Source organism: Balaenoptera musculus, chromosome 6, assembly GCF_009873245.2.
Source record: "Balaenoptera musculus isolate JJ_BM4_2016_0621 chromosome 6, mBalMus1.pri.v3, whole genome shotgun sequence".
NCBI lineage: Eukaryota > Metazoa > Chordata > Mammalia > Artiodactyla > Balaenopteridae > Balaenoptera > Balaenoptera musculus.
This window is the reverse complement of record NC_045790.1, coordinates 41598106-41670194: the sequence shown is the minus strand read 5'-3', so window position 1 is coordinate 41670194 and position 72089 is coordinate 41598106. Positions and strand designations below refer to the sequence as shown.

Genomic DNA, 72089 nt, shown 5'->3' with positions numbered 1-72089 from the left:
TCTAAAATGGAATGATAATACCTGCTTGGCATGGAATAAAAAAGATAACAAAAGCAAAGTGGTGAATACAATACCTGACATGGGGGAAGTACTCAGTTTCTATTGATTCCACCCATGAATGGATTCACTAGAAAGTGCTAAGATACAAACGTGGTCCCCTCCTCCTGCTTCTGCAATGCCAGGGTCCGACCTAGTCACAGATTTTGACATGGCACATTTACCTGCACCCGGTGCTGGGATAATAATTGGATGAGTTTAATTTGATACTCTGCAGAATATTGGGCAAATGAGCTTCAGCTAATTAAAACATACAGCTATCCTGTCTGTCACCCACCTCTCAGGTGACCCATGTTTCTCTATGTATCATTTACGTGATCCAGCTCCAGGCTTACCCTTAACTTTTTAAGGGCCCAGGGCAAGAGTCCAAATGGAAACCCATATACCTAAATATTTAATACTTATAAAACAGTTAACAAAATTTAAATAAAATAGTTCCTATCCTCTTACCTAAACAAAAGTACCTTAATAATGACCTAGAAGGCTAGATTCAAATTCATAACTCTTGGACCCCGTGGGGTTCGGTGCCAGGACACGGAGCTTGGGAAGAGCCAGCTCTTCCCCCTTTACTCCCCACCCTGGCTCTGTCCTCCACTGGGTGGCAACTTGCATGCATGTGGGCACTCCAATCCTCACATCCAAACTCCGTCTCTATCCCCACCCGCACAAACAGCCCCCCCAAGACCACATTTCAAGCCCACTCGTGAGCCCACCAACAGCTTGGTTGGGCCTCCCCCAAGAGAAAACTCCTCAGAAAGAGACCCATGTGGGCCTTGGAAGCAGGCTCAGGACTACTTAGGCTGGAAATTCCAGTGTCCTGAATATCCAAAGATTTGTCCAGAAGTGGGGGAGGCAAGCTCCAGGTGGGCGTGAAGACATCTGGTGGTTCTGAGGACACACGGCACTGTAGAGAAAGAGAGGCGGGGCCAGAGGAGAGCTGAAGAAGAGGCAGCTGAGGCACAGAGCCCTGGGCAAGGGTCCCTTTCCCGTAGCTCAGTAAAACCTGCTTGTTCGGTAGAGTGAATTTATCTCCTCCTCATCCCAGTTGCCATCCTGAAGGGCAGGTGTTAATATCTTCCCTGCAGGGGAGCTGGATACTACCCTTAAAGTAGCTCCAGAGCAGACGGTCCTTCTGCAAAGGACAGTGTGGCCATTACTATTAACCCTTGTAATTTCACTTTCTACCTTAAATCAGTCTTGCTAATTAGCAGGTTCCACCTTCTTAACAATTAGCTAGACTGGTAAATAATCAAGAGACAGGACAAGCTAATTAACCTTCAATTTCCTTCACAGGAATCTATGGAGAACATTTTTCATACATAATGTACTTTAGGGCTTGTGTTTTCACAGAAAGAATTGTTCGAAGGTGTTTTCATGCCCACCCTTATGATACAGAAACGCGGTCTGCCTCACATGTCTAATCATCCTTGGTACCCTTAGTATCACTGAAAGGTTTTCTGGGCCGTGGAGAGAATTTCTGCAAGCTGTATGAAGGCCATAACGCTCACTTTTAGAGGGTTGTAAATAGAGCGTACAAGCTACTAACTGCAGCCTGTTATAGACTCATGTTGCTGCCCTAACAGAAAAGAAAGGGAGCTCACCACACCTGCCCCAACCAGACTAAGGCTCTGCAGAAAGACTGGACGTTCAGGGATATGTAGCAGCACCTTTGGTTATGACCACATTACTCCATGAATTGGTCCTTGCCTGGTTTCCCCATTCCCACTCACCCATCACTTCTTACCTGCCTCTCAAGGGCTTTCCACCACCAAGGTTCTCAAATCACATTGTAATCACCTGGAGAGCTTTAAAAATCAGCTCCAGAGATTCTATTTAATTGGTGCAGCCTGGGCAAGGGGAGTTTCAAGAGCTCTCCAGGCGACTCTAATGTGTTTGAGTGTCAGCACTCCAACACGGCAGCCCCAATCTGCTGGCCCTTTCCCGAACATATCCAGGACTCTCACCCTCCTGTGCCCTTTCCTTTTGCTTCAGTGTCCCTCTCCTACCTGGAAAACTTCTCATCCTATGAGACTCAGTCAGAGGAAGCTCTGTCCCGAACACTCAGGTCTCCCCATTTGGAGATCCCAGATCACCTCCCATATCCCTTTAATAGAGCTAACAGGGGCCATGTAATTTATGATCCCAAACAACACACTGTTGAATGTAAAAGAAAACACTACTAATAATTATGCTGGGTGACAGGTGTCAACTGGAACTATCCCAGGCCAACTGGAACATCAGATCCCCCTACTTACAGCCCCTATGATATCAATCAGTAATTGCATATCTGCCTGCCTGTCTCCTACTCTTGCTGTGAAAGCCATTAAAGCAGGGATAGTACTTCCTCATCTCTCTAACCTCAGTACCCAGCACAGATTAGACGTTGAATCGATGCTTCCTTAAGAAGCCCTCTATTTTATAACGATTAAATGCATGGGCTCTGTTACCAAAGAATATGCGTTCAAATTCCAGCTCTGCCACTTATTAGCTGTGTGACTGGACTATTGTGCTTTAATGACTCTGAAATGGAGTTAATAATGGAATGAATGTACTTAACAGGATTGTTTAAAGGTTTAAATGAGTTGATATATGTAAAGCACTCAGAGAATAGTATTTAAACATAGGAAGCACTGTATAAGTGTTTTTTATTATTTGTAAAAAGAACGGATAAACCAACTGAATAAGCTCCAAGTGCTTCATTTCTATGGAACGCCTCCAAATGATCACGCCCATAGTGAACGTTCATAATAACAGCTATCCTTCACTGATGAATCACCACGTTCCAGGTGCCATTACGTGCTTTGCATACATTATCCCATTTACCCTTCATCACAATCCCTATCAGGAAACTATATTATTACACCAAGTTTACAGATAAGGAAAGTGAGGCCCCAAAATGAAGAGGATATCCACAGTCACTGGATTTTATCTTTCTATAAGAAAAAAGCAACTAAAATCCATTCGCACTGTGAGTTTCCTGTGATTCCTTTGAGAAATAAAAGGACTTTTCTGAAGTCCCTGTAATCACACAACGTACCCAGTTTTTGAAGAAATGGAGAGTGAAAAGGCAATTGCCCTGTAATATGTACTTTGGAAGGAGCTCTTGTTTGCTGCTTTTTGAAGTGTTTTAACAATTCACGAACTAACATTATCAAGAAGATAATATGTACAAAGCAGTATTGGGGGTACTCTGAGGACACCCAAAATTAAAAATCTTCCTCTTACCTCCAAGGAGTTCAAAATCTAGTTGAGAACATAGAGAAAACATTCAATAACACTACAGGATTTAAATAGCAGTAATACAAGGGAGATTCCCAGAGCAACATGATTAATTTCCCAGGAAGTGGTAGTTTGCACCTGCCATAGGAGGTCAGGAAAGTAAGGACCTCTGAAGAAAAGAGACTGAGAGCTGTATCTTTAAACATCGCTTCAACAAACTTTCACTGACACCCATCACCTGTCACTCTGCAGCACACTGGAACTGTGGAGATTAGAAAAACAAGAGTGGTGTGCTCAAGGAGCTAAAAGCCCAGAAAGGGAATCAGACATGTGGACAGATAACTCAAGTGGCATGAGAATAGTTATGGCAGAGAAGCTATTCTCTGTCTGATTTACTGGGGAGCCCAGAGAAGGGCATTCACCCAACCTAGTCTGGGCCAAGTTGGCAGGAGCAAGATGGTGGAAGGCGTTCCAGAAAAGAGATTGCCCAAACTGGTTCTTAAAGAATAAATAAGAGTTACCAAGGGGAAAAAAACAAAAAGGAAGGAAAGGCTCCAAGAGCAGGGCAAATGCATGGGAAAGGGGTGGGGGAGTACGTGTTAAATAAAAAGATATAAAGACTGAGAAACTGAAACAAAAAACAATCAAAATTTTAGGAGATGAGAGTTGGGAAAGCTGGGATCATAATAGGGAGACAAAAGGACATATTTAGATAGAAGGCTGGAAAGGGAAATGATCATTTTTTGGCGTTTATATTGTTCAACAGAATTCCAGATAATAAAGGTATTGTATATTTATCAATGAGCTTCTTGAAGAAAGGCATACAGCATGCTGTACACTACTTGAATGTGCCTGGAAATGAAAAAACTACTCAGAATGTTTGCGCTGTGAAAAATATATGTGCCCTGGCACACACGGGCGTGCACACACGAACCAAAAAACATTTGCCAAAGCACAACCTAATCCTAGTTCATATTCATAAGTGGTCTCAAAATGAACAGTTGTTTTTGTTTGTTAATTTGTTAAAAAGTTGTTAATGCAGTCTTCCTCCTAGTCTCTGCCTGTGATAGGAGCAAGTTGACGCAGCCCCTGGGGAAATACGAAGGGCCTAAAGGGAAAATAAAACAATACCACTTTTTGACCCGGAACTGAGCTTATAAAGCACACTTGCCAGAAGGGAGATTTGGACAACATTTATTTGTCTAGTTTCATTAAAAAGTACACATAAAAAAAAAAAAAAGTACACATAGCCTATTACTAGAGAGGAAAATATACCCCTAAAGAAGTCATAAACTTTGACAGGAAATATCATGAAAATACTGATTATATTGCATATGCATGTATATATACTGTATACATATGGAAAGATATATAATATATACTTTAACCTTCCCATTATCTATGAACGGGTCAATGAAATAATTGATTATGAGGCAGTGAAGCAGAGTGATTAGTCAGACTGCCTGGCCTTCAGTCTTTGCTCCTCAGCGTACCAGCTGTATGAGCATTTTTCCTATGATCGTAAGCAACTTAACCTCTCCAAGCCTCAGTGACTTCTTCGTCTATAAAATCAAAATAATAATAGAACCCAACACGTGTGATTAAATGATGACCCTCTTATGAGGATTAAATGATGTAATTCATACAAAAGTGCTTAGCACAGTGGCTGGCATATCATAAGTACTCAAGAGTGGTCTCAGAACTGTTAAACTTATACCAGAAATTATTCCAAAACATAGAAAGTAGGAGACATTTTGAAAGCATTAAAGTGATTAGATGGGGCTGACTAGTCTTTTTGAGGCCAGCTATAAATTCACTCACATAAGAAACTTCTTTTGTAAAGGATCATCCAGTGCTTAAAACGGAGGATCATTTTTCATATTGCCCTCCATATATTCCTGTCACTTTGACTTGCCTCATTTATATAATTGAGCTTTAAAAAAATTACCCTGAATCTAATCACTCCTGGAGTCTGAAAAACCATCACAAAGGAAATGGTTACCTCTATAAATTGTTTATAAAATGTAGGATCCCAGCTGACAGACTTGCTGAGAAGTAAGACAATGATACAGTCACAGGTTTGAGTAAAATGCCTATGGTCAAGAATAAGTTGAACAATATGGGATTAATCTAAAAAATGCAACTAAGTTGCAATTTATTTTTTAATACTTCAAGCTTTTCCCTTGGACTTATCCATCACCCTGCTCACCTTCTCTCCCATCCTCCTCTCTCCCCTCATTTATACCTTACTCCCGGGGAATCCTTTTAAGAGGGAAACTTCACCAAGATTCTGTATTGCTTGTAATGCCTAATGCATACACAAGTAGAAAAGGACATATCTAAAACCTGAGTATAAAAGCAGTCATTCCAGAGCTTGTAATATTTGGAGCTAGACTGTAAATGGTGGAAATTTCAAAGAGGAAAAAACCCCCTGGTGGTCAGACTCAAGAAATAATTTAAACCACCAAAAACTTTGATGTGAAACCTTTGTGTTTTGCACATTACGAATGTAAAATATGGATCTTTCGAGCAGGAGAAGCACAGGAATTGGGTAATATAGTCAAAGGAACTCACATTTCCATATCTAACTTTTTTCCTGTCCTGGAAAGAGAGAATTAACTCTTCTGTTGTGCAAATCCACCTACTCAGAGGCATATGATTAAGATGGTAAGGAGCTCAGGTCATCAAGCACAGAGAAGTGCCAAAAAAACAAAAACAAAAAAATCTAAAACCTAAGGTGAATTATCACTCTTTTCAGCTGTGATTAAGTTTAAAAATAAAACCATCAATGGCTTTTGTTCTACAGTTGAAACCAGAAGTCTACTTTCCCCCCCACTGTCTTCACTTTTGCCTTCAAATAAGATCTTGCAGATCTAAAAGTCTCTTTTGTGGCTTAGGTTTATTAAACCTTGATATGATTCCTCCAGGGTTGAAGATCCTCCTACTAAACTGCTTACCAAGGGTTTACAGATTGAAATGGTTCTCAGAGGAATTTTTTTCTGCCCAGTTAGTTCTGTTACTGCTGTCTCTGAAGTCAGAGATTATTGAGATAAAACTGATTAGAAAAACCAAGCCTCTCTAACTTCCAATACCAAATAGGTCAGAAAAGCAGGAATCAGAGAGCCTGGAGTGCTCCCACTTTTATATGATTAAAAGACTTCCTCTGGTAAGTGAAAGCTGTGTTTACTCAATACCAGTTTTCAGAAAGCAATGTCTCAAAGCATATTTTCTTTCCTTCCACACGCAACACTCAGAGCACAAATTCTTGATCAAATTCTGGGTTAAACTGGTCTGTGCCACATCATTTATTGACTCAACTGCAAAATGACTTCTTATGGACTTCACATGGCATATCATGGCAACTATACAATTTAGCAAGAGAGTTAACAAAAAATAAAGACACTGTCTAACACGATTAAGGAAATAAAGAAATAAAATCCCCACGCTCTTTTCTGAGCCTCAAGTTTTATAATGCCTGAAAACTTTGAATACCAATTCAGCCTTAGATTTCTTTCCTAGGTCAGTGATGTAGTCCAAATATTTCTTCCCATTTTTTCCTAGTCATAGAAAACATAAAATTTTATGTATGAAACTCCCAATTTCAAGTGGGCCATTGGTCTTAAAGTTCTACATTAACTGATTAAAGCTCAGAAGATATTTCCCGTGGAAACTGTAGCTGTGGAATTCTGAGACGAGTCCACATATGATTATATCCATATTTTAAGAACCCTGTATCTAACCTCTGTAACAGATGGCTGAATCCCTAGCGTTTAAACACCTTTACTGACAGCACTCACGGCTCCTAAGGCAGTCCATTTCTTTTGCGGGACATCTCCCTTGGTACATTAACTAAAATCTACTCACATTCAGCTACAATCTTCCTCTACCTACCACCTGGCAGATCCTCCCATCGTGACTCAGGGAGCCATCCTGCTACTTTTGTCTCCACTTCTCCCCTGTAAACATGCCCAATTCCTTGAATTATTTCTCCTAATGTGGATTCCAGCCCCCATGCCCCCAGATATGCTCCATTTCATTTTTAACGTCATTAAATGAATGAATTTAATGTGATGTGCACAGCTGGAGAGAATGACTGTGTGTGGCCAGCACAGTAGGACACTGATTACCATGGCCTGCACAGTGCAGTTTTATTTTGTTTTACTGAATACTAAGTCATTGAAGGACACAAACAACTGTTGATGCAACTTTTGGGGGTTAAAGCAGAGCCTCACTGTTTACGATATGTGGCAGAATGCCTAGTGAGGCAAACTGTTTTTTTAAAACCAGAGAGGTGAGAACTGAAAATGCCAGCCACTTCTATATCTAGAAATAGAGCCAGCAAATGACCTCCAAATAAATCCTTATTTTCTGGAAGAATCATTTGGATGGCATTCGTTGCATAATTGTAAGGCAAATTGTGCCCATCACTATGGAGAAAAGTATAAAAGAATCTTTGTCTCCATAGCTTGGCCAAGTCTGTTTCTCCCAACATCCCCTGGAGTTCCAAGCTCTGGTGCAGAGCAGGGAAAGAGCAAGTTGCATAAAGAACTGGGGGAAGAGCACTTTCTGAGAGGGAAAGGACCCAGTGGTAGAAAAAAGCAACCAAGCTCCTGAAATAACAGAACCATGGAGCTACAGAGCAATATGCTTCCTCCTTGCAGTCAGAGGAGGAAAAGAGAACTAGAAGTTTCCATTAGTTGGGACCCAGTGCCCCCCACCCCAGGACACACATGGGCTCTAAAGAGGAGACTGTGGATAAACCCAACTGTCAGTTTAGAAGCCCCAGTCAAGTTACCATGGAAATCCCTTGGCTGAGAGCCAAGAGACCCAATACCAGCAGAATAGGTTCATCACCTCTTTAAGAACGACTAACATCATTAGCTGGATCATAAGATTTAGCCATTGCAACGTCACTATGCAACGACATAACCGTCAGAAAAAATTCTTCCTCAAAGGGACTTAAGCCTTTACTAGCATAGAGTTAAGAGCTCAGGGTGAAGGCAGGCAAATCTAGCTTTGTAACCTGGCTCTGCCATTTCCCAGCTCTGTGACCATAAACTTTTTTTAGCTGTCTTGTTCTTCCATCTGTATGGTGAAAAAGTAACATCATCTATCTCCTAAGGTTGCTATGAAAGTTTGGAGAAAATAATAGGTTCATAGATTTAACATATTCTACAGGATCTGATAAAAATATATGTTTTAGCTCTTGTATATCTTTTATACACTTTTATTGTACAATATAGTACATATAGAGAAAGTACACATAAATGCACAGCTAAATAAATTATTTTAAGCTCTTCTAGGACAGAATCATGTCTGATTCATCTATGGATTATCCCCAATCCCTGCATCTTATTCACAGGATCTAAGTGAATGAATAAACCTAAATATATCTTGCTTGCACAAACTGGATACTTCTGAAATAGAACCTCTCAATTATCCTAAACTATGTAATGGTCATCTTGGCAGAAATAAGAAGTAGGCTATAATCCCAAATATCAATTGTGATTTGCATTAACAAGTTCCTCTAGAACTTGTATGATAAGCAATTGCATACCTACAGAAATAAACATGAGTATTAGGATATAACAAATGAAAGCTTGGATACCCCAGGTTGCAGTTTCAATATTGATCTGCATATTTCATTCAGTATTAGCACATGTGACTCAAATTGTGTAGCCATCTCTCTCATTAAAATTCATACACTCCCTCTGGAATTCATGGCAGCCATCTGGCCAAATATTTGCTTCTTACATTTGAAACTCAATTGCACTGAAGTCATTGAATCTCTCAATCAATTACAAAGGATCTGAGCTCTTAGGGTTTACATTGATTGGCCACCATTTTCCTAATGGAGTCATAGCCTCTGTAATTACCTATTTGACAGGAGAGGTGCCTGCTTTCTGAAGGCTATATATCCTAGCTCTTCATTTACCTAAAATGTTAGTTGGCAGCCCTCATAAGAGCCTCAGCTACAAAATGTGATTACAGCTAATGTAAGTGTAACAGAATGATGTTCTCATCTCATCTCCACTTATTGCCTATGGTGGCCACATATTATCCTTTCGCATGGATTGCACTTTTGAAGTAACTTCAATGTACATTTTTATGTTATAATTCATTAACAGCCAAAATTTATGCATTTGCAAACACCTTCCTATGTATAGTCATACTAAAAAAATGTTGTTTAGTTCAAAAAGCTAACATCTCTTTTTCCAAATGCAGAAAAACTTCTGACTCTCAGAACATGAAGCATATTTGACCACGGCTCTTTAATGGGCACAAGGAAAACAATTAAGAACCCCTTCCTAAATATATTGCAAGAAGTAGAAAGAAAACAGCTGTTAGATTCAGACACAGTTCAGATTCCAATGTCAATTAAACCACAGATTACCTGCATGGCATAAGTTAAATTTTTTCATCCTTCTGAGCCTGTCTTTTCATTTCTAACATTGAGATATTAGTATCACTTTATTTTAATAATGATAATATTGTTATAATAGTTTATTATAATCGTTTTGAAGGGTTAAAATAAGAAAAATAGAGCTCCTAGTACCTAGGAAATTAGACATTTGTATTAGTCAGGTTTTGCTTAAAAAAGGAAGCTATAACTATCTTGAAATCTCAGTGGTTTGCGAGAGCAAACATTTGCTTCTTGTTCAGGAATCTTCATGTTGTCTGTGGCTCTGTTGAATGGGTTTGAGCTTAGCTGTCCAGTTCAAGTGCACTTGGCTCCCATGTGTAGTTTGGATTCAGATTTGCTCCATAAATCTCTCTATCTGAGATTCAGGATGAAAGAACAATGCACGTCTCAGGCATGCTCTTCTCATTGTGGATAGCAGAAGTATGAGAAAGCTGGAGGAAATTTGCTCAGACCTCACACACTATCACTCCTGCACACTTTTAATTGGCCACAGTGAGTCACATGGGCAACCCCCAAAGTCAGTGTGGCAGGCAAGTGTGTTCCGTCCACAGGGAATCCATCCCCAGGACAGGAAAAAAGGAACAACTCTGAATGAACGCTCACTACCACACAATTCATTCATAGTAGTCATTGTAATTAGCTATTGTATTGTTAGGACATTGTGAGGCTTCTATCTCTGAAAACATTCTGAGGTCTGATGGAGGAAGTAATTGAGAGGATGTGACTGCTGGATGACCAATGAACTGGACACAGGCAATCTGAGCCTCCTCTCCTTCTCCCCTGTCCTTGGAATATACATTCTGCCCATCATTCTATAGCCAGAGCCATTACGCTGATGCAGCTTCCAGGGACTGAACCCTGTTAAGGCCTCTATATAAACTTTTAAGATTCTGGTGGGCAGGTGCAGAGATCTACCTGTCTTGCGGCCACCCAAGACAAGCCTCATATGTAAGTTTCTTTGCTTATTAAAACCATTACCTACCAATCTGAAGTGGTCCACCTCTTTCTTCCATCTCACCTTGCCCTCTGGGTACCAGGGCCAGTTTCAGATTTTACCCAAGGAATGCCCAAGAGTGTGAACCAACAAGATCTCATAGCAAATTATAGAAATATTTTCCCAATTACCTCCAAGAGATCAAGACTTCTTCTGAGAAAGCTTTTATTAGATGATGTGAGTGCCTTATCTTAAGCTACTATGGTTTTTCATTCAACAGGCAGTAAATGAAGGAAGCAGCGTTATACTACTTAATACTTTCCCAAGTACTCTTTAAAAAATAAAGTGGACACATGTTTTATTTTGACATTGCACCTATAATAAACTGTACATGAATAAATATTAACGAAAACAGTACATACAGTATTTGGCCCTACTTGCTATTTATAAACCACAACAACCCTGTTAAAGCAGGCAAAGTAATACTTTCTAAAATACATTAAGGTCTTCTTCATGAATTTAGGAGTTAGAAGTCTTTGACCATTGGCCGTCCTCTCCTCCCTGCTCAGGGGCTGCCCTCCACTATTATATAGTCTCTGGTCACGTATTCTAAATAGAACTTAACTTTTATTCCGCCTTCTTCTATTCAGACTTTTACTTCTAGTTAAAATATGGTTATCATTAGTTTTAATACCCTTCTGAAAATTACCTTTCTGCCAACTCTTGTAGGCTCTTTAAGACTACTTTAGTGCCTTCTTTTTTCCAGTTTAAATTATTTGCTCTGTCCAGATATCTAAGTTCCTGAGGCTTTTCTTTCCCTCTGATCTTTTGAGGCACTCTGTACTGCCTTACTAGTGAGATGTCTATGACAGCTTGGTTTTCTACCCTCCTATCTAACTACACCAAGAGCAAAGAATTGGGGAGCCATATTAGAATTCTGCCTACCACAACAGTTTAAAAAATCATTTATAGAGATAATGTAGCATAATGTGTTTTTTAACCACTATAGATTTATAGTTTTGCAATTGGAAAGGACCTTAATGTTCATCCAGACCAACCTTCAAACCAATGCAGAAGCTTTTCTATAGATCAGAGGTCATCCAGTTTCTGCTTCAACATTTATACTGATGAGAAGGCTCACTTGTTTATGAACCAGGACATTTAAATTTTAAAGCTCTGTACTTAATATAAAAAATGCTACTAAATCTATATTTCTGTAACTTTTCATTTAGTTCTTCTCTCTAGAAAAATTTTGAACAAAAAATAATCTTTTAACACAAAAGTTTTTTAAACTTAAATATCAGCCACTGTTCTTCCTCAGAAGAGGGATAATTTAAGTGAGCTCTTCTCCAGACTAAATATTCTACTTTTCATATGATGTCATTTCCATATCTTTCACCATCTTGGTCACCCACCTGTGAATTTACTCCCAGTTATTAAAAAAAACTCTTAAAAACATGGTTCTTACACCTTGACCAAGTATATTATATCAGGAATATTAATTCAGAGTATAAATCAGAGTAGCTCAACATTAGGAAATGTGTAAATGCAATGCACAATGCAAAAAAGCTAAATAAAAGAAATCACATGATTATTTCAATAGATTCAAAAAATATATTTGATAACTTTTACCCTTTTAATAAATATATGAGAAATAGAATAGTTTATCTTTAATTGTTAGAGAGGCTCTTTTCCTAAAACAAAACCAACTCTGTGATTAAATATCTACATTATTTAAAAAATTATTTTTTATCAAAGAATATACATCCCACCGTTCACTTTTAAAATGAATAATTTTAAATTAAGTATAAAATAAGTATGTTACTATTCTGCAGTGTTACTTGAAGAGTTCTGGGAAATTAAGTAAGGATGAAAACTAGTATTATCAAGTTAAGTATTAGAAATTTAAAAAATAATTATTTTTGAAATTATTGTAACATACCTAAAATTATTATAAAACTGCTAAGATTTTTGAGATAGTAAGAAATATATAAATGTATGAATGTAAAATAATTACACCAAAAAATTATACTTGGTGTGCTGGTACAGCCAGAAATTAAACAAAAATTTTTTAGAAGGTGTTTCATTCAGAACAGCAAAAGTAAAAAAAAAAAAAGAAAGAAAGAAAAGAAAAGAAATAATTAAAGAGGTATGAATAACCCAGTTTAAGAAAAAGACAAAATAAACGAAGTTTAAGACAAAGACAGAGAGAGAGAAGTAGAGAGAAACATGTAGATAAGTGTGCTTATTCCAGAAAAGGAGAACTAAATGTTGCAATCATGTCTAATCTAGTTAATTTGTAGAGTTAATGGAACTCAGTTAAAATCTGATAAAGACTTTTGTCTGTGTGTGTGTGTGAAACTTAGCCAAATGATTCTGAAATTTACTTTGAAAAATAAACAAGGAAAATAGCATGTAATATACTAAAATAACATCACCAGTGTGTAGGGGGAAAGGAAGGACTACCATAGCAGGTAATAGAATGTGTTATACAGAAACAATAAATAAAACTCCATGTCACTACTATTGAAATGGATATATTCTACAGTGGATTAGAGGAGAGAAAGATTAGAATTAGCCCAAAAATATATAAGAACATTCTATATTACAATTACACTTTTGAAAATAAGTAGAAAATGATTATTTTAAATATGAACTGAACTTTTGGGTTAGCAATATGAAAAAGAACAAAGTCATCCGTATTTTTCTCTGAAAAGTAAAGTATCTCATACAGAGTAAAAATGTAAATATAAAAAAGTCAAATCATGGTAAAATTAGCACAATACAATGTGCTTTATCAGATCTCAGAAGAGATGATCATTTTCTCTGCATTACAACAGAAGAAATTGCAAAAGGAATAACTAGAAAGCAACCCACCCCCCACTCAAAAAAAGAAATTATATGCAAGAAGATGTCCTGGAAACATTAACTATGGAATTAAAACACTGGAAATAAAATATATGTGTGAGAACTGGGTATTGTTAAGTAAATTATTTTATTTTAATATTTTAGAAGAGTATGCAAGTATTTATAAATGATGATCATTAAAGCTAGGTAAATTTATTGGGAATGTTTATGATATAATGTTAAATGAAAATATGATAAAATTGTACAACTTTTGATAATCATGTACACTTAATTTAGTACAAGAAGCAATACCTTAAATCATCTGATTAATAACATGTATGGGTTTGTCTATAGGAAACAGACAAATGGTTAAATCTTACTGAGTCCTAATGTCACATTAATAAAATGGGGTTACTTCCTATCATTGTGAAGATTCCATGAGATAGCATAATTAAAGAGATTTGGCTCATAGTCATTGTTCTAATTAAGGAAACTATAGTATTTACCTTTCAAAAAGTTCCTGAAAATTGTGAAACTACTATTTTATACTACCTCAAAAAGTTGGAAGTGATACAACATTCAACTATCATCTAAGGAAATGAATGCTAGGTGATCATAAATCCTTCATTCTGTACCTTGCCTTCTAGTCAGAGTGCTTCAAATTTCCTAGCAATCAACCCAAAAAAATTAAGGCAGTTATAAAAATTCAGAAATTTAGCAGTTATAAAAGTCCCTAAGTTTGGGCAAAGGATCAAAAACTTACCCCTTCTATGTGAGGGTCTGATTTTTGGTTCACTTCTTTGTTGTTTCCTTGGAAATGAACAAAGATCATACGTGTTAACTATGTTATTGGGCAACATTGATTATGACCAAAAAAAATGCGAGATAAATTGAATCTAACCTGAGAGAACAGTAAATCCCTGATATGATGCCAAACTTTGGGCTTCTCTGAATGTGGTGACCCTGGTCTGTCCTCTGTGGGGAATCTAGAAGCCATGCCTATGGAGATGTCACAAGAGATCCTGGCTCCTCTCAGGCATAAGGATTTTAAGCCAAGGCAGCAGTTCAATGTGGATTTCACTTCCTTGTAAGGGAGTTGACCATGGGTAGCTGTGTAGACTGCTGTATAGACTGCTGCAAGGACTCCAGCTGTGGTTTTATCCTACATCCTCTGATTAGACTAATGTCAAGGGTAGCTTATGAAAGTCTGGTGAGTCTGAATGTCTAGTTAAGAGCCTTGATCATGATGGCAGAGTAGGAAGATCCTGAGCTCTCCTCCCACAGACACACCAAAACTACAACTACATATAAAACAACTATCTCTATAAAACCCTGAAGACTAGCAGAAAATATTTTCTAGAACCAAGGATATAAAGAAAAGGCCACACTGACATGGGTAAGAGGGGCAGAGTCACAGTCTAATCAGAACAGCCCCCCCCAACTTGCAGTGACCCACAAGCAGGAGCGATATCACAACCACCGAGGTCCCTCCTGAGGAGCAAGAGGTCCAAGGCCCACATATGGCTCCCCAGCCCAGGGGACCTGTACTGGGAACATGAGCCCCCATAATGTCTGTCTCTGAAAAACAGAGGGACTTATGTTCAAGAGGGCCGGAGGGCTGTGGGAAACCAGATTCCACTCTTGAAAGTCTCATGTGTAAACTCACTCACTCCAAGTCCCAGTACAAGGCAGCAGTTTGACACCTAGGCCTTACATGAAGGAGATTCACTGACTAATTTCCCCCAGAGGGGAAGGGATCTGGTGGAAATTTCTGCAGGGACAGTAGCACTGGTGGGTACCATTTTTTAAAACTTTCCTTCCACCTAGCTGGCCCAGTGCTGGCAGGTGCCATTTCTGTCACTCTCCATCACCCTAGCTAACACTGTGCACCCCACCCAAGCATTTCCCTGAGGACCAGCCTCCAGCCAAGCTGCCTGCCCCAGGCAACACCTCCAAAGTGGCTCTCACTCTGGGGGACCAGACTGGCACACCAGCATGCCCATAGCAGTCTTGGCCAAGTCTCACAGCCAGTCATGCTGGGAATCACCCCTGTACATCAGCACACCTGCAGTAGTCATGGCCAGGTCTTGCAGATATCTGGGCCAGAAGCTAGGCCAACCAGCATGCACATAGCCCTCACAGCCAAACCTTAACAGGAGGACACATGCAGCCCACACAAGGAATATCCCTGGAGATCCTGGCTCTGGAGACCAAGGAGGAGTGTATCACTGGGCCCAGAGGACAACTTCTACACAAACTCATTCTTTCAAAACTGGGAGATGTGGCTGATAAACCTAATGCATAGAGTTAGGTAAAATGAAGAGACAAATACCTTCTAAATGAAAGAACAAGACAAAACCTAAGAAAAAGAACTAAACAAAATGGAGATCAGCAATTTACCAGATAAAGAGTTCAAAGTTATAGTTATAAAGATACTAACCAAACTTGGGGGAAGAATGGATGAACTCAATGAGAACTCCAACAAAGAGATAGAAAATATAAAAAGAACCAAGCAGAACTGGAAAATACAATAACTGAAATAATAAAATACACTAGAGGTAATCAACAGCAAAGTAGAGGTTGCAGAAAAATGGATCAGCAATCTTGAAGGCAGGGTAGTGAAAATCACAGAATTGGAATAGTAAAAAGAAAAAATAATTTTTAAAAATGAGGATAGTTTAAGGGACTTCTGGAACAACACTGTTTCCTAACATTCACATTATAGGGATCCAGAAGGAGAAGAGAGAAAGAAAGGGACAGAAAAGGTATTTGAAGAAATAATGACTGAAAACTTTCATAACTTGGTGAAGGAAACAGATATACAAGTCCGGGAATCACAGAGAGTCCCCAAAAGATGAAGATACTAAGACACATGATAATAAAAATGTCAAAAGTTAAAGAGAGAATCTTAAAAATAATAAGAGAAAAACATCTAATTATATACAAGAAAATATCCATAAGACTTCCAGCCAATTTTTCAGCAGAAACTTTATAGGCCAGAAGAAACTGACACAATATATTCAAAGTACTGAAAGGAAAAAACGTACAACCAAGAATACTCTACCCATCAAGGTTATCATTCAGAATTGAAAGAGAGATAAAGAGTTTTCCCAGACAGGCAAAAGCTAAAGGAGTTCATTACTACTAAACCATCCTTGAAAGAAATGTTAAAGGGATTTCTTTAAATGGAAACGAAAGGCAATAACTAGAAACAAGAAAATGATAAAGAAAGAATCTCACTGGTAAAGGCAAACAAATAGTAAAGGTAGTGGATCAACCACCTATAAAGCTAGTATGAAGTTTAAAAGACAAAAGTAGTAATGTTATCTATATCAAAAATAACTAGTTAAGCAATACACAAAATATGTAAAATATGGCATTAGAAACATAAACATGGTAGCCCGGAGGAATAAAATATAGTGCTTTTAGAATGCACCCAAACTTGAGCAACCACAACTTAAAATAGACTGCTATATATATGTGTCATAATATATGAACCACATGTCAATCACAAACCAAAAACCTATAACAGATACACAAAAATAAGTAAATAAATAAAGAGAAAGGAACACAAATACAACACTAAAGAAAGTCATCAAATCATGAGAGAAGAGAACGAAAGGAAAAAAGAACAGAGAACTGTAAAAATAAACAGAAAACAATTAACAAAATGGCAATAAGTACATACCTATCAATGATAACTTTAAATGTAAATGGAGTAAATGCTCCAATCAAAAGACATAGAGTGGCTGAATGGATACAAAAACAAGACGAATATATATGCTGCCTACAAGAAGCTCACTTCAGATCTAAAGACACACACGGACTGAAAAGGAAGGGATGGGAAAATATATTCTATGCAAATGAAAAGGAAAAGAAATCGGGGATAGCAATACTTATATCAGACAAAATAGACCTTAAAGGCTGTTACAAGAGACAAAGAAAAGCATTACTTAACAATAAAGGAATAAATCTATCAAGAGCATGTAACACTTGTAATTGTCTATGCACCCAACATAGGAGCACATAAATACATAAAGAAAATATTAACAAACATAAAGGGAGATATTGACAGAAATACAATAACAGTAGGGGACTTTAATACCCCACTTACATCAATGGATAGATCATCTAGACAGAACATCAATAAGGAACTATTGACCTTAAACAACATATTAGATAAGATAAACAAATATACATAAAACATTCTACCCCTAAACAGCAGAATACACATTCCTTTCAAGTACACATGGAACATTCTCCAGTACAGATCACATACTAGGCCACAAAATAAGTCTCAATAAGTTTAAGAAGATTGGAATCATACCAAGCATCATTTCTGACCAGAGTGGCATAAAACTAGAAATCAATTACATGAAGAAAAAAAACACAAACAAGTGGAGGTTAACAACAGGTGACTAAACAACAAATGGGTCAACAAAGAAATGAAAGAGGAAATAAAAAATATACCTTGAGACAAATGAAAATGGAAACACAATGCTCCAAAATCTATGGGATGCAGCAAAAGCAGTTTTAAGAAAGAAGTTTGTAACAATACAGTCCTACCTTAGGAAACAACAAAAATCTCAAAAAATGTAACCTTACGTCTGAAGGAACCAGACAAAGAATAAACAAAGCCCAAAGTTAACAGAATGAAGGAATTAATAAAGATCAGAGTATAAATAAATAAAATAGAAACTAAAAGAACAATAGAAAAGGTAAATGAAACTAAGAGCTGGTTCTTTGAAACAATAAACAAAATTGATATCCAGACTCACTGAGAAAAAAAGAGACAGCTTAAATAAATAAAATCAGAAATGAAAGATAAGTTACAACCAATATCACAGAATACAAAGGATCATAAGTAATTACTATGAACAGTTAGATGCCAACAAATTTGAGAAACTAGAAGAAATGAATAAATATCTAGAAACATACAATATTCCAAGACAGAATCAGGAAGAAATAGAAAATCTGAACATACTGATGCTTAACAATAAAATTGAATTAATAATCAAAAAACTCCAAAAAACAAAAATACAGGATCAGATGGCTTCACAGGTGAATTCTACCAAACATTTAAAGAAGAGTTAATACTTATCCTTCTCAAAGTATTCCAAAAATTGAAGAGGAAGAAATGCTTCCAAACTCAATCTATAAGGTCAGCATCACCAGATAAAGACTACCAAAAAAAAAAGAAAAGAAAATTACAAGCCAATATCCCTGATAAACACTGACACAAAAATCCTCAACAAAATATTTGTAAACTGAATTCAACAATACATTAAAAGGATATTACACAATGATCAAGTTGGATTTATTCCAGGGATGCAAGGATGGTTCAATATCCACAATTCAATCAACATGATACATGACATTAACAAAACAGAGGACAAAAATTATATGATTATCTCGAGATGCAGAAAAAGCATACAACCAATTCAATATCCATTTATGATAAAAAAAAACTTTCTACAAAATGGGTATAGAGGGAACATACCTCAACATAATAAAGGGCATATATGAAAAATCTACAGGTAACATCATACTCAATGGTGAAAATCTGAAAGTTTTTCATCTAAGATGAGGAAAAAGACAAGGATGCCCAATATTGTCACTTTTATTCAACTTAATATTGGAAGTCCTAGCCACAACAATCAGACAAGAAAAAGAGATAAAAGGCATCTAGATTGGAAAAAGAGAAGTAAAACTGTCACTATTTGCAGATGACATGATACTATATGTAGAATACCCTGAAGATTCCACCAAAAACCAAAAGCTTAAACAATAACTAATAAATGTATTCAGTAAAGTTGCAGGATATAAAATCAATATACAGAAATCTACTGCATTTCTATACACTAATAACAAACTATCAGAAAAAGAAGTTGAGAAAACAGTCCCATTTGCAATTTCATCGAAAAGAATAAAATACCTAGGAATAAATTTAACCAAAGAGGTGAAAGATCTGTACTCAGAAAAATATAAGATAATGCTGAAAGAAATCAAAGAGAGCACAAATAAATGGAAAGATATACCTTGCTCATGAATTAGAAGATTTAATATTGTTAAAATATCCATACTACCGAAAGCAAAAGCATACAGATTCAATGCAATTCCTATCAAAATACCAATGGCATTTTTCATAGAACTGGAACAAATGATCTTAAAATTTGTATAGAACCACAAAAGACCCCAAAAGGCCAAAGCAATCTTAAAAAAGATGAACAAAGTTAGAGGTATCTTGCTCCTTGATTTCAGACTACATGACAAATTTATAGTGATCAAAACAGTATGATTTTGGCACAAAACAGACACACAGATTAACTGAACAGAATAGAGAGTCCAGAAATAATCCCATGCTTATATGGTCAATTAATTTACAGTGAAGGAGCCAAGAACATACAGTGGGGAAATGACAGTCTCTTCAACAAACGGTATTGGGAAAACTGGACACCTACATGCCAAAGAATGAAACGGAACTTCTTTCTTACATCGTATACAAAAATAAACTCAAAATGGATTAAAGAATTAAATGTAAGACCTGAAACCATAGAACTCCTGGAAGAAAATTTAGGCACTACACTCTTTGACATCAGTCTTAGCAATACTCTTTGGTTCTGTCTCCTCAGGCAAAGGCAACAAAAGCAAAAATAAGCAAATGAGACAACATCAATTTTGCACAGTGAAGGAAACAAGCAACAAAACAAAAAGGCAACCTACTGAATGGGAGAAGATATTTGCAAATCATATATCCATTAAGGTGTTACTATCAAAAACATACAAAGAATTCACACAACTCAACATCAAAAAACAAACAACCCAATTAAAAAATGGGCAGAGGACTCAAATGGACATTTTTCCAAGGGAGACATACATATGGCAAACAGACACATGAAAAGGTGCTCAACATCACTAATAACCAGGGAAATGCAAATTAAAACCACCATGAGATATTACCTCACACTGTCAGAATGGCTATTATCAAAAAGACAGGAAATAGCAAGTATTGGTGAGGATGTGGAAACAAGGGAGCACTTGTGAACTGTTGGTGTGGCCACCATGAAAACCAGTATGAAGACTCCTCAAAAAATTAAAATTGAACTACCAAACAACCCAGCAATGTCACTGCTGGATATTTATCCAAAGAAAACAAAAACACTAATTTGAAAAGATATCTGCAACCCTATGCTCATCACAGCATTATTTATAATAGTCAAGATATGGATGCAACCTAAGTGTCCATTGATAAATGAATGAATAAAGAAGATGTGGTATATATATGCAATGGAATATTACTCAGCCATAAAAAAAATGAAATCTTGCCATTTACGACAACATGGATGGACCTGGAGGTATTATGCTAAGTGAAATAAATCAGACAAAGACAAACACCATAAGATTTCACGTATATGTGGGATCTAAAAATTAAAACAAACAAATGAATATAACAAAACAGAAACTGACTCACAGATATAGAGAACAAACCAGTGGTCGCCAGAGGAGTAAAAGGTGGGGAGTTGGGCAAAGGGTATTAAGAGGTACAAACTCTAATTGTAAAATAAATAACTCACAGGTATATAATATACAGCATAGGAAGTATAGTCAACAATACTGCAATAACTTTGTATGATGACAGATGGTTTCTAAACTTATCATGTTGATTATAATATTCATAATGTATATGAATGTTGAAGGACTATGTTGTACACCTGAAACTAATACAATATTGTATGTCAACTATACTTCAATTAAAAAATAAAATAAAAATGAATGTCTAGTTAAATCTAAGACAATTCCTGGCGGGTGTTGCAGTAAAAAAAAGAAGAATCACATCTATCCTTGGAATTGAGATAGAATGTTTTCTACAAGTTTTTTTTTTAAGTGTCAGGTGTTATTTTATAGATAACTTGTGTTTTGAATCATATAAGAAGCAGATGGCAAAAATAATTCATAGAGCTGGGGCATTAGGGGCAAGATTAAGAAACTTCTTGGGGGAAATTTCATGTGGAAAATTTCCAGGTACAGGTTATTGACAACTCTGATAGGCTTCTGAGACACTCAGTATATTCCACATCTAAAACCCTGAGGACATCATGTAAGACTGCATAGCTGGGGCCCATTACATGGCTATAGTACTCTGGGAAAGCATTGTGACAGCACAAATAGCTGTTCATGGTGGCTTTTTTCCGACAGCCTTAGATAGACTGTTTGGGCTTTATCCATTTTTGTATAAAAGGCCAGCATATGTGAGTCAAGTTTCTCTCAAGAGTAAGCAGGACTAAGACTCAGCGGGCGGTTGAACTAAAAAACCCACTAGCTACTATTTATCAAATCCTTCCTAGTGTGGTATCCTTTGGCACATAAATAATTAATACATCATTATCATGACAATAATTTCTACTCTTGTATAGTTCTGTCAGCATCTCAGCTACCCCTGGAGGAGAGAGAATTTGACCTGGGACTTTAAAGAAGGATAAGGTTTCAATAGTTTAATTTGCAAAGGAACAGGAACATCCAGGACAAGTTTGAGCAAACAGAAATAACCTAAAGCAGCAGTCCCCAACCTTTTAGGCACCAGGGACTGGTTTCTTGGAAGACAATTTTTCCACCGACGGGGAGGGGGAAGGGGGTGATTCGGGCGGTAATGAGAACGATGGGGAGTGATGCGGAGCAGCTCACCTCCTGCTGTGTGGCCCGGTTCCTAACAGGCCACAGATTGGTACCGGTCCAGGGCCAGGGGTTGGGGACCCCTGGCCCAAAGGGACTACTGTGTAGTGTGGGGAGGAAAATGGGAGATGAGGCTAAAATGAAAGTTGAAAAAAAGGATTTCAAAAGTTTTTCAGCAAAGTGAAAACAAAAAAACAGAATTTATTACTTACTCTTAAAGCAATGGGAATGAATGGGGGAAAAGAGGGAGGAAAATTAATGCAGCCTGTTTTTCAGTAGCTGTAGAGGATATTTCACTGGGTTTATATTAAGCATGTTGTATACTTCAAATATTTTGTTAAGATTATCAATCAGGTTTTCCTAATCCTTTTCTTGATTCCAACTGAGACCTATGAGATTTAGAATCAAATTGCCTGAGTTTGAAACCTGTCTTCACCACTTACAGGCTGTATAACCTCAAGCAAGTTATTTAAGCTCCCTGGGCCTTGGTGAGCACATCTAGATGCCAGAGGCAGTAAGAATACCTACCTTATCAGGTTATAAATACACAGTGAGTTAACGATTATAAAGGCCAGCAGAGTGTCTGGCATCTAGGAGTATTTGATAAATAGTAGCTAGTGTTAAATGACAGATAGATGCCAATTAAATGCAGTTTTAATCATTTTGGCCCAGCTTTACAGCTTATTACCATCTCTGCATCTTTGGAGCATATTAACTATCTCTTCCATATTTGTGTCTCACTGGGTCTTATGTGACATGCCTCTTAAAGATCTCCTCCCATGTTAGTACCAATTCACTAACAAAAACAAATTGGGCACAGTTTTTCCACCAGACATAAGTTCCATTTGTCTATACCATATTACTCCACATTATCCACAAAAATATCACAACATTCTTTGTCAAATGCTTTGCAAATTAAAATGATTATGAATATTCAGCAGACTGTTGTATTATTTATACATCAGAAAATAAATTTCTGTGGTGTGACTTGTTCTAATAAACCCTCAGTGATGTCTGGAGATCAGTGTTTTCTCTTTTTAAGTCTTCCCAAATCTCTTAATACTCTGAGAATTTTAATAGAAAACAGTTAAAATCCATCACTCTGTATTTCTACTATCCATATTCCTCAGAGCAGAGCTACATTTATATTCTATACAATACTCTTACTCAGAAATCTGTGGTGATTTTTTCTATACTAAATATAGAGGCAACTGTAGAAACCCTGAAGGGATTAGATTTAACTCATCATTAAAATAGGTGTGCTAAGAGGGTTAATTCCAGTAGGCCTGGAACTGGTCTGATCTGTTTTTCTGAAACACATGCATGGCACTGACATCTGGTCAAGGCATGAAGTGCAGTTTTTAATAGTGTGGTTTTGGAACAAGTTTTGGGGGCCATCTGTACCAGCCCATCAGCATTGTTTATTAATTAGAGCAAGATTGATGGTTTGCATGCAGTTTCGGTGAGACCCAGAGGACTCTGCCATTGGGTCTGGTCATATAGCAATAATGTACCTACGTACCCAACAGGAGAATAAGCCACACTTGAGACGCCATCTTGGGCTTTCTGGTTCTGAGGCTTTCCACGCACACATAATTTGTTCCTGATCTGAGAAGGAAGGCACATCTGATATGGCCCTGCAGAGGAAGGAGAATAGGGGCCAACTTCCGGCTTCATCAAACCATTTGCTATGAAGCAGTCCCTGGCTCCAATGAATATCCTTACTGCTATTCTAACACAATATGCTGTTGCTATTGTGTGTCCTTTTCTGAAAATAAACTGTAGGTTCAGAAGTATTATCATTTGGGGTCTTATGAGTCCACCATCTGAACAATAGGCAAAATAAAGTACACCATCATTTTTTAGTTACACAATTTTATATGCTTCTATTTATATTCCTGAAGTAATCTCATTTCTATTACTTTTATACATGAGCTCATCAGTTATGAAATGTACCTATTGGAATCAAGCATAATACAAGAAAAAAATATAAGATAAAATAATATTGATGCAGCTCCGATCTGGACTGCAGCCCACTGCAATGGTGAATTTGGAAGCAAGTGATCTCACTTATATGAAAATTGTTAAGTTGAGAATAATCAGGATCAGTGGTCTAAGGGGAAATCCTTACAGGGAGAATGGTCCATGGTAATAGAAGAGGGTGACAAAAGATAAACACACAATTCTCCAACATAAGAGGGCAGTATACACAGAATTAGGCTCAAGTTCTGGAGCTACCATCCATACTTTTTATATGGCCTCAGGCCAAGTAGTTCTGAGAATTTGATATAATCTGAGGAGAAGTGTTTATATTTTGCTCAACTTCAGTTAGCAATTTCAATTCCAGCATTAGGAATTATGAATCTTATTTTCTTTTCTTCCATGGCACATATTACTAGTTGTAATTATCTTGATTACTTGTTTCACTTATACTCACTTATATTGGTTTTTTCCACTAAAATGGAAGCTCTTTGACAGCAGAGAACTTCTGTATCATGCTTCCTAATGTATCCCTAGTGCCTAAAGCTTAACACACCATAGATGATAAAAAAAAGTTTAAAATTTTTCATTTACTAGGTGTTAACTATATTCTAGGCTTTGTTATAAGTGTTTTGCATATATTAATTCATTAAATACATGCCACATCATATAATGTAGCTACAATCTCAAATATTACACATGAGGAAAGCAAGGCACAGAGGGGTTAAGTAAATTGCTCAAGGCCACACAGCTAATAAATGGCAGAGCCACTTGAGCTCAGATAGCCTGACTCCAGTAGCCAGGCTCTTGGAAACTCCTCAAAAGTGAACAGCTAAATATTCAGATCATCTTAGAAAATCACTTATTAATCATTGCTAAATAGTTCAGTGTTTAAATGAAGATTTTATTTTTTACCTTTCATCTAAGCTTTTTTCTTAAAGTGTTAGGAATACAAATATAAAGGCCTAAATTGTATCAAGGCAAGCAACTCCTTTCTAAAGGAAATCAGATCAAGAATCCCTTGTATCTTCAGAAGCATCGTAGTAGTTCCAATGTCACCTCTGAGAAGAATTTATTTGTGTCACACAAACAGAAGCAGGTGGCCCGATGCAGGTGTTATCATGTTTGTGGAGCTTTAATGAGGATGCGAGAGTTTGTTGGGAATGAGAATAGCAAAAATGAGGTGTTTCTTTCCCTCCATCTCCAGCTTATCTGAGGGAAAAAAGGGACACATCACAGCACTACGTAGGATGGAAGCAAACAACAAACTGTTTCTTCTAAGTTAAAAATTTCCATAATTGCGAGAGCCCCTACTAGTAGAGGCAAGCAGAGAATGGCAATGGGAAATATAAGAGGTAAAGTACTAATTCTAGAGAGAGGCCCAGAATGCCCCAGGAAGACTTGGATTTGTTTCTACTGTATTGGAAAGGCTTATTTTGCTCAGAGAGAATGGCATGTCTCTGTAATTTATTTTTCCAGTTCAATTTGATTTTAAATTTGAAATATAACTATTAAAAAAACCATTACCAATCATCCCTAACTACCCTACAGTATAGGTCATACCAGACCTATAATTGATTTTCTGCTTCTCAAATTCTTACACCAAAAGGCAAATTTATATGGAGTTGAGGAAAGGACTAGGCATATTCATATCACAAATAAGATTCTCTAGGAACAAAGTAAAGTGGGTTTCACTCACTTTTTGGTGACTTTATAGTTTTTTTTTATTTTTGTAATAAGAATGAAACTATTTATCATCAATGTCTTGGGAAAGAAAAGGAGAGGAAACTCTAAATAACTATGACTCTGTGAGTTTCTCCTTGTACTGCTCCAAAATAAAAATGAAAAATAAAATATTTAACATGAAAATTAAAGACATATTTAGGGCCCCAAATTAGATATATAGTACAGTGAACAAGAAATGGAATAGAAACTCATAATGATGAGCAGGGATGGAGCCAAGAGCCTGCTGAGCTCCAGGTCTGCAAGCAGACAAAAGTAACTATACATTTAATTCCTACACTGCTGCACAGCAACAGGGAAAAACAGAACACTTTTCTTTATATGAAATAGAGATAGAATCACTAACTGAACTGAGGGCTAGAGCAAGCTTCCCTCCTGAAGAAGAAGGCTGACTAAAAGTTCCAAGTGCTTTTAGAACTAAATGTGGTTGAAAACCACTGTGTTAAAACACACACACACACACATACATGAACAGATACAAAGAATAACAGAGCCAAGTTGCTTTCTGGTCCAGGGGCTGCATCTTCCTTAAGATTAAAATTGAAACACAATAGGCGCCTGAGCCATTAATATGAGACTGAGGGATTGGAAAACTAGGTGGATGCAAGTATCTGCCTGCTAGATAAGGGAAGAAAAAAGTTTAAAAAATACTCAGAACATGTAGAAAGATAACCACAAACTTAACAATAAATGAGATAAATTTAGCCCCAATAAAATGGAAATCATGGAAAACTCTCAGAAAAACCTTGACATAAAATAGGCTTAATGTCTTCAAATAAAGAATATGATCTATAAAAATTACAAAAATTGTAAGCTAAAAACAGGCAGATGTTAATGAAGAACAGAGAGAGATGAAAATTAGACCATTAGAAGTCCTACTATAAATACGGATATTTTTAAAACTTAATAAGGAAAATAAAATCTAGATACTATACATGAAGCAGTATAATATCACTTCAAGGTAGACTGAAAAGTTTAGTATGTATATTTTGAACCCAAAAGCAAATACTTAAATTAAGAATTATAACAAATGAGCCAAAAAGATAGGTAAAATGAAACTATAAATAATATTCAATTAATCCAAAGAAGGCAGTGAAAGAGAAAAAGGGAACTAAAAAATAGGTGAGACAAAGAGAAAACAAATAGCCAGTTGGTAGACCTACAAATTGACATTAAATGTAAATGGTCTATTGATGGACATTTAGGTTGCCTAAACGTCCAATGACAGAGGAATGGATAAAGAAGATGTGGTACATACATACAATGGAATATTACTCTGCCATAAAAAAGAACAAAATAATGCCATTTGCAGCAACATGGATGGACCTAGAGATTGTCATAACAATTGAAGTAAGACAGAGAAAAACAAATATCATATGATATCGCTTATATGTGAAATCTAAAAAAAATGGTACAAATGAACTTACATACAAAACAGAAATACAGTCACAGATGCAGAGAACAAACTTATGGTTACCAGGGGGGAAAAGAGGGGATGGATAAACTGGGAGATTGGGATTGACATATACACACTGCTATATATTAATATAAAATACATAACAAATAAGGACCTACTGTATAGCACAGGGAACTCTGCTCAGTACTCTGTAATGACCTATATGGGAAAAGAATCTAAAAGAGTGTATATATGTATATTTATAACTGATTCATTTTGCTGTACACCTGAAACTAAACAACATTGTAAATCAACTATACTCCAATAACAATTTTTTAAAAAATGTAAATTGTCTAAACACCTCAAGTAAGACAGAGACTGTCAGATTGAATAGAAAAACAAGACCAATATTGGTGCCAACAGTAACAATGCAAACAAGAAGAATCTCAGAATAATTATACTCTGTGAAAGAAGCCATTCAAACTAGACTATATAATGTATAATAACATTTATAGAAAATTCTGAAAAATACAAGCTAACCTATAGTGACAGTAGATCAGTAGTTGTCAGGGTACAAGGCAGGGAAATCCAGGAGGGGATGATTCCAGAGGGGCACAAGGAAATTCTGGGAAATGATATATGTTCACTTTCTTGACTGAGGTAAGGATTTCAGAGATCTTTGCAAATGGTATATTTTAAATATATGCAGTTTACTTTTTATGCATTTTGCCTCATTAAAACTGCTAATAAATGAATGAACGAATGAATGAATGAACTGGCAGAGCAATATTTCTGTTAGGTGAAACAAAATTGAAAGCAAAATGCACTAGTAGCAATCTAGAGGAATATGACATAAAAATGAAGACAGAAATTCACAAAATAAATAAAACAACTATAGACTGGTAAGCATCTAACAACATTTTCTAAAATATATAAAGAATAAGCTGAATGAATTACTAGAAAAAATTGTTACCTCCACAAGTATAGTGGGATATTTAAAAATACACGCCAGAAACAAATAGATCAATTATTAAGCTTAATCTAACAAATATATTTAGAGCCTATTTCTGAAAATAGATTATATAATAAATCACACAAAAAAATTTCAACTAAAATAAATATATTAATAGTTTTTAACTATAAATGCTAGTTAATAAGAAAACAACAAAAGATACTTTTAGAAAAGATAAAATAAACTTTTAGATCATTAAAATGTACTCTAATTCATGAGTTAAATATGAAAGTACAAGAAAATTTTTCAAATATTTTGAAATTAATTTTAAAAAGAAAGTCCACATTTCAAAATTCTACAATGCAGCCAAATAAATTCGTGAAGAAAATATATAGCTCTAAATTTCTTGTTTTTTAATATTGACAATAAATCCATTTAGCATTCAAATCAACTACCAGGAAAAACAAAGTAAAATGTACAATTTAGTAAATTTAGAAGATAAGAAATAATAAAGATGAAAGCAAAAATTCAAGAAAATAAAAGCAAAGTTTTTAAATTTTTTTTTTTTTTTCCTGCCAAGACCTATAAAATGTGCAAACCTCTGGGAAGGTTTATCAAAGATAAAAGAAAAATGTAAAAATATATATTAGGAGTTAAAAAGTTAGAAGCATAGTTATAGTTAAAAGATATTAATAATACTACTACAAAAAATTAGATCAAAAAATGCATTTAAAATTTGATAATTTATAATTAAAATATAGATTATATAAATTTAAATATCTTAAAATCTGATTTTTAAAAAACACAAAGAAAGAATGAAGTGAAAGTCTGTAATATCTCTTAACACAGTAGGCCCAAAATAGTTTTTTAGAAATAGGTCATCTTTATTCAAAAATAGAAAAATAAGAAATACATCATGAATTATAGCACGAAGAAGAAAAACTAAACAGTCATTTCAGTAGGTGCAGAAAAAAAACTGCTGACATAAAATTCTTGTATTATTTAAAAATACATAACTAAATTTCTTAGTAAATTAGTCTTGGAATGAACTGTTCTTAAATTTACAAAGGGTCACAGTCAAAGAGAGCAAAAAGTAACCACATGTTACACGATAAAATGTACAATTTCTCCCATGAACAGTAAGTTAAGACAAGGATACCTGTTTTCCCCAGCAGTATCAACATTGTATTAGAGTTCCTAGACAATAAAAAAGACCCCCCCCCCCAAAAAAGACATAAAGATTGAGAGGGAAAAAAGAAAAACACTGTCATTATTTATAGATGGAAAAATACATATCCATTAAAAATTCCAAGAAAATTCATAGGAAAAAATAGAAAATAGTTCTATAAAATTGCTAAATTTAACATCAATACAGAAATACCAGTAGTGTTGAATATCCCCAATTACCAAATTTTAAAAATCAGTATAAACATTTTAAAATAAAATCAAAAATAACTCTCCAAAATTAAAACAAAAAGAGATTCTTTTTTAAAAATAGGACAAAAATAAATAAATATAAGAACAGAGCCAGAATCATAAACCTATGACTAACAGAGGTGACAGAAAGAGAAAGCAAAGAAAAAGGAAGGAAGGAAGTTACCAAAAATGAAAATGGAAAGTTTCCCAGAACTAAAGAGAAAGAGTTTCCAAATAGGACCATTGATTGCCCAGGATAATGACCATATGAAAACACACAATCTTCATATTATTGAAACTGTACATTGTGAGAAATTTTATAAGCTTCTGGGGCAGAGGGATGAGGGATAGCAGGCAGAGGCTGGATTTCACATGTAAAGAATCAATAATCATAAAAAAGAAAAAAAAGAATCAAGAATCAGAATATCAGACGTCTTAGACTTTTTAACAACAAACAACCAATAATAAACAAAATGAAAGCTTAAAGACAGTGTATAGATACCTTACACATTCCAAGGTAAAAATATTTCTGATCTTGACTTTTGTACCCGGCAAGCTATCAATCAAGTGTAAGGTTAGCTACTGGAGGGTGTGCTCAAACACAATACAATAGTCAATCAAAAATCAGTGTAGATATTCCAAGTAGAAAGGGCTTTCATAAAGGGAATTCGAAGATTACACAGCCAATGGTGATGCTAGCGAAGTGGGTTTCAGAGAAAGAGCTGAATTCCTTCCCAGTTGCCTGCAGACCCCTCCAGAATAGCCAGCGCTATTCTCAAGAGCTTGCAGTTCATCTAGGTCTGCATGTAACTGCCACTAGAGAATAACGTCTTCTCCTCTGCCTTCCAAAAATCTCATGCAAGTACCTGTCTTTGGGAGGCTCTAACTCAAAATTCTATGAGAAAAAGAATTATGGAAAAAGGAGTTTCAAACTCCTTCCATTCAATGCAGAGAATATTAAAAAAAAAAAAAAAGGATGACGGTGATGCTACGTTTACAATAGACAATCTTTCACAGGACCAGCAAGATGTGCGACCCAGAAACAGGCCAACCAGAGAGAAAGGAAGGAGAGTCCCAGGATGATAATGAAGCGAAATCTGGGAGGACGGCAAAATACCAGGTCCTGTACAGGTCAAAGCAAGAGGGCCAAAGAATCCAGGAATGATATTACCAAGAGAAAAAGAAATAGGAACCTAATGATGAAGCTGTGAGCCATACTGACACAATCCTAATCATGAAAACTAAAAATCAGTATTCAATTATGTATGACCAAAACTGTTAATAATTCAACTGTCTAAAAAAAGGGATATTGATAAATTTCACCATATTCAGAGAATGAAATGCTATCCAGAAATCAGCGGATTAACTAGAGATATGTGTATTGACATCTGCTGTTTGTGGTTACATACGTATTAGCTAAAAAGTAAATAATACGCTAATCCCAAACTCCCAATCCTTCTCTCCCCACCCTCTCCCCTTGGCAACCACAAGTCCGTTCTCTATGTCTGTGAGTCTGTTTCTGTTTCATGGATGAATCGCTTTGTTGTACAGCAGAAATTAATACAACATTGTAAATCAAATATACTTCAATAAATTTTTTTTAAAAGTAAATGATATGGATTGTATATTCACAAAATTTATGATGGTGGTTGGATAGAAGGAAACAAGGAAGGAAAGAGGAAAGGTAATATGATTTATAATGGGAATATAGGGGAATTTAATCTATCTGCATTTACATATGATTTTTTAATGATCTGAAACCAGTATTACTAAAAATGTGCTCATCTTGGGTAGTGAGTACGTGGCGTTTGATGCAGTGTCCTTGTATGTTCTGTGTTATTTTCTCAATCCAAAAAAGATTTCAAAAAGCAATTTGCCTATCAAGCTCCTGGATAGCCACAGAAGCCATGTCTTTAGGAGAGAATTCAAGAGGAATGTGGTCTATAATTTTGTGATTAAGCAATCTGGATCAGTTTTTCCATTTCAGAACCTTCTGAACTAAAGTCTCATAGTGATAAGTGCAGTAAGCATCACTACTGGCTATTAATAGATAAGCCTCCTATAGGGCACATCCTCCCATTAAGAACGCTTTGCTCTGCGACCATCAGACCAAGATACTGACAATAATAACAAACCTTTCTATACATTTGCCAAGAACTTGCAAGGTCAACTTTTACTGGGTGTTTAATGTGCCAGTAAGTGTTAGTTGCGTCCACATATATTGTCTCGCATGACCTCTCAGAGCCCTAATTGCACAATATGAGAGAAGAAATGCAAAGTTTAAAATAGGCAAACCTGAGCCTGAAACTTTGCTCCATCCTTTACACTCTATGTGACCTTGAAGCTACAAAATATCTCTGAGCCAGTTTTCTCACATGTAAAACGTAAGGGTTAAAGGTCAAATAAGATGACATCTATAAAGAGCCGAACGTGGCCCTGAGGAAGCCCTCAGTGAATGTTACCTCCCTCATTTCACAGAAGAAAGGACCAAAGTTCTGAGGGGTTCAGGGATGTGACTCTGATCACACAAAAATGATAGAATCAAGGAGGCGTGGCAGTAAAGAGCATGGACTCTGGAGTCAGGCTGGCCGGGTTCAAATCCCAGCTCGGCCACTTACCAGCTAAGTAACCTCAGGCAAGTTGTTTAATCTCTCTGTGCCTTAGTTTCCACATATGTAAAATAAGAACGGTAAGGGCAACTATTTCATAGGGTTGTTATGAAGATTAAGTAAACAAGCACTTCAAACAGAACCTGGCATATAATAAATGCTATGTAATTTAATTAATAATAAGTAACAAATAAGTCAATAACCCAATATATGGAAATTCATACTCCATGGAAGGAAGCGTAGAGCTTCTTCTTACACTGAACTATAGCTGCCTCCACCAGCAGGGGTGGTAATGTGTGGATACTATGTTTTGAAGGGTGGTTTGCATCTGTTTTTGTCAAGTTTTAGGGGGAAGAGTGGTGCCTGAAAGAAAGAGAAGTAAAGATAAAGGTGAAGTTTGTCATTAACGTCATTAATTCTTACCCATGGGTTATGCACTTTTCATTTCTTTTGTATTTTTTTCCAAGTTGCAACTAAGGCAATCAGCAAGTTTATGAGAGCTAAATCTTGAGATTCAGCTACAATAATAGGCTCACATGCTTGCACTGAAATATGGACAAGTCTCTGTTCCTCTGTGACATGTCCATTTCTTCCTTTTACCAGCAGCCATGAAGACTAGCTGGCACCACTTCCCCATTATCCTCTTCCTGAAGGGCATGCATAACTCACTTAATTGCTTCACACTACAGTACACTGCTATTTAGAACAAGTCTGTTTCTTTCCATTGTAACAGCATGGAAATAAATAAGCAATTTTCATACATTAGGAAACATAAGCATGCCAGAGTCTAATTTATACTTATGTGATTAATAAACCAGAGCACTTAGATGAAATACACTGTACCATACGAACACTATTGCATTAGAGCAGTCGTTTGGGTATGAGATATCACCCACAGTTGTCTCACTGCTGGGCCCAGTAAACAGCCCCAATGTGGAAACGCATGGAACTTCCTCAGGGCAAAAACTCTCCTTCGGGATGAAAAATGAAGGCTAAGAAATGGAGAGCCAAATTTCTTGCTTTTGTAAGTGGTATTGGCTTTGTGTGAGCTATGAGCAGGCTGCAGGACTCTGAGCAAATATATTTTCTGTGCCTTGTTTATTAATGGACAGAAAAGCTAGCCTGAAAATGAAATTGATTTTATTCACTTAGGATTTTATACTTCATTGCACAACCACAACCCAGCAAATTCTTCATTAAGAGAGATAATTACTTTAATGAAGATTAAATATAATTTAAAATTCACATTTATCTTTATCTACCTAACGCAGGTCAGAATTAGCCTAAAATGCTTAGAGAAGTGGGAAGGAATGGATTTCTCCAAAAAGTCTCCATCTGTTTATGCGGAGATGGGTCTGATATGACCGTCATCCTGCCTTTCTTTCTCTTTCTCCTCTTCCTCTCCTTTTGTCCATTAGTGTCTCCCACATCAAGCCCAAATGAAACCTTCTGCTTTTGAATAATCCTCATTTGGGGATGTTTGGCAGAGACAGCAGGATAGCAGCAATTTATACCCAGGATGCTCAATGATCTTTGAAAAGCTGTATCTATGTTGGGCATATGGGGGCAAAACATTAAGATCAAAGAAATTGTGACAGGTTGGTTTTAGAAATATCCTCCTTCCTTGAGACAGGGAGTGTCTACTCCACCTGTCAAAGATAGGAAGCCAAGGATAATATTAAACTGATTGGTATTACTCATCGTTTCATGTGGTGTTAGAATTATTCCTCATGAATGACATTTGAGCACTGTTGTGGAAAGAGCTCAGGAGACAGAAAAACAAGAGCTTAACTTCTAGATTCTCCTCTTAGCAAAGGTATGACCTTAAAAACATTTCTTAACATCTCAGAGTCTGGGATCCTCATTTGTAAAACAGAACTAATAATGACCATCTTAAGTTCAGAGATTTAGAGTACCTGACATTGAGTAGGTACTCTTAAATGCAATATACTTCCATGCTGAATCATGAGTTGTCATCTGAAAGCTCCAGAACACTACAGCAATGGCCCAATTATCCATAGGCGACAGCAACACTTGATTCTGCAGAAGTGACCATTGAGTTTTGCCCCAGGCTCTTGCTGAAGGAGGGGGAAAGGGAAGCACGGCCTCTTCAGACCCTCTAGCACAGATAGGCACAGGCCTGAGTGTTCCAACATTCAATTTCCAGGGAGGAAAACTAAGTCTGGCTTAGGAGGAAGGTACAACGGACTCCCAGAGGCAATATTTCAAATAATAGCTCTCATTTACTGAATAGCAATGGGATGTGACACATTATATACAGTATCTTATTTAATTAGCATGACTGTATAATTTATCATCTAAATCAGGACACTTTCAGAGTGAAAGGGAATGCTATGCATAATTACATCAAGACAACAGGTATAATCCTGGATGGTCTTGGGCAAACTGAATCTATGGTTTCCCCATGTTTAATCAGTGCAATCACTCTATGAGATATAAAATACTCCCTATCCTACAGGAGGAGATGATGATTCCGAGGGATTAAACGTGACAAGTCCAAGGACATACAAACTAGCAAGTGGCAGACTCAGGGTTGAACCTCAGTCTATAAGATGCAAGAGGTTCTTCCCTCCTTGAAACCCGTTAGTCATGATACCAGCTGTCAAACAACAGCATTAATTTTGTTTTGAAAGCCTGCCTTTATTGAGTGAATAACATATTTCAAGCTCTGGGTCATGACTTCCAAATGCTATCAAGAAAGAGGGCAAAAAAATGGGTGAAGTGAAAGCAAAATTAGGCCAGTAAAGGCAGTCACATCCAAATGAGAATCTGGCTCTTTCTGAAGGCTCAGTGCAGCCTGAATACCAAAGGCCTGAGTTAATGCTTATTCAAGCATGGAGAATGACAGTCAATAGGGCCAGACATCAATAAGCCTCCTTCCCATGTGCTGGTCTATATTCTCATGCACCCAATGAACTCCTAGATCTAGGTCAATTCACTGCTGATTTTTAATGATCTGCAATCTCAAATAAATTTGCTTCACTTCTATAACATGCCAGGATCTATTCTTTCCCCCAGAGCTTAATAGGTATAAAAATGTTGAGAGACGATCAACATTCAGTCCTCTCCATGATGTTTCAATAGGTGAAATAGATGGGGGTCATATAATCTCATCCTTTACCCCTTTAGCCAAACAGCCAATCACTATTTGAGTTTTACTGGTCTCTTTACACAACAGGAGCAGGGCCAGTCTGGCTTCTATCAAAAGTGAGGCACACTGGCAGAGACAAGAGAATTTATATTCTGGCAGAGAAAAAACAGCTCAAATCAGTCATAGATTCCAAGCATTCTCAGTCACCGCTCCCTAATGAAAAACCACCTTCAGAGACCAAGTGTGACCCTGACCAGATAGTTCAGTGACCCTGTGAAAGATCCTACGTGGGACATAAGCCAAAATTCAACCCTGTTTTTCTGACAGTGTGTGGTCTTACTATTTAAATCACCCAAACACTCTGAGCTTCAGATTCCTCAACTATAAAATGTTGCTTCTCAAACTTTATCTGTAGAGCCTGTTAAAACACATGCCTGGGGCCCGAGCTTGGAGATTCTGTTTTATTAGGTCTGGTGTGGAGCCAGAGGATTTGCATTGCTCGTTTCCAAGTCGTGATAATGATGGTGCTGTCCGTGGACCACACTTTGAATGGTACTAAATTGTCTCAGTAATGCCAACTTCACAATTTGTGTAAAGATCTGAAGAGATGTAAGGATCCTTAGCAGAGCTGATGACTCATAATGCCTCTCAATCAACGTGTATTCTTTGAAGAGAGGCAGAACAAAAGTCCAAGAGTATTAGTAGGAAGAAAACATGGGGACATTTAACCATTTCTAATATACCAGGTATAAGATTTAATTACATTCCAATCCCCCTTGTTATAACACATTCTCTGTGGCAATTAAAATGGGGTCCCAGTCTCAAATTGTGAATGTACCCAAAGGCCTCCCAGTTTTCCGGGTTTTGTGTCTTTAATCACAAAACAACTTTTGGCCCACAAGTTCCTTGCAGTCTCTTTAGGCTCAGCTGCATCACCATGGCATCCAAACTCCATTTAAAATCATCTTGACTACTACTTAAAAAATAAAACATAAATCTTCCCCTTAGAATAGTTTTCAGGAAATAGATGAACTGATATTTACTTGGCTGAAACCAGGAATCCCCTCTTAAACTAATTGTCAATCCTCTGATCAGCTGGAGTCCTTCAGTTTGTCCTTGTCTAATGTACCTCAGTGATCGGGGAACTCACTCCACCCCCCCCTTTCATTCCAGTTTTCTCTCTTCACAACGTTATTTAATCTCTCGGTTGCAGCTTCTTAGGATTAGCTACAGCATCTATTAATAGTTTTACTTCTGTTTACAGTTCCAAGGGGAGAAAAATGGCTCATTCCTTTTCTCCAATCTAGAAGATACGTCTTATGGCAGCAGCAGGAAGATGCACGGGCCCCATGAATAACCTATTTCCACAATCATTCCACTGTAAAGATGTTAATGTGTTTCTATGCCGAATGGAATGGATCCATTTAATAGGCAGAACAAGTTGGATATAAATTCTTTCATTGCTTTCAGCACACTGATTATCTTCCTGTGTCACCTACTGTATAATGCAAAAATGTTAACAAAAGCACTAACTGAAGACATTATTGGGAATTAAAAAACAAAGAACCATCAGTTGTCACTAAATATGCCTTTCATGTTTCCAAATGAAATGCATTTGCGCACTCAAGAAATAGGATAGAAACGTGCAGGCCTGCCATTGTCAGATGCAAACATCTTCATTAGATTTTGATCCAGCTGCTGCAAGATATATAAAAAGAGCTATCAGATCTGGCAACTCAGTATTGGTTATTTTAGGAAAATTCCAAAAAACCATCCCTAAGCCTGCACTGATTTTTTCAGACAACTTCCCTGGCCAGACAGTTGGTTTGGAAAGAGTAGCATTAAAAACCTCTGTCAAGCCTGCCCCTCGAAATGGTACCGCAAAGGACGCATTGCCTGTGGCTGTTAAAGAGAGGCCGCAATTGCAGAGTCGACCTGTGTTCCTGGACACTTGAGCTGCAAATCTCTGCCTCTCACCCCCCAAATCTCCTATTCTGACCTAGCAGCATCTCCTTAAAAGCATATGAGTGAAAGTGGCCGAACTCGGGTCTTTATAGACCAAAATGAAAAGATTAGTATGTGCGATGTCTCATAACATCCTTTCTCTGTTGTAAGAAATCTTCCTATGCATATTGGCAGTCAGCTCATTTCTAGCATGTTATTTGCCACAGACAATGGCTGTTTTAAAGGAGAAAAAGTGTAGTCAAAGGAGCAAGCAGGGAAGGGAAGAAGAAAGAAAAAAGAGGAGGGAGAAAAGGAAAAGAGAAGGGGAAAAATAAAGAGTCAGGGTTCCAGGGATGGTGTATAGAGGTGGTTATAGAAAGCAAACCAGAAATGTCAAAATTACCTACAATTCTTCCTTTGAATTGTGTTGAAACAGAAGAGAGCCTACAAAATCCTGAAGAGCATACATATTAATCACAGCTCCTAGCATCTTGACTTGGGGACCTCTTCAGTCAGGCTCAAGTCTCTGGAGGCTTCTGATGGATACCAAACAACTCACAGAAAACAGTCAGAGATGTCACTGTCATCCACAAACGGCTCTCTCCCTCCGAGGTCTATACATCTCTCTACTTATGACAAAGAGAAAGGCAAATTATGACCACTATTATTCAACCTCAGTCAACAAGGAGGGCAGAACACGTGGACCACTAACTAAATCTGCTTTAAAGATTTTTGGCTCTGCCTTTAACTTGTGCACTATATTATCTATTTTACAGTCAAAAGTAAATTGAAATGCTCAAAATATTGATGTAACATCACATCCATTATTTGAACTAGGTACAAGGGCTCATTGGGAGGATCAATTCATTATATTTATATTGTTATTAAAACTATTACCCAAATATAAATGCTCTTGAGACCCACAATATATTTCTCCTTGCATAGAACACCCCACTCCTTCAAAACACCACCTTTTCTGTGCTTACTTCCACAGCACATATACTAAAATCGGAACAATACAGAAAAGATTAACATGGCCCCCGCACAAGGATGACATGAAAATTCGTGAAGCACTCCCTATCATTCAAATTTTAAAAAATAATAAACTTTATTAATTTTTTAAAAAGCATTTTTGAAGAGTGACCTCCTTTTCTGCAGTGCTCGAGCTGGCTATCAGCTTCCATCTTGCCAACTGTTTTAGTCAATGGAGTCAGATTGATAAGAGAAGCACAAGTTGAGGCCCATGCTGCCTCCACCCAGAGTGGGACTTGGAGTTGGGAACCTACTGCAGCCGGATGATCTTTCGAAAATGTGAATCTGTTCACGAGGCGCCTCTGTGTAACACCATTCAGCGATTTCCTATTGCCCTTCAGATAAAATCACATTCCTGCTGTGTGACTACAGGCTAGTTATTAAACCTCTCTCTGGCTCAATTTCCTCTTCTATAAAAATGGTGATAATAATCGTGAAGAAAATGTATGTGAAGCCCCTAGAACAAAGTTAATCAATGCTCAATATTATTATTATTGATGGTATCTAACCAGCCCTGTTTCTTCTCTGTTCCCCTGGACTCTCTTGAAGCCACACACAGCGATGAGTTCCGGAACTCTCCCATGATCTTTCTAGCCCTTATGCCTTGGCCTGTGTGGTTTTTTGTTTTTTTTTTTTCCTGTTGCTAACACTCTCTTCCTCCTCTTGGCCCTTAGCCAGTTTCACTCCTATTAATTTATAAACTGTCAGCTTAAATGCATATTATCAAGGTTTGCTTCCCCCAATATATGCATGAATTGCATACTTCCTCTACTATAATATGCATGATACATTACTATAACATCTTGCTTGACTGAAATGTTCATAAAGGACCCAAGATTAGATTTGCCTTGCTCACCACTGTATTTCTCAGTAGCAAGCACAAGTACTCAGGGAGGACCGGATTATAACGCAACAGAAAAAGAAATCCTAGCAAATTACAAAGACAAAAGACTAGTCCTTTTTTGTGTGTGTGGTGAAGGAAAGTGCAGTGTTTATTGTAAGGTACCATACAAGGAGTCTGGGACAGCTAGAGCTCAAAAAGCCCAAACTCCCAGATGGATTTGGGCAAAGCCTTTTTTTTTTAAGATTAATCCTTGATCACACTACAGTAATCACAGGACAGCTCCACAGTGTTTTCATGCCAAGTCCCATGTCACCTCAGACCCTATGACATTGCTTATCTCAGGGTAGAGAGAAAGGGAACCCAGTAATTGTTCACTGCCTCTCTTAAAACTTCCATTCAGAAGTGGCACATCTAACTCTTCCTCACATTTATTGTCCAAGGCAAGTCACGTGGAAAAGCCTGATGTCGATCAGGTGGGAAATCCTTATGCAGAAAGGATGCTACAGAGAGGGAAACTACAATATTTAGTGATCTGTAATAAATACAACAGATCTCAATAAGTGTTAATTTAATAAAATATTTCTTTGCTGCAAGTTGACAAACATAAACCCCACACCAATTAAAATCTGGCCAGAACCTTCTCTGCTATTCAAAGAGATATCCATCTTGGAAATTTTTGACTTTTTTCACAAAGTCATGATTTCTGCCACAGGCACCAGTTGCATGTCTGTGTGGTCACAGTTTACAAACCATACCAGTATGGATACCACTGTGAGTAAAGAATAACAATTAGGTTCAACAACAACAACAACAAAAATCTTCATGGTTTGATTACTTACTCCATGCAATATGAATATGGACATGTGAGGTTATAGCCAGTCTAATAGAAATATATGGCAAAAAGGGAACCTTCAAAATCATTTTCTCTGATCTCTCAGAGGAGACCCAAAAAAACCAAGTGAGTTGCCAAGTGCAAACAGCTAAATAGTAACAGAGTTGGGACTAAAATGTAATCACCAATTTTAAAGCAAGTGCTCTTTCAATTATAGCGTAACCTTCCCATAAGGAATGTCACCTAATGTGAATGACTGGAAGAGATCATCCTTTAACAGATGAGGAAACTGAAACCCAGGGAGGTAAAGGGACTTTCTCAAAGCTATCTACAGTGTGGTTCCATTTTGCTTGGCCACACAAGACCTTAAGGAAACATAAGTTGTTTCAGCATCTAGGATAGTACCTGCTCTTCACTGAGGGCTCAAAGAAATATATGTTGAAGTGAATTGATCTGAACTGAACTGAATGAATTGAATTGAGCTGAAATGACACAAAATATAGAGATGTATTTTTTTTCCATTACATAGCTTTTGTTTCCATTTCCTCTGGAGTTTTAGACTTGTCAGTCCATCAAGTTACACACCAACAACTATGACTTTGTTAGTTTCTCCTCTATAATATCCTTGTTCACTGCTCCTTCTACATTTATAATTGCCATCCTCTTTTGAGCAGAAACAAATAAATATCTAGAAATCTTGTCATCTCATGACATTTACAGAACAACATAGGATCTGGAAAGCAAAAACACCAATGACAAGGCCCTTGAAAGATCATTAGACAAAGAACTTTATTCCCTCTGAGCTAAGAGATCAGCTAAATAAGTGACATAACCCAGATGCTCCTAAGCCACAGGAACAAATGCCATTAAGTTGCTGTCTCCTGACAACCGAGTGATATGTACGAAGAATAAGAATTAAATTTAGAGAGAGAATACAGATTCTGGCTGGGCTCCAGGGATGAGGGATATTAAATAAGAAAGAAACAATAGTGCTGTCAAGTCTAATTGTTTAAAACATAAAACTCTTTCCATATGGCTTGAGATGAATAGAGTTGCACAGTATTGGGATGCTCTGTAGAGTCACACAAAGAAAGAACAGTATATACCATTTGGGTTGAAAATCTTGACTCTGCTTTCTTTTTCTTCTTCTTATGACCCACCCAGGCACATCGATATTTGAAAATAACAATAGGAAAAGCATATTATGAAGCCTCTTTATCACAGATTTGATTATAGTATAAAAAATGGATGGGCTTTGTGGTGAGAGAGAATTTGGTTCCAACCCTGAAAATACTCCTTCTTACTGGTTGACATAAGCCTCAACTTCCTCACCTGTACGTAGAGGCTATATTTTTATGGCATAAGGATGTGCTAAGGATTAAGTGGGATAATAGATATAAAGTGACTGTCATTTAGTAGGCATTTATTACAATGTACTTTCTTTAGTTTTTCCTTTAAACACATGAAGATGCAATCATCCACATAGCAGCTCCATATAAATCTGTGATGAGATGAGATAAATTTTTTCTCACAGACAACAAATTGAGAGGTGCCTGCATTTTATCCCTTCAATTAACTAACATAGATTTACTGAGAACTACTAATAGGCAAAACTCTGTGGTAGTACTATAAAGGTTACTAAGTCTTACTGCACAGGATCTATAAAATTAAAGCATTTGTTGAAGCCCTTTTCCATCAGTTATGATAATATGTAACCAAGATTATCTGGCCTTTTAAGTATTTGTTTTTCTTTACGGGATGTATGTGTTCAGTATAAAAAAATAATAAAAAACAAACCACTCAGACTCAAGCTAGAATCAATGGGGTTTATTTCCTACCCCATTGAAACATACCAGATTGTTTAGAAATTATTTGTTTCCAACCAATCTTGTGTTACAGGTATATATCTATATCTTTGTCTGTATCCATATATCTTCTTGTAATTATGGCAGAAAGAGCACTATCCTATGGGTTTAAGCCCTGCCTACCCGTATTCTAGTGGGAATAAGAATTGCCATTGTGTTTCTTTCTGGAATATCAATTTCCTCATTGTAAAATCAGATTTCCTAATTAGATTTCTGAAGTCACTCCCATATACAAAAGTTAAAATATAGTATAAAATATTGATACTTATGACTCTTTACTAATATGTGTGTGTGCATTTATGAAGAATATGTTTGTTTCCCAAAACACAACTCTATAGAAATTTCATGGAGATAGATACCATCATATGAATGCAGTTTCACACTATACCAAGTTTCACATAATATATCAATGAATATAATGAAGGTTCTCAGAAGACTTTCAAAGTGCTGTTTACTTCAGGACCTCCTGAAACAGTCCAGAGATGGAGTTAAGGGTAATACCAGAGCTCTTCTCCTTTGCCCTCTTGGGGCTACTACACAACACAGGAATGAGCATAGGCCAGAGGGACACACAGTTTGGGGAGGTTTAATTGATCTCATGATGCCTTACCTATGGCTCCAATTAAAACCCTTGAGCCCCATCTCATGAGTAACAGGGACAGGAAAAATAAAAAACACTTTGGTAGGATCAGGGGAGGTACACTGTGCATTCCCCCAAACACTCGGCCCTGGGAAGGCTGCTGGGCTCCCAGGCCAGGTCCCCCACCCTCTGAGGCCCCCTCCAGCTGTGGCGGTCCTAGGGGCATAGGAGGGAGGCAGGGGGAGAAGAGGAGAGGCAGACAGGGATGGGCTCTCTGGAATCAGAGGATCGGGGGGGAGCACATCTAGCGTTTCCCCTGCCCACTTGGGCCCAGTGAGCCTGCTGGGGTCCTGGACCTGGTCCTCCACTCCCCAAGGCCAGAGGCACACCTGGGCCCCTTCTGCTGCGTTGAGTCTAAGCCCCACACCCACACCCCCCAGGGCTTTTTCCAGCCCTGTGGGTCCTAAGCATAGGCCCCGCCCACCACCCAAACCCTGTCCCTGCCTAAGCCCCACTCCCCACAGCCAAGGCCTTTTCCGGCTTCTTTTTTCCTCCTCTTTTTTACTATTGTGGTTCTGTTTTATCTCCGATTGTTGTTTCATCAATATTTTTACTTTTTTATTCTTTCTAACACATCTGTTAGTTTTCTTATCTAATTTTATTTTTTACTCTTAGTTATTGTTCTGCTCCTTTATTTCTTTTTTCTTTTTTTTTTTTTTTTTTGCCACCCCGCATGGCTTGCATGATCTTGGTTCTCCAGAGCTCCTGCAGTGGGAGCTCTGAATCTGAACCACTCGACTAACAGATAACCTCAGACCCCAGGGAATATTCATCAGAGTGAGGTCTCACAGAAGTCCTCATCTTGGCACCAAGATCCAACTCTACCCAACAGTCTACAAACTCCAGTGCTGGAAGTCTCAGACCAAACAGCAAGTAAGACAGGAACACAATCCCACCCATCAAAAAAAAAAAAAAATGAGACAACAAAAAATTATATCACAGATGAAGGAGCAAGGTAAAAACCTACAAGACCAAATAAATGAAGAGGAAATAGGCAACTAACTTGAAAACGAATTCAGAGTAATGATAGTAAAGATGATCCAGAATCTTGGAAATAGAATGGAGGCATGGATTGAGAAAATAAAAGAAACATTTAACAAAGATCTAGAAGAACTAAAGAACAAACAAACAGAGATGAACAACACAATAACTGGAATGAAAAATACACTAGAAGGAATCAATAACAGAATGACTGAGGGAGAAAATAAATAAGTGAGCTGGAAGACAGAATGGTGGAAATAATTGCCAAGGAGCAGAATAAAGATAAAAGAATGAAAAGAATTGAAGACAATCTCAGAGACCTCTGGGACAATACTAAATGTACCAACATTGAATTATAGGAGTCCCAGAAAAAGAAGAGAAAAAGAAAGGATCTGAGAAAATATTTGAAGAGATTATAGTGGAAAATTCCCTAACAAGGGAAAGGAAATAATCACCTGAGTCCAGGAAGTGCAGAGAGTCCCATACAAGATAAACCCTAGTAGAAAAACATCAAGACACATATTAATCAAACAAACAAAAATTGAATTCAAAGAAAAAATATTAAAAGCACCAAGGGAAAAGCAAAAAATAACATACAAAGGAATCCCCATAAGGTTATCAGCTGATTTTTCAGCAGAAACTCTGCAGGCCAGAAGGGAGTGGCAGGATATACTTAAAGTGAAGAAAGAGAAACACCTACAACCAGGATTACCCTACCAATCAAGGATCTCATTCAGATTCGACGGAGAAATCAAAATCTTTTCAGACAAGCAAAAACTAAGAGAATTCAGCACCACCAAACCAGCCTTACAACAAATGCTAAAGGAAATTCTCTAAGCGGAAAACACAAGAGAAGAAAAAGACCCACAAAAGCAAACTCAAAACAATAAAGAAAATGGTAATAGGAATATACATATCGATAATAACCTTGAATGTAAACTGATTAAATTTACAGCCAAAAGACACAGGCTCACTGAATGGACACAAAAACAAGACCCATGCTGCCTGCAAGAGACCCACTTCAGACCTAGGGACACATACAGACTGAAAGTGAAGGGATGGAAAAAGATATTCCATGCAAATGGAAATCAAAAGAAAGCTGGAGTAGCAATACTCATATCAAATAAAATAGACTTTAAAATAAAGACTGTTACAAGAGATAAAGAAGGACACTACATAATGATGAAGGGATCAATCCAAGAAGAAGATATAACAATTATAAATATGTATGCACCCAACATAGGAGCACCTCAATACATAAGGCAAATGCTAATAGTCATGAAAGGGGAAATCAACAGTAACACAATAATAGTAGGGGACTTTAACACCCCATGTACACCAATGGACAGATCATCCAAACAGAAAATAAATAAGGAAACACAAGCTTTAAATGACACAATAGACCAGATAGTTTTAATTGACGTTTATAGAACATTCCACCGGAAAGAGGCAGAATACACTTTCTTCTCAAGTGCACATGGAACATTCTCCAGGATAGATCACATCTTGGGTCCCAAATCAAGCCTCAGAAAATTTAAGAAAATTGAAATCGTATCAAGCATCTTTTCTGACCACAGCGCTATGAGATTGGATATCAATTATAGGAAAAAAAATGTAAAAAAACACAAATACATGGAGGCCAAAAAGTGTGCTGCTAAATAGCAAAGATATCACTGAAGAAATCAAAGGAGAAACAAAAAAATACATAGAAACAAATGACAAACGAAAACACAATGACCCAAAACCTATCAGACACAGCAAAAGCAGTTCTAAGAGGGAAGTTTATAGCAATTCAATCCCATTTCAAGAAACAAGAAAAATCTCAAATAAACAATCTAACCTTACATCTAAAGCAACTAGAGAAAGAAGAACAAACAAAACCCAAAGTCAGTAGACAGAAAGAAATCATAAAGATCAGAGCAGAAATAAATGAAATAGAGACGAAGAAAACAAGAGAAAAGATCAATAAAATTAAAAGTTGGTTCTTTGAGAAGATAAGCAAACTTGATTAACCTTTAGCCTCATCAAGAGAAAAAGGGAGAGGACGTAAATCAATAAAATTAGAAATGAAAAAGGAGAAATCACAACTGACACTGCAGAAATACAAAAGATTATAAGAGACTACTACAAACAACTATATGCCAATAAAATGGACAACCACAAAGAAATGGACAAATTCCTGGAAAGGTACAATTTTCCAAGACTGAACCAGGAAGAATTAAAAATTATAAACATACCTATCACAAGTATTGACATTGAAACCCTGATTAAGAATCTTCCAACAAACAAAAGCCCAGGACCAGATGGCTTCACAGGTGAATTCTATCAACCATTTAGAGAAGAGCTAACACCCTTCCTTCTCAAACTATTCCAAAAAATTGCAGAGGAAGGAACATTCCCATATTCGTCCTATGAAGCCACCGTTACCCTGATACCAAAACCAGAAAAAGATTTCACAAGAAAAGAAAATTACAGACTAGTATCACTGATGAACATAGATGCAAAAATCCTCAACAAAATACTAGCAAACAGAATTGCTAGCAAAATACTAGCAAACATTAAAAGGATCATACACCATGATCAAGTGGGATTTATCCCAGGAATGCAAGGATTCTTCAATATATGCAAATCAAGGAATAAAAACAATATGATCATCCCAATAGATGCAGAAAAAGCTTTTGACAAAATTCAACACCCATTTATGATAAGAACTCTGCAGAAAATGGGCATAGAGCGAAACTACCTCAACATAATAAAGACCATATATGACAAACGCACAACAAACATCATACTTAATGGTGAAAAACTGAAAGCATTTCCACTAAGGTCAGGAAGAAGACAAGGATGTCCACTCTCACCACTCTTATTCAACATAGTTTTGGAAGTCCTAGCCACAGCAATCAGAGAAGAAAAAGAAATACAAGGAATACGAATTGGAAAAGAAGAAGTAAAGCTGTCACTGTTTGCAGGTGACATGATACTATACATAGAGAATCCTAAAGATGCCACCAGAAAACTACTAGAACTAATCAATGAATTTGGTAAGGTTGCAGGATACAAAATTAATGCACAGAAATCTCTGGCATTCCTATACACTAACAACGAAAAATCAGAAAGAGAAATTAGGAAACAATCCCTTTTATCACTGCAACAAAAAGAATAAAATACCTAGGAGTAAACCTACCTAAGGAGGCAAAAGACTTAAACTCAGAAAACTATATAACACTGATGAAAGAAATCAAAGGTGACATAAACAGATGGAGAAATATACCACGTTCTTGGATTGGAAGAATCAATATTGTGAAAATGACTACTACCGAATGCAATCTACAGGTTCAGTGCAATCCCTATCAAACTACCAATGGCATTCTTCACAGAATTAGAACAAACAATTTTACAATTTGTATTAAAACGGAAAAGACCCCAAAAAGCCAAAGCAATCTTGAGAAAGAAAAACGGAGCTGGAGGAATCAGGCTCCCCAACTTCAAACTATACCACACAGCTACAGTAATCAAGACAGTATGGTACTGGCACAAAAACATTAATACAGATCAATGGAACAGGATAGAAAGCCTGGAGATAAACCCATGCACCTATTGTCAACTATTCTATGACAAAGGAGACAAGAATATACAATGGAGAAAAGACAGCCTCTTCAATAAGTGGTGCTGGGAAAACTGTACAGCTCCATGTAAAAAAATGAAATTAGAACACTACCTAACACTATACACAAAAATAAACTCCAAATGGATTAAACACCTAAATGTAAGACCAGACATTATAAAACTCTTAGAGTAAAATGTAGGAAAAACACTCTTTGACATAAACCACAGCAAGACCTTTTCCTAGAGTAATGAAAATAAAAATAAAAATAAACAAATGCGACCTAATGAAACTTAAAAGCTTTTGCACAGCAAAGGAAACCATAAACAAGGTGAAAAGACACCCTCAGAATGAGAGAAAATATTTGCAAATGAAGCAATGGACAAAGGATTAATCTCCAAAATATACAAACAGCTCATGGAGCTCAATATCAAGAAAACAAACAACCCAGTTAAAAAATGGGTGGAAGACCTAAATAGACAGTTCACCAAAGAAGACATACAGATGGCCAAGTGGCACATGAAAAGATGCTCAACATCACTAATCATTAGAGAAATACAAATCAAAACTACAATGCATTATAGCCTCACACAGGTCAGAATGGCCATCATCAGAAAATCTACAAACAATAAATGCTGGAGAGGGTGTGGAGAAAAGGGAATGCTCTTGCACTGTTGGTGGGAATGTAAATTGATACAGCCACTATGGAGAACAGTATGGTGATTCCTTAAAAAACTAAAAACAGAACTACCTTATGACCCAGCAGTCCCACTACTGGACATATACCCTGAGAAAACCATAATTCAAAAAGTATCATGTATCACAATGTTCACTGCAGCACTGTTTACAATAGCCAGAACATGGAAGCAACCTAACTGTCCATCGACAGACAAATGGATAAAGAAGATGCAGTATATATATATATACAATGGAATATTACTCAGCTATAAAAAGGAACGAAATTGGATCATTTGTAGAGATGTGGATGGACCTAGAGTCTGTCATACAGACCTAGAGTCTGTGATACAGAGTGAAGTAAGCCAGAAAGAGAAAAACAAATACTGTATATTATAACGCATATATGTGGAATCTAGAAAAATCATACAGATGAACCTATTTGTAGGGCAGGAATAGAGATGTAGACGTAGAGAACAGATATGTGGACATGGGGTGGGAAGGGGAGGGTGGGATGAACTGAGAGAGTAGCATTGACATATATACACTACCATGTGTAAAAAAGATAGCTAGTGGGAACCTGCTATATAGCACAGGGAGCACAGCTCAGTGCTCTGTGATGACCTAGATGGGTGGGAGGGAGGTCCAAGAGGGAGGGGATATAGGTATACATATAGCTGATTCACTTCATTGTACAGCATAAACTAACACAACACTGTAAAGCAATTTTACTCCAATTAAAAGAAAATTAAAAAAATAAAATTATCCAATGAGGAAACTATTTAAAAAAAAAAGATTTTATGAAGAGGCACTGCCCAATGTTACAATATTTTTGACTGTCATTTCCCAATTCCTCCCTGAACTCATCACTAAAGTAACCTAAATTCCATTGAAAACAACTAGAGTCAGTAACACCAGAACCAAGAGATGGAGGTTTGTGAAATTTGCATTGTCAGGGATCTGATCTTCTTTATGACTTTCTACAGCTGCAAAATCATTCAGAAGCCCTACATATTTCACATTTCTAACTATTCCAAATTCCTGGTGTGTGTATTCTAATTTCTTATGTATTATTTTTAAGAACCAATATCCATATATCAAAAATCTTTTTTCACATAGATTTTATAATAAAAATTTTTTTAAATACTTTATTTTCCTGTCCCATAAGCTTTGCAGTCTAATGCAGAAATTTGCCTTGATAGAAGGAAAAATACAAAATAAAAAGAAAGGTATTTTCCATCATAAAAATTTTAAGTTGGAGAAGAAAACGGGCAATTACATAAACAAGTCAATTCAGCCTCAGGGAATGTGTAACTCACATAGATTTCTGGTTGAAACCCAGCTGAAAAGGGAGAAGAAACAGATATTAAATCTTTCTGCATAATTCATCCCAACTCTGTATGAATATTAAGCCTCTATGTGATTAATATTAGGTTCTTGTTTTATTAACATTCATTGACCTCTTTAATGAATGATCCACCCAACACCTACTGACTCAGAATATCTAAAAATGGGGATAGCTTCATGTTTATTTAAAAATCGAATTTAAAAATTACAGAGGTGATTCTGATGCAGGCCGCACTCAAAAAAATCCCTGTGTATATCACTGGTGCACTAGTCCTCTCTTAGGTGGAACACTTTTCTTGGGTATTTTCAGACCGTTTTTCTCTAGCTCGTTTAGTGATATTGTTTCATACATTTGTAATGCAGTTAGATTCTTTTGTCATAGACTGCAATCCACCCTATGATCCTCTGACCTCCTAAATGATTTTCTCGAATTTAAGAAATATATACATTAAGGCTCATTCTCTGTGCTGTAAATTTCTACGGGCTTTTGACAAATGTACAGTCCATCATTATAGGGTCATACAGAATGGTTCTGGCTGGACTTAGAATATTGTGCTCTTGCGTCATGCAATTGCTTTAGTGGATGCAATGCCCTCCCCATGCCTGCTTTGCTCAATCTAATTGTCATTAGACCTAGAGCAAATACCAAGTATTAACTTTGAAGTTGATTGTAACTGAATACTTGTACGGTCCTTCCTCTGGGTATATAACACTCCAACTTGTCCTTTAGCATGTGGTGTAATGGGATGCTGCCCTCCAGGAAAAACATCAAATGAAGCACCTGAGCTTAAGACTTGAGGAAGAATTAAAACCATGTTCACATTTACGGTCCCTAATAAATAGCGAACAGAATAAAAAATGTTAAAAAGATAGCAACAAGGGCTTCATTTGAAAGATATTTTTTCCTTTAGTTTAATATATATTTCTATGCTATTGTTGCTTATTCTTGAGAAAATTTACAGATAAAAGATTTAAAAATATGTTCAAGAGAAATTTAGGTTTATATACTTGTAACCAATACACTTGCTTTGATGACAAAAATTATCATCATCCCTCTGTTGCTGTGTTTCCCTCAATACAGGTCACTAACAATAAATTAGTTGACCTTAAGGTTAGGGTTCCCAGATTCATCATATCAGCAGAATTAGACAGAAGATTACAAAAGTCCCTGGAAAGGAGACCTCACATTTCCTTGCAAGTACAGATACCTTACAAATTAGTCGAAGAGCTCATAACCTTGAACATGGGAAAGACAATAGGCAGAAATCAATAGTGAATATTTAAAGGTAACAATGTTTGGGAGAAAAACTTAGTCTCACAGCAAATTCCTGAATCCGAACAGAGAAGAATATATATCTCTGAGGAAAATACTTTATCCATCACTCAGGAATCACCAGTATATGAGGTTTTAAAAATGCCAAGTTTCTTTTCTTTGAATTAGGAAGATGTCTATTTTACAAAACCATGCTCACCCAGAAGTAAATTTTTCTAAATCTACATTTTCCTATGAAGGTTAATCTCTGCCACTCAACCATGCACCTTGCAAAGTTAAGCCCAAGACAGAGCATTCTTTGAAGAGAAGATAAAGGCTTGGAAATATCAAGAGAGATTATTCAACTGAGAGGAGAAAATCAGTAAATCTTTTATAATGTGAATTTTGCCTTGACGAATTCTTAAAAGAGCCATTTGTACCTCTTCATTTAGACTCTCCATTGATTAATGGGAACGAAAAACTAATTCTCTCCCTTCCCGCCTGCGCTGCTTTAGAGGCTCCGAAGAGAGTCAACAAAGGACAGTGGGGCCCTCTAGTTCTTTGTCCACAATAACTGAGCATCTTGGGTTGGAAGAAAAGGGAATGTTGATCTCCTGGGCTTGTTTAGCTTTGCTTTTTTAATTGCTAAATGCCAGCCTGGGAATTCTGCCTAAAATGGTAATAAGTTGCATTTATACTACACCTTTCATCCAGAAGGCACATGCTTCCCTCGGTTCTGAAACACAGCCATCCTGGAGCTGAAAAGCAGTAACTGTTTTAATGTTGAACGTTTATTCAGTGCCATGATTATACAAGGTGGAAGAAATTGTTTGAAACAGAACCAAAATATTGCGGTAACAAAGACTGTGGGCTGCGGGTTTTGAAAATATACTAGATGCAGTCTGTCTTGTGCTTCCCTTTGCAAACTGAGCATAGACCCCTTTTGAATCCTGGGATTCTGAAGATGCCCACTTTTGTGTTCCCTAGTTTGGGTTCAACATATTTTGCAAAAAAAATCAGGAGGAATGAATTGATATTAAGTCATTTCTTTTAGGAAAATCTGATATTTAGAATGCACACCAAGAAAAATGGTGGTGAAAAAGAATTCTCTCATTTTACCCCTCCTGAAGGCATTTCTATCTCTGAAAAGAGCAGGTGAAGAAAAACAGGATGGCAAAGACTCAGTCAGGAACTCCTGAACATGTATCTCATAGCTGATTCCTCTTCTGCTAGCCCAAGAGACAGGCATGACATCTGTCAATGGGACTAAAAAATTATTAGGTCAGAAACTTAGTCTCGCTCATTGCTATTATCCCCAGGAACCAGACAGTACCTGGAGATAATAGATCCTCAATAAATGCTTGTTCAATAAATGAAAGATTGGTCTTCTTGCTCTGAAAACATGCAGGCCAAGGCCTGTGAAGTTTTCAGCTACTGCTTGAGTAGAGATCTGTTTTTACCTGAACAGCAAGGGAAGGAAAAAAAATCATGACAAGGGTAGTAAGAAAGTATGAAGGGCTGATTTGTGAGATGTTGAAAAACAGTGTTCACATGCCCTCCAAATACCAGACCCCTTCCAGTTTACTGCTGTCAGTAATCAAATTTCATTACAGTGCTCCACAGAAAAATTATTGAAGACTTATGAGTCATTTACATCTGTGCCTAAAATGAGGTTATGCTGTCCTTTCCTGCGAGCAGGTTTTGAAAAGGGAAAAGACGAGGGAAAACAGGTTGTCAAATAATATCCAGTCCAGGGGCTTAGGAGTCTGGATTCCAGGCCTTGCCGACATTGGCTGGGTGTGTGAGATTTCCAAGCCCCTCATTCTTTCTCGGACTCAGCTTCCTCATCTGTAAAGTGAGAAGCATGGATCCAATTGACCTCGGTGATCTCAGTGAGAGGCCATAGATCAGCCATTTTGCCTTTTACAGACCTGGAATCTAGATTAACATCATCTACTTCTTTTTCCCTTAAGTAGCTTTGGCATTGCACAGGTACACACATCTCAGTAAATGACCATCTACTCACTCTCTTGTTGCTTGAGCACCTTGGGAAACCCTACCTGGTCTAGAGAGATGACTAGCCCAGACAAAATGTCCTACGATAAAGACCAGCATTTTCAGCTTGCCTATTTTATACTCGAGGCAACTGCGTCTCAGAGAGGTTAAGTGACTAGCATAAGTTGTCCAGCCAGCAAGAGAAAAAAAAATGTTACTTAAACTCAGGCCTCTGGGATCCCAGTTGAGGTTTCCCATACCATTTCTCCCTATATCTTTACAGCTGAGTAAGTTTTAAAACCATTTCTGGGGTTGATTAAAGTCTTCTTTTTTCTTTAAGTAAAATTTCCCAGTTTTACTGGGGACACTGAAAGTACTATGGGGAAGAGATTTTCTGACTTTAATGAGCAAAGAAATCCCTCCTGAAGCTCGTTAAAACCTGTCTACACTACCTGCACCAGAATCATTACTGATGTAAGACATTCAAAGTCTGGAATTATGCTGTTATCTCATAAAATACATAATTTGAGCCAATCCTGACAAATATTGGTATCACTTTATTCAAGCATAGCTTTCAACTTCCAGAGAGTTAATAAATTGGATTCTAACAGTCTTCAGAGAATATGCAATAAGATAAAAACATCTTCCAAAAATTTACAGTATATCTTAGGATGAGTTGAAACATCAGCCAACATTGCAGATGCATTTACGGGGTTTTTAGAGTAGCACACTTCATCATAAACAGCTCTGTGATTCAGTATGGCATTAATAATGGAAAGAACAACCTTTAAAATAAAGTAAATGCATTTGGAACAGTTACTGAGGTGATATCTGTCTCCAAAAACTCAGTTAATAACTTGCGAGTTGATATGATATATTCCTTAGCCTATCTTGTCAGGAAAGATTTATCTTTTGTGTTAAACTTCAAGCTGAAAAATTAAAATAAAACTTGATATCTCTGCGGTAAACTGCCTTCCTCCATTTCCTTCCCCCTTTTAATTTCTATTATTACCAACTTTAGAATTGTTTCTTTGACCCTATGCAATATTTCAATAGGTGGTTTAGATGCCAGATGACTGCCAAAACAAAGTTGTAAATAAACTATGCCTATGCACGTACACATATACATCTCAAGGTGTTAATCAAAAAGGACGTAAATCATGAATGCATTTTGCCTTCATACAAATGAAAGTTACAACCACGTGTCCAATGTATTTTAGTCCTATTACTTTTCTTTACAGCTGCTGTCTCAAACTGTTTCAGAGGCCATGAGTTCATTTGAATTTTCTTGCCTAGTACCCAGTAAGTCTCCCTTTATTCCTCCATGCTCCCAAGGCACTACGCCATGCATATGCGTCGTGTAAATAGAAATGCTGAAATATGGAAAAGAGAATCTCTTTTTTCATTTTCTCTTCCCCCTTCTCCTCCCATTATTTTCATTTTCCCCTCTTTTCCCTTCCCTCTCCTTCCTCCCATCTCCACTCCCCTCTCTTCCACCTCCCCCATCTCTCACCTTCCAGCTTCTCACTCCTTGAATGCCTTCTTTCTTTTCTCCCCAACATACCTGAGTGAGCAGTCAGGAAGAGCTGAAGGGAAAAAAGGTGTTGAACATCTGTGACCCTCTCATCCAAAACTAAATTAACAGCCTGTAAAAGAATTCACAGTGATTCTAACAGAGCTCCCTGAAGGGAAAAAAAATTATTTTCCTTTATTAATATAGTTGCCAACCAATAAAGTCTGAGTGTATCAAGATGAATCCCACATTGGCCAACAAAACCTATATACAAAAACATGGTTGAATAAACTTGACCCTGCTTGCTTTCCACACACTGCTCATTAGCAGGAAAAGGCGAACAACAGAAGGATCCTTTGGGCACTGTGCTAAGGTAATTTTATAAATGCCACAGTCATGTTTTAATACAATACCAAGATAAGGCACTTACAAGGCTACATTTTCCAGATCTCATCAGAATGAAAATAGAAGCTTAAAATTCTAGAAGACTACTAAAAAGACAGACTTCAATACCATGCCATATTTTAAAAAAAGAAAAAGAAAGGCATTTTTCTAAAGGCTAATAAAGAAATTTTTTTTTAATTGACAAATCAATAAAAATATATCCCATTTCCATTCTACTGCTAATAGTATTCAAATTATAAAACTAAAGTCTATCCTTTTCATGCTTTTTCCTTATATCCAGTGATATGCCTCACCTGTCTGTCAAACAGATGAGAAAAGAAATATCTAACAGCCCTCCAGGTCAGCTAATTATCTAAGAATTGGACATACCAGAACTGTCAAATCCCCATTGTTTTTCTTTTTTTCTTCTTTTCTTCCCCAAGACATGTTGGATGGGGGGGGGGGGGGCGCAGGGCTGGTGCGGGGAGGAGGGGGAGTGGAATTCTCACAAGAATTTCTCTCATAAATAGGACATTAAAAATATCTGAAAAGGGAAAAGTAAAGCAGTGTTTTGATGTGGAATCTTGCAGCAGCTTACAAACCACATACGTGTGGTAAATAAAAGATGCAGTGGTTTTTCTTCCATTGAGACCACTCCTTTTGAACAAAAATATAAAAAATCATTATCATCATCAACAACAAATACTTATGAAGTCCCCTATTATGAACACACCCATCTCATTCAGGATCAAATCAGTTATGGCACACAGGTGCTCTGAGACCTGACCTCACCTGCCTCACCCACATACCCCTTGCTCCACCACCAGCAATTTCCCGAACAGCCCCTGCCTCAGTGAATTTCCACAGTCAGCGCCCTTTGTTGAAAAAGCCTGTCTTCACTTCCCCACTTGCCTAAATCCTATTCAACCATCTAGATTCAGGTCACACCCTATTTCCTTTAAGGAGTCTTTCCTGATTTTAACATCTAAGTTACTATCACTATTCTGATTATTAAGGCCACACTTTGTCCCTAACTAAGAACTTATTGCATTTTCCAGCACAGTCCTTAGAAAATGGAAGATGTCACAATATTCTCCTTCAAGGAGCTTCAATCACCTTGGGGATGGAAAACTCACCAAAGAAAACCACACAGGGCTATACTTAAGGGTACAATGCAGAATGTAAGAAGAGTTCAGAGTAAGAAGAAACAGAATAAGTTTAGGACACAGGAGCAAACAGCATGTTCAGTGAGAGTCATTTAATGTTCAAAGGGCACCTATAAGGTATCATCAAGAATGTGGTTCCTTGACTCTTGCACTGTTGGTAGGAAAGTAAATTGATACAGCCACTATGGAGAACAGTATGGAGGTTCCTTAAAAAACTAAAAATAGAATTACCATATGACCCAGCAATCTCACTACTGGGCATATACCCAGAGAAAACCATAATTCAAAAAGACACATGCACCCCAATGTTCATTGCAGCACTGTTTACAATAGCCAGGACATGGAAACAACCTAAATGCCCATCGACAAATGAATGGATAAAGAAGATGTGGTACATACATACAATGGAATATTACTCAGCCATAAAAAGAAACGAAATTGGGTCATTTGTAGAGATGTGGATGGACCTAGAGACTGTCATACAGAGTGAAGTAAGTCAGAAAGAGAAAAACAAATATTGTATATTAATGCATATTTATGGAACCTAGAAAAATGGTACAGATGAACTAGTTTGCAAGGCAGAAATAGAGACACATGTAGAGAACAAACATATGGACACCAAGGGGGGAAAGTTGGGGGGGGGGATATATTGGGAGACTGGGATTGACATATATACACTAATACGCATAAAATAGATAACTAATAAGAACCTGCTGTATAAAAAAATTAAATTAAATTAAAAAATTAATATTAAGAGAAAAAGAATGTGGTTCCTTGAGGGTCACTGAGATTGGAAAGGCTTTTGCACAAATATGATAAACTCTACTACAGAAGAGCAAGTGAATATCTCTAAGTAAAAATTAAGCTTTTTATTACTTTATGCCTTCATGTGATGTCTTTGGGGAAAATATTGAACTTAACTTGTCTGTTAAAAATACATAAATAACAACAAACATACAAACAAACAGCCTTACAATGAAGTTTACTGTTAAAAGTGTTTCTAAACCTAAGAGAATTCACTGTGGAATTGGAAAATACCACGATGCTTTAGAGATCAATTAATTAGTCCTCAGCACCTCATCAATCCTAGTTATTCAAGATTTAACCAGGAGTAATGGGAATAAATTAGGAAGAAAATTTATGCTGAATATCAGGAACATTTTCTTAACCATTAAATCAATTAGACAATAGAATTTAAAATTAGATATTTAATGTGAAAGATGGAACCAGGAAAGAGAAAATACAATATCAAGAATAAATGAGAAATCATAGTTTTAAAAGGTTCTGCATTATCATTAGCCCATCCTTCTGTGTTTGGAAAGAATGATACTTTGGATTCCTATTCAGATCACTGTATATTCTAAACATTTCAAAAGTTCAGAATATACTTACTAAAATAAAGAAATTAAATTTCTCCAAGGCCATCAAATTCTGCTGTAGAAATCTTACTAAATCCCAGAAAATTTGGACATCCTTTTTGAATATCTACTGAGAATACCAGAAAGTCAGCAACTATTCTTTGCATATTGTTCTGGAATATAATCTTCCAAAAACAGTCAAAAGACATCATGCAGGCTATCAGGATATTCCAATTCTGGGCTATATATAATGAAATCCAACAGAACTTGGAAAGTAATGAAGAGGAGAAAACTTACTTCCAGCAACATGGGGGAAGAGACACAATGGCCAACCCTTCCAACTGAAAGTAATTAAAATACTGAATAAAATATGCTATTAAGAATATGGTTCTAAAAACGCACCGATATGTTAGCAAGTTATGCTCAGAGGCCAAAAACTAGGCAAGATTAGGAAGTCAGGCAGAGAAGTAGAGCTCTGAGCACGTTTGCTGCAAGCAAACTTGAGCTTTAGTTTTACACCAATGAAGGGCACAGAGGCCAATGAGGTCATGTCCCCACCCAAGGTGGGCAGTCTAATAGAAGACTCCTCTGCATGAAGTTGCAATTCCAAATGCATTTGACCTTAGTATAAAGGCAAACCAAAAATAAACCTAGTCAAGTGAATGCAAGGATAATTGTTTATCTCAAATTTGATACTGATTGAGAGGGAGATTTCCCTCAGAATTTGCAAACATAAACTAATCCTCATGAAGTTTTGCCTCAATTTACATTACCTGAGTGACATTAAAAAACTAAACAAAACCGATAACTTAGTTTAAAGTAGTTCTGGGCTAAAAGTGCCCTCTGGCATCTGACAGAATCAAATGTAAATTTTCTCTGAAAGAGCATGCCCCATATATGTTCTCAAAGAATTCCTACTTATTAAGTTCTAGGAAAAATAATGTTGCATAAAAAAACCAACCAAACAAACAAAATACAGACTTGGGCAAGACACCTTGAGTGACATATAGAAGAACAATAGTCAGAAAATTCAGACCAGAAAAATCTTCAGATACTGGAGCTATCAGACATAAAATATGAAATTAATATATTTGATGTATTTTTAAAGGAAGAGATTAAAAATATGAAGAGAGAAAAAGTAAGCATATTAAAAAAAACCAGATATCCAGAAATGAAAAATATAATCATTCCCATTAATAACCCAGTGAATAGGTTTCACTGCTGTGGTAGCCAGCCTTTGAAATGGCCCTAAATAATCCTTCCTGGTAGTCACACCCTTGTATGGTACATTCCTACAATGTACCAGAGTTGGTTTCTGTGACCAACAGAATATGGTGCAAGAGATGGTATGCACTTCTGAGTTTAGGTTTTAAAAGATGCTGTGCCAGATGTGCAGCACTCAAGGCCACAAGCACACAGTTCCCTTGCAGAGAGGCCTCAGGAAAGAATCTTGGTCAAGGCCAGTAATAGTGGAGCTAAGGACACCTCAGTAGCACCCCAGAACTCGGAGGAGTAAACACTCCTGCTAAGATAGATGACACAATTTGTATCACAAAACACTGTGCTGGCCAAGCATTCATGACTGTGTGTTCTCTGTGGGTTATAATAGCTCATAAGGAAAATAAACCAGAGTTCCTTTGTTTTTTTTTTTTTTAAATGCTGTGGCTCCTATTTTCTGTGTGTGTGTGTGTGTGTGTCTCACACATCACTATCATCCTCACCATCATCATCATCTCATCACTCTAGAAGAAGCCACCCTGCCAAAAAATGAGGAAGCCTCCTGCCAACAGCCCCATAAGCAAGCCTGGAAGTAGGTCCTCCCGCACGCTCACATGACTGCATCACTAGCTTGCAGGTTGAATACAATTTCATGAGAGACCTTGAGCCAAACCACACACCTAAACTGTTCCTGGACTCCTGATTCTCAGAAATTCTGAGAGATAATGACTTGTTATTTTATACTGCTAAGTCTTAGAGTGATTGGTTACACAGCAATGGATAACTAATGGATAACTTAGACATAGCTGAAAATAGAATGAGCTAGAAGACAGAGAAAAAAATTTCAGAATATTGGACATAAAGACAGAGACATGGAAAGTTGGAAAGATAAGAAACATTGAGGATAGATTCAGATGGTGTAATATATATCTAATTCGAGTTCCAGAGGAAAAGAGAGAGAATGTACTAAAAAATATATGGTTATACTTTTTAAGAATGGATGAAGTGATCAAACCACAGACTCAAGAAAGATCAACAAATCCTAAGCAGAATAAATAACAAGAAAACCATACCTAGACTTATCAAGATTTAATTGAAAACACCAAAGATAATAAATCTTATAAACAGAAAAAGAATAGAGACAGTTTACCACTGAAAGAGCAAGAGATGAAACCCAACAGCAACAGTGACACCAGACAACAGTAAAATCCCAAAAGAAGTATTTCAGGCAGAAGTAAAGTGATCCCAGATGAAAATTCTGAGATTCAAGAAGGAATGATGGACAAAGGCAGAAATGAATATATGGGATAATCTAAAGAGACCCAGACTGTATAAAACAAAAATAATAATGGCTTGTGTGGTTAAGGAAAAAGAAATGGCACTAATATTTATGGCAGCAATAGCATAGAAGTCACAAGAGGTAATGAGGGAGGCAGGTGATGGGAGGTAAAGTGTGGAATGGTCTTTATATTATTTGGGAGAAGGTAGAAATATTGAGTTACTTTAGCCTTTGAAAAGTAATCATAGTGAAATTTATATGATAGCAACTAAATGAAAAGAAATATAGTGAATAACCTTTACACCAATAGTGTAGAGAGGAAAAAAAAGGAATGAGAAGAAAAATAATCAATCCAGAAGAAGTAAAGAAGAGGGAGAAAAAGAAACATAAATGAGACAAGCAGTCTTCAAAATAAATTGCTAGAAAAAATATTCAACATATCAGTAATTACAATAAATGTAAATGAATTTAGTGTTCTAATTAGCAAAACTGTCAGACGGATTGTTTGAGCTGGTTGTATTCTGTTGATAAGACACATAACCAAAGTATATGCCCCAGTAAGACTGAAAGTAAAAAGATATGAAACTAAACTGAAAGAGAGTTGGTATACCCATACCAATATCAGAAAAAGTAGACCTCAAACAAAAAGCATTGCTACAGATAAAAGTATGCAGCCACGGGGGCGGAGTCAAGTGGTGGTGTGGGAAGACACGGAGTTAGCGTCTCCCCACAACTAGGGCGCCTGCCAGTCACTGGTGGGGAACTCTGACCCCCAAGGAGATGGGAGGAATCCCAGAGCAAACCGTTAGGACGTAGGGGGACCAAGTGGGGGAGGAGAAGTGGAGGCCAGACAAGATCGGTGCCCCTGAGTCTGGGGAGATCAGGAGAGGCAGGAGGGAGGGGCCCTCTGGGAAGAGCGGGATAAACTGAGGGCGATGGCCCCGCTCACTCGGCCGGGGAGCCTGCTGATCTCCCAAGCCAGTTCCTCCCCCTCTAAACCCCCCTCTAGGCCACATGGGTCCTTGAGGACATAGGAAGGAGGCCGAGGGGACAACAGGAGAGGCAGGCAGGAGGGACCCTTGGGGAGGAGTGGGAGAGGAGAGGAGGGCATTTGCCCCACCCACTCAAGCCCAGGAAGTCTGCTGGTCTCCCAGGTGAGGTCTCCTGCCCTCTGACATCAGGGGTGGGGGCACTTCTCGGCCCCTTCTGTTCCTTGAGCCTAAGCCCCACCCCCCATAGGCCCCAGGGCCTTTTCCAGCACTATGGGTCCTGAGCATTGGCCCTGCCCACTGCCCAAACCTCGCCCTTACTTATGCCATGCTCTCCACAGCCAAGGCCCTCCCCCCAACTTATTTGTTTTTTTCTTCTTTTCTCTCCTCCTCGTTTTTACTATTGTGGTACTGATGTACCTTCTGGTTGCTGATTCATTTATATTTTTATTTTTACATTCTTTCTAACATATCTGTTAGTTTCCAAGTCTAATTTTATCTTTTACTTTGTTATCGTTCTCTCTTTTTTTTTTTTTTTTGCCACCACACGTGGCTTGTGGGACCTTGATTTAGGAGCCTGGGTCAGGAAGAAGTTCCTGCGGTGGGAGCTCTGAGTCCAAACCACTGGACTAACAGAGAACCTCAGACCCCAGGGAATATTCAACAGAGTGAGGTCTCACAGAGTTCCTCATCTCAGCACCAAGAGACAGCTCTACCCAGTAGCCTACGAACCCCACCTTAGGTCAAACAACCAGTAAAACAGGAACACAATACCACTCAAAAAAAAAAAAAATGAGAGGGCAAAAATATGTGGCACAGATAAAAGAGCAAGGTAAAAACCTATAAGACCAAATAAACGAAGAGGAAATAGGCAATCTACCTGAAAAAGAATTCTGAGTAATGATAGTAAAGATGTAGCAGAATCTCGGAAATAGAATGGAAGCACGGACTGAGAAAATACAAGAAATGTTTAACAAAGATCTAGAAGAACTAAAGAACAAACAAACAGAGATGAACAACACAATAACTGGAATGAAAAATATACTAGAAGGAATCAATAACAGAATAACAGAGGCAGAAGAACGAATGAGTGAGCTGGAAGACAAAATGATGGAAATAAGTGCTGAGGAGCAGAATAAAGAAAAAAGAATGAAAATAATTGAAGACAATCTCAGAGACCTCTAGGACAACACTAAATGCACCAACATTCGAATTATAGGGTTCCCAGAAGAAGAAGAGAAAAAGAAAGGGTCTGAGAAAATATTTGAAGAGGTTATAGTGGACAACTTCCCTAACATGGGAAAGGAAATAGTCACCCAACTCCAGGAAGCACAGAGAGCCCCATAGAGGATAAACCCTAGGAAAAACACACCAAAACACATATTAATCAAGCTAACAAAAATTAAATTCAAAGAAAAAATGTTAAAAGGAGCAAGGGAAAAACAAAAAATAACATACAAAGGAATCCCCATAAGGTTATCAGCTAATTTTTCAGTGGAAACTCTGCACACCAGAAGGGGGTGGCAGGATATACTTAGAGTGATGAAAGAGAAAAACCTACAACCAAGATTACTCTACCCAGCAAGGATCTCATTCAGATTCGATGGAGAAGTCAAAAGCTTTTCAGACAAACAAAAGCTAAGAGAATTCAGCAATGCAAAACCAGCTTTACAACAAATGATAAAGAAACTTTTCTAAGTGGGAAACACAAGAGAAGGAAAAGACCCACAAAAACAAACCCAAAACAAGTAAGAAAATGGTAATAGGAACAGACATATAGATAATAACCTTGAATGTAAATGGATTAAATGCCCCAACCAAAAGACACAGACTGGCTGAACAGAGAAAAAAACAAGACCCATATATATGCTGTCTACATGAGACCCACTTCAGACCTAGGGACACATACAGACTGAAAGTGAGGGGATGGAAAAAGGTATTCCATGCAAATGAAAATCAAAAGAAAGCTGGAGTAGCTATACTCATATCAGATAAAATAGCCTTTAAAATAAAGAATGTTACAAGAGACAAGGAAGAACACTACATAATGATCAAGGGATCAATCCCAGAAGAAGATATAACAATTATAAATATATATGCACCCAACATAGGAGCACCTCAATACATAAGGCAACTGCTAACAGTTCTAAAAGAGGGAATCGACAGTAACACAAAAACAGTGGGGGACTTTAACACCGCACTAACACTAATGGACAGATCATCCAAACAGAAAATTAATAAGGAAACACAAGCTTTAAATGACACAATAGACCAGAGATTTAATTGATATTTATGGGACATTCCATCCAAAAACAGCAGATTACACTTTCTTCTCAAGTGCACATGGAACATTCTCCAGGATGGATCACATCCTGGGTCACAAATCAAGCCTCAGTAAATTTAAGAATATTGAAATCATATCAAACATCTTTTCTGACCACAATGCTATAAGATTAGAAATCAATTACAGGGAAAAAATGTAAAAAACAAACACATGGAGGCTAAACAATACATTACTAAATAACCAAGAGATCACTGAAGAAATCAAAGAGGAAATCAAAAAATATCTAGAGACAAATGACAATGAAAACACGATGATACAAAACCTATGGGAGGCAGCAAAAACAGTTCTAAGAGGGAAGTTTATAACAATACAATCCTACCTCAAGAAACAACAAACATCTCAAATAAACAATCTAACCTTACACCTAAAGGAACTAGAAAAAGAAGAACAAACAAAACCCAAAGTTAACAGAAGGAAAGAAATCATAAATATCAGAGCAGAAATAAATGAAATAGGAACAAAGAAAACAACAGCAAAGATCAATAAAACTAAAAGCTTGTTCTTTGAGAAGATAAACAAAATTGATAAGCCATTAGCCAGACTCATCAAGAAAAAGAGGGAGAGGACTCACATCAATAAAATTAGAAATGAAAAAGGAGAAGTTACAACAGACACTGCAGAAATACAAAGCATCCTAAGAGACTACTACAAACAACTCTACGCCAATAAAATGGACAACCTGGAAGAAACAGACAAATTCTTAGAAAGGTATAACCTTCCAACACTGAACCAGGAAGAAATAGAAAATATGAACAGACCAATCACAAGTAATGAAATTGAAAATGTCATTAAAAATCTTCCAACAAACAAAAGTCAAGGACCAGATGGCTTCACAGGTGAATTCTATCAAACATTTAGAGAAGCGCTAACATCTATCCTTCTCAAACTCTTCCAAAAAATTGCAGAGGAACACTCCCAAACTCATTCTATGAGTCCACCATCACGCTGATACCAAAACCAGACAAAGGTATTACAAAAAAAGAAAATTACAGACCAATATCACTCATGAATATAGATGCAAAAATTCTCAACAAAATACTAGCAAACAGAATCCAACAACACATTAAAAGGATCTTACACCGTGATCAAGTGGGATTTATCCCAGGGATGCAAGGATTCTTCAATATACGCAAATCAATCAATGTGATACACCATATTAACAAACTGAAGAATAAAAACCATATGATCATCTCAATAGATGCAGAAAAAGCTTTTGACAAAATTCAACACCCATTTATGATGACAACTCTCCAGAAAATGGGCATAGAGGGAACCTACCTCAACATAATAAAGGCCATATAGGACAAACCCACAGCAAACATCATTCTCAATGGTGAAAAACTGAAAGCATTTCCTCTAACATCAGGAACAAGACAAGGATGTCCACTCTCACCACTATTATTCAACATAGTTTTGGAAGTCCTAGCCACGGTAATCAGAGAAGAAAAAGAAATAAAAGGAATACAAATTAGAAAAGAAGAAGTAAAACTGTCACTGTTTGCAGATGACATGATACTATACATAGAGAATCCTAAAGATGCCACCAGAAAACTACTAGAGCTAATCAATGAATTTAGTAAAGTTGCAGGATACAAAATTAATGCACAGAAATCTCTTGCATTCCTATACACTAATGATGAGAAATCTGAAAGAGAAATTAAGGAAACACTCCCATTTACCATTGCAACAAAAAGAATAAAATACCTAGCAATAAACCTAGCTAGGGAGACGAAAGACCTATATGCAGAAAACCATAAGACACTGATGAAAGAAATTAAAGATGATACCAACAGATGGAGAGATATACCATGTTCTTGGATTGGAAGAATCAATATTGTGAAAATGACTCTACTACCCAAAGCAATCTACAGATTCAATGTAATCCCTATCAAATTACCAATGGCATTTTTTACAGAACTAGAACAAACATTCTTAAAATTTGTATGGAGACACAAAAGACCCTGAATAGCAAAAGTGGTCTTGAGGGGAAAAAAAACGAGCTGGAGGAATCAGACTCTCTGACTTCAGACTATACTACAAAGCTACAGTAATCAAGACAATATGGTACTGGCACAAAAACAGAAATATAGATCAATGGAACAGGATAGAAAGCCCAGAGATAAACCCACACACCTATGGTCAACTAATCTATGACAAAGGAGGCAATGATATACAATGGAGAAAAGACAGTCTCTTCAATAAATTGTGCTGGGAAAACTGAACAGCTACATGTAAAAGAATGAAATTAGAACACTCCCTAACACCATACACAAAAATGAACTCAAAATGAATTAGAGACCTAAATGTAAGACGTGACACTATAAAACTCTTAGAGGAAAACATAGGCAGAACACTCTTTGACATAAATCACAGCAAGATGTTTTTTGATCCACATACTAGAGTAATGGAAATAAAAACAAAAATAAACAAATGGGACCTAATGAAACTTCAAAGCTTTTGCACAGCAAAGGAAACTACAAACAAGATGAAAAGACAACCCTCAGAATGGGAGAAAATATTTGCAAATGAATCAATGGACAAAGGATTAATCTCCAAAATATATAGACAGCTCATGCAGCTCAACATATAAAAAACAAACAACCCAATCCAAACATGGGCAGAAGACCTAAGTAGACATTTCTCCAAAGACATGCAGATGGCCAAGAAGCATATGAAAAGCTGCTCAACATCACTAATTATTAGAGAAATGCAAATCAGAACTACAATGAGGTATCACCTCACACCAGTTAGAATGGGCATCATCACAAAATCTATAAAGAACAAATGTTGGAGAGGGTGTGGAGAAAAGGGAACCCTCTTGCACTGTTGGTGGGAATGTAAATTGATACAGTCACTATGGAGAACAGTATGGTGTTTCCTTAAAAAACTAAAAATAGAATTATCACATGACCCAGCAATCCCACTACTGGGCATATACTCAGAGAAAACCATAATTCAAAAAGACACATGCACCCCAGTGTTCATTGCAGCACTATTTACAATAGTCAGGATATGGAAGCAACCTAAATGCCCATCGACAGACGAATGCATAAAGAAGATGTGGTACATATATACAATGGAATATTACTCAACCATAAAAAGGAATGAAATTGGGTTAATTGTAGAGATGTGGATGGACCTAGAGACCGTCATACAGAGTGAAGTAAGTCAGAAAGAGAAAAACAAATATCATATATTAACGCATATATGTGGAACCTAGAAAAATGGTACAGATGAACCAGTTTGCAGGGCAGAAATTGAGACACAGATGTAGAGAACAAAAGTGTGGACACCAAGGGGGAAAGCCGCAGGGGGTGGGGGTGGGGGTGTGATTAATTTGGAGATTGGGATTGACATGTATACACTGATGTGTATAAAATTGATGACTAATAAGAATCTGCTGTATAAAAAAATAAATAAAATAAAATTCAAAACTTCAAAAAATATAAATAAATAATAAATAAATAAAAATAAAAAGAAACACGTAATTTGCCCCTCAAAACCAGCACTCTCCAAATCACCTAGTTTGGTTAACAAATCCACCAATAACTGTAACAGTAAAAAACATGAAATGATTTTTCATTTTTTTAGAAAAGTTCAGTGAAAGCATGATGGTAATAACTATGCTAGTGGACAGGCAAAGATTCTAGAGATTGGGAATGATCTTCACCCTTTAGAAGAATAGGTTGGACACTTTCCACGTGACATGATAACAGAATACCTGAAAACAAAGTCCCTCCTGAATATTTACAGTAGAGTTGTAGCTAATCAGCCAGATGTTTAGCTCTATCTCAGGTGTTTGTTCAAAATAGCATCAATTCTCATTTTTTTCAATGAGGTATAAAGATAGTCTAAGGAACTGTTAACAGGGTGCCTTGTCTGGAAGCACTCTCAGAGCACAAAGGTCCTCGAGGTAGAGATCTGAAGGTCGAATGGGGAATGGAGGGTGCACACCCCACCCAGCAGCCAGGAACCTATTATCCACCATGGGTTTCTGTTAAGTGAAGGAAAACGCCCTTCAGTAATGAGAGGTCTGCAGCCAGGTGCAATCAAAACCCAACCACATCCTGCAAGCCAAAGAGTTTGTTTCATGTGAGTTTTTTAACTCCAGACACTAGAAATCTCTCAAATGACCTGCTGCAGTAGTTTTCAGTCTTCAAGTTCTCCTTTGCATATTTGACCGATGTCAAAAAAAGGACCGAAGAAATACATCTCAATGCAGAGCTGCATTTTTTTTTTTTTTTTTTTTTTTGGTTTGCCTAACATGCCCCTCCATTTTGCTGCACTTCCTAAAAATTAAGCAAGGGCACTTCTGCAGTGTCATGGTTGTTGGCAGTGAGACAGGTTCCTCAATAGCGCATTTACACCTGGGTAATTCTCTGCAGTCCTAATTGGTCTGAGAGCCGACGCTAACTTGAAGGTCTGTGATCAGTGACGAACAATCAAATGATTCCCGAATCGCTAAGGTCACAGAGTCCAGAAATGACAGAGCTCTTTCCTGCACATCACTTCTTCCTGTTGGGTTTTCAAAAGAGGCTTCACCTAAAATGATGATTAGAGAAACAATTCCAACTACTCTCCTCCAAAGTGTGGTGAATACAACTTTGAGTTCAGCTACATCATCACTTTCCACAAAGTGACACCTGGACAGATGCTGTTTCACTTTGCTGTGTAAGCTGATGCCGAGTCGTCTGAGGTTGTTAGAGGAATCCTTTCCATGTTGAAGGCTACACTTCATGGTTCTGCAGCTGAGAGGAAAGTGGGGCTGATAACAGCCCATGCTCTGCTTGCAGAACCTCTGCCCTTGTGCACAGTCACCTCCACCTAGAGGAAGGCATGTCTTTTTCCTCCCAACAAGGCCCCCTGTGCTGACCAAGATTTACACTTTCAGGGCTGTGACCACCCAGAAGAGGCCCCTTTCTCTAATTCATACACATGTGCCTAAAAGCCAGGCGTGGCACTCCTCATGTTGGTTAGTGTGACCTGATAAAAAGAACACCCACTTGAGAGTCTTTGAAACCTTCAGCTAAATCTCGTGAACCACTTACCGTCATCTGATCTTGGGAAACTTAAGTACAGCTCTAAGCTATAGTTTCCTCATTTTAAAAATGGGGATAATATTGTAAAACTTGCAAGATTGACATGAAGACTAAGTTAAATAACATGAAAGTACATAATAGATGTTCAGGAAATTTAACTTTCCCTTTCTTTTCACCATCTTTCTGGTTTGTATTACAGTAATGAACATTTGTATAGTCAGTTTACCACTTGCTGACTTTTTTTTTTTCATTCTACCTTAGATCTTTTTAAAAAAATTTTATTGAAGTATAGTTGATTTACAATGTTGTGTTACTTTCAGGTATACAGCACAGTGATTCAGTTATATATTATATATATTCTCTTTCAGATTCTTTTCCCTTATAGGTTACTATAAAATACTGAGTATAGTTTCCTGTGCTATACAGTAGGTCCTTACTGGTTATCTGTTTTATATATAATAGTGTGTATATGTTAATCCCACCCTCCTAATTTATCCCCCCCGCCCTTTCCCCTTTGGTAACCGTAAATTTGTTTTCTATGTCTGTGGTCTATTTCTGTTTTGTAGATAAATTCATTTGTATCTCATATTTATAGATTCTATATATAAGTGATATCATATGATATCTTTCTTTCTCTGAGGCCACCATCACCCTGATACCAAAACCAGACAAAGGTACCACAAAAAAAGAAAATTACAGGCCAATATCACTGATGAACATAGACACAAAAAATCCTCAACGGAACACTAGCAAACCGAATCCAGCAATACATTAAAAGGATCATACACCATGATCAAATGGGATTTATCCCAGGATGCAAAGATTTTTCAATATTTTCAAATCAATCAGTGTGATACACCACATTAACAAATTGAATAATAAAAACCATATGATCATCTCAATAGAAGCAGAAAAATCTTTTGATAAAACTCAACACGTATTTATGATAAAAAGTCTCTAGAAAGTGGGCATAGAGGGAAACTACCTCAACATAATGAAGGCCATATATAACAAACCCACACCTAACATCATACTCAATGGTGAAAAGGTGAAAGCATTTCCTCTAAGATCAGGAATAAGACAAGGATGCCTACTTTTGCCACTTGTATTCAACATAGTTTTAGAAGTCCGAGCCACAGCAATCAGAGAAGAAAAAGAAATAAAAGGAATACAAATTGGAAAAGAAGAAGTAAAACTGTCACTGTTTGCAGATGACATGATAGTATACATAGAAAATTCTAAAGTTTCTGACTATTTATATATCTATCTCACTTAATGCTCCTGAAGCACATGGGAAAATGGAGACAAAGAGATACATGCTGATGGTTTACCTAGGATATGACCAAAGCTGGTCACAGCACTGTCCAATGGCTTCAGGTTGGGATTACTAAGATTGTGATACCTTAGCAGAAGAAGATATAACAGGAGATATTTTGCTAATACAATCATAGCATGAACCTAGAAATAAAGCCACTCACCATTCACCAGAGATTTGCAGTTTGGAAGTTCTTCAGTCTCTATGGAGGGAGGATGAAACCACATATGCCATGTTCTCCACCAAGTCTTCTGCCTTGTAAAGAAAAAGAAAAAATAATGCAACCATTGCCTCAGGGAATGACAGTAATATTGTTAGAGTGCCAGAGAGTATAAAATTTGCTTCCAGGTCTTTTTATATATTCAAAAAATATTTATTGAACATCTATTATATCTTCAATATAATTCTAACTTTCAGGATACAGCACAGAATACAGCAGACAAAATATCTGCTCCCAAGGACCTTACATTCTAGTGGGAATAACCAACAATAGACAAAGTGACAAATAAATACATATCAGGAGGTAATAAATTCTATTAATAACGATAAAGCAGAGATGGAGGAATATAAGAGAATAGATCCTCTGTGAGGCAGGGGTATGGGCTGATATAGTTAAGGAGATCTCTGATAAATGAATATTGACATTATTTCCAAAAACAAAAAGTACTGCTTTGTTCCCTTTTAAAGAAAAATAACAGCAAAATAAAACAAACAAAACAAAAAGCAAGCTCAGAAGTTGAGACCCTGCCTTTACTTTCATAATTCCCATCTCCACTTATACTTTTCCCCTGTGAAATCTACAAGCACACAGCACTGGGGCTCCCAGAGAATGAGACTTCCTTCCCAACCTCCTCTTTATCTGAATTTTTCCTCTGGGCCAACAATTCCTATCCTCTGATATACCAAGAACAACAACACAGCTCTATTTGAATGTGAAAATCTTCAGGAACATCACAAAATTTCTCTCATATTCAACTTACCAAGAACACACTGGCATACTTTTAAGCACATCTTGAAACTTAAGCAGTAGCAATGCATAAATAGTACTGCAATCAAGTCAGAAAAATCAATAGAAAAGGATTTAGGCACTTTAATTTGTTTTCCTGCCCCAGAAGGACAGATTTGATGAAGCAGGACTCTCCATTAAGTTTTTTGAGTATGAAGCTAGATAATACAGCAGAGATTACTGACTCAACGCCCTCATTGTATAAGTGAGGATCTAGGGTCCAGGAAGTTTAGTGATAATAGTTGTTCATACTAATGGAGGCCTATGTGCCTGCAAGTGTACCAAGCACTTTATTCCCTGTGTTAGTCAAAGTTCTCCAGAGAAATAAAAATAAAACCAATAGAAAATGTGTGCATCTCTCTCTCTCTCTCTCTCTCTCTCTCTCTACACACACATATATATAGAGAGAGAGAGACAGACACAGACAGAGAGAGAGAGACACAGAGAGAGACACACATGGAGAAAGAGAAGAGGCTTTAAGAAATTGACTCCTAAGGAACTGCCAAGACTTAAACCTATAGGGCAGGCTGGCAAACTGGAAATTCAGATAACAGTTGGATACATGCACCCCAATGTTCACCACAGCACTATTTACAATAGCCAGGACATGGAAGAAACCTAAGTGTCCACCAACAGATGAATGGATAAAGAAGATGTGGCACATATATACAATGGAATATTACTCAGCCATAAAAAGAAATGAAATTGAGTTATTTGCAGTGAGGTGGATGGACCTGTAGACTGTCATACAGAGTGAAGTAAGTCAGAAAGAGAAAAACAAATATCGTATATTAACGCATATATGTGGAATCTAGAAAAATGGTACAGATGAACTTATTTGCAAAGCAGAAACAGAGACACAGACGTAGAGAACAAACGTATGGATACCAAGGGGGGAAGGGGGTGTGGGATGGATAGGGAGATTGGGATTGACATATATACACTACTATGTATAAAATAGATAACTAATGAGAACCAACACCATAGCACAAGGAAATCTACTCAGTGCTCTGTGGTGACCTAAGTGGGAAGGAAATCCAAGGAAGAGAGGATATATGTATCCACGTGGCTGATTCACTTTGCTGTACAGCAGAAACTAACACAACATTGTAAAGCAGCTATACTGCAATAAAAAAAATTAAAAATAAAAAAAAAGAGTTGATGTTACAGTTTTGAGTCTGAAATCCACATGCTGGAAAAGAAAGCAGGTTTTCTATGTTGCAGTCTGAAGGAAGAATTACTTTTTCTTCAGGAAATCTCAGACTTTGCTTTTGAGATCCTCACCTGATTAGATGAGGCCCACTCACACTATGGAGGGTAATTTGCTTTATTCAAAGTCTACACATCTAAAAAGTACTTTCTCAGCCACATGGAGACTAGTATTTGACCAGATGACTGGGCACCATAGCCTAGTCAAATTGGCACATAATATTAACCATCATATTTCTTTTATCTTATTATGAAATTAACATTATTATCACCTACATTTTATAAAGCAGAAAATTGAGGGCTCAGAGATCTCAGGGGACTTGTCTAGGTTACACCATTAGGAAGCATCCATATGGGACAGACTTGAACAGAACCCACCTTTCCAACCGTCTGCTCTCTGGCTCTGGGTCTCTCCATTAGCACAGAGGTAGGTCCAGTACCCACATTTCTTGATTCCTATGTCCATAAGACTGTTAAACCTCATCTGATAAAGACCATCAGGAACACTCCTTATTAACTAACTGCAGCAAAGAGACCACACATGAAGAGGAACCACTGGGCATCTCATCAGCCAAAGGAAAAGATAGAGCTATTATAGGATTTGGGGAGAAGACGCAAGGCAGGTAAAAATGAAGCAATTTTGATAGACTCAGGACCAAGCAGGACTACATATAAATGATTAACCTGAAGCCTGGGTTCCATAGTGGACCCAGGGTTCTGTTTCCTTAGATACTACAATGTTCATATAAATGTAGAAAGTTGTGTCTTAAAAAGCCCATCTGAAGCTCTGCAGCTGGGTTAGAAATCAGGCCACTTCTCTGTTACAAAGTGACTCAGATCTTCCAGGAGAGAATGAGATATTCCATTCTTATGGATGATTTCTCATCATTCTGCTTTAT

General features: G+C 37.1%; 1 non-coding gene across 1 annotated transcript; it reads left to right on the top strand.

Moving 5' to 3' along the window:
• Nucleotides 1–38281: 38281 nt before the first annotated feature.
• On the top strand, nucleotides 38282–38388 carry LOC118897637. Its single transcript, XR_005020522.1, has one exon. It is a non-coding gene; the product is annotated as a U6 spliceosomal RNA (small nuclear RNA).
• Nucleotides 38389–72089: the final 33701 nt, after the last annotated feature.